At 43.7% G+C, this 61,792-nt stretch overlaps 1 pseudogene across 1 annotated transcript; it reads right to left on the bottom strand.

Moving 5' to 3' along the window:
• Positions 1 to 23,795: 23,795 nt before the first annotated feature.
• On the bottom strand, positions 23,796 to 36,628 carry LOC147021183 (uncharacterized; annotated as a pseudogene). The gene is made up of 4 exons (XR_015061327.1): positions 36,348 to 36,628; positions 35,807 to 36,239; positions 27,581 to 27,715; positions 23,796 to 27,447 (listed from the first exon to the last, which is right to left on the bottom strand). The product of XR_015061327.1 is annotated as an uncharacterized LOC147021183 (transcript).
• Between the last annotated feature and the right edge of the window lie 25,164 nt (positions 36,629 to 61,792).

The raw sequence follows: 61,792 nt of genomic DNA, 5'->3' as shown, positions 1-61,792 counted from the left end.
ACCTTCCCTTCATTAATGGTACTGTATAATGTAATACTGTTATTTTTTAGAAAATTCATAAATGTCATGTTATAAAACTCTCGACCTTCATCAGTCCACAATTTTTTAGGTTTTCCCTTACTTTTATTAAATATATGTTGAAAGGCTAACATGAGAGTATTACCTGTTTTGTTTTTTAAAGGGACAACCCATGTGTATTGACTCCTCAAATCAATAACGGTTAAAGCATACTTGTACCCCTTATCATTATTGAGTTCAATCAAATCAGCGGACCAGATATAATCAACTTCCTTGGAATAAACCTTCCTACTACAAAACTTTGTGAATCTTGGTTTATGTAATTCATCTGCTAATTGCTCTTCAGTCTTAATGACATCATTAGAGCCTATAAGTTTTTTGAATTTCTAAGTCCAAGTTTCAATTTAGCACTGATCATCTTCTTCACGATGAACGATCAACTTTTTCTCTCAAGGTTGGATTTTGTATCAGAGACAAATTATACAACATTTCTCTATCGGCTTCATGCTTTTCTTCAAAAGTTGTGGTATTCCCATATTCAATATTGTGTCTCATGCACACTTCATCAACTCGATTGATGGGTGCACTCCATGATTTAGGATTGTCTGTCTCATCTAATCTTTTATCCAAGTTTGTGCCAGGACCACAGAAAGAATACCCTGGGAGATGTAATTCCCCTGGTATTCCAGTTGTTGTAAATTTACTTCCTGATAAAAACTTTTGTATATCTCTTCCGAGTTTGTGTTTGGAGATAAATTGATTTTTTTTTTTGAACCACACACTGAACATATACCTTTTTGTATAACCCTGTTATTTTTACTTTTAATTTCTGAAATATTTTTAGTGTTAGTTTTCCTTTTACATTTGAGACAATAACTCATTTATTTATGAGAAAAATTCCTGCAGAGTGCAAAAACCTTTTTAGTTTCCAACATGCACATTTGAATCTTCATTTTTGAACATAAAGAATCCTTAGAAATGCCTTCACTCTCTCCTCCATTTGTTTAAGAAAAAAAAAAATGAAAAACTTGAATCTAAATGAATATCTTGTCAATGCCAATAGTTTTGTCGAAAGGATTGCAAATAGACTTGTCAATTCCTTGTTTTCCTCCTGGGTGGGTTGAGTTATTTTCTGTAATCCCACCAATCTTTTTTTAATCTCACTGGTTTCCATATTTTGATATTTATTCATTCTCTCTCTTTCCTCCCTCTCCTCCCTCTCTCTCTTTCCTCCTCTTTCTTCTCCTTTTCCTCCTCTTCCCTCTCTTCTTCAACTCCTTCCTCATCCCTTACTATCCATGAATTACTTACACCCCATAGAATATCATACATATATTCATCAGGATTTCTTGTAATTCCTGTATCCAAAATAATTTTTTTAACAACAGGAAACCAATAAAATTTCCTTTAAATTTCTAAAAGAGCCATACCTTTTCTTAACTTTATAATTTTTTCGTTATTTAACATTCTAATTAAATCTAAAGTTGTCGGTTTATCAACATCAGCATAATGCCAATCTTTTATTGAAAATACCTCATTCTTATGTTGTAGAACATATTTATGAATATACCGAATAACCTTTTCTTGAAGGTATGCTTGGACACACAAATGATAACTTTCTTGAAGCCTTCTTGCTGTCATTTATTTATTAGAAATGTATGTTCGAATAATATTATGGCACGAAACACCTCCCCATCTTCCCATAGTTCAATCATTTTGTATTTCCTTACTTATTATATATAATCCTGTTTTTTTTTCTGTTTTCATGATATAAACTCTGGCAAAACCATGATTATATTTACCCTTATTAAATTCTTTTATTTGTTGTTTCTCATCGTGGCTCCACAAAACTGATTCTCTCTACCAAGTGGATAATATTCTTCCTTGCGAGACTGATTTAATTGTTCCAGGTCTTCGAAGTCAATTTTAAATGACCAATTATACCCTAAACCATTCATATCATACCCCCATTGTTCTATTCTCATACAAACGATACGCCCTTCTTTATAAAAATTTATTTTAATTCGAACTGTGAATTCTGTACGACCTGGAGATAAAATCAACACTTCTGTATCTTTGGAATACACAGCCGTTTTACTTAAGGATATATTGTGATAAATCGCTTAATCTCCCCAAGTCATTCGCGTCAGTCGGGCTTGGATAATTTTTTAATTTATAAGCATTTTTCATATTAATATTTTTGGTTATATTATATTTACGTCATTCAGCCTGTGACTTTGTGTAATAATTTGATAAATCAATATCCAGTTCTTGGGATACACCAAAGATAGAACCATCTTTACCAACATCAGTCATTTATATTAAATTAAAAATAATGTCATAATTTTTTTAATTTTTGTTGAGTTGAAATAACACATATAGACAAAATTGACCACAACACTTGGAATTTAATTCTTGGCCTTGAAATGTTTGATAAACACCATTCTGTAAGAATTTTACGACTTCAACAGGTGGTGGAAGACCAAAACTATCAAAATAATATTTGTCTTGACTATTAAAAATACAAACCCAATGAGAACAATTCCCATTATTATCTTTGAAGTTCATAATAATATTCTTTGTATGTTTAGGCACATTTGTTAATTCATCTTTCATACAAATAACCACATTATGAATTTTTAATTTCTTACAATATTTACCAAGTTGTAAATTTGATGTTGTATTCTTTCCAAATTCTTTAAACCACTCATCAATGCTCATTTATTTATTAGAAAGATAAAATCCATTACCTCTTTTAGTTCATTTTACACCTGCTTGTGCGATAGAAGAAAGCATATCTCCAACTAACAATCTCGCTTTAACAGGCAGACCTTCAAGTTTTTCAGCAAAATCTACAATTACACCACTTCCACTAATTTGTTTCTCCAACTCTTTGTTATGTCTTTCCAATTATTTTTGAGCCTGGAGTTGAGCCTTCATTTCGTTGGCAGTTTTCACCGCTGTTGAAATACCACCCGTCAATGCTCCAACCACACTGAAACCAGCAAATAAAGGAATAAGAAATGGTAGAAATCCTCCACTCGTCTCTCTTATTGAATATTTTTTCAACATTGGTTTTGTCATTTTAATTTTAAGTGAGCCAGTATCATTCAAGATTTCAACCTGTTCTCTTGTGAGCAAAACATCAATTCTTATTGCTCCTTTTCTCTGAATTGTATTAACGTAAATCGTACAAGGCTTTTGATTTTGAACACAACATGATAGTTGATGAAGATTGATTTGATTAACATATACCCCAGTTGGTACTTTGCCACTCATTAATTTCACAAAAAATTATGTGAGACTAATCATAACACCATTATCTGTATTAATCTGCAATTCTGTTTCTTCCAAAAGCAAACAATATGTATCAACTTCTTCACTCTCTCCTCTTTCAATGTATAGGGAAGTATCCACTCGATTAGACTTTATAGTTTCCTTTTTAGCGTTCAGGTCAAACGCATAGATTGTATACAAACTTTTAAATAGTCATATCCAAAATAGGTTCTTTATTTCCATTACTTTCACACACCTTTTGGCAAGACTTGTATGCTTCAGCAAAATCATTTTTTTTCCCAATTAATTTCCAATCTATCTCGTGGATAAAATGTTCCATCGAGAGAAACACGAAGTTGTTTCACCTTTGCATTATCACTCAATGCATTATTCTTATCAGTCGCAGTATCACTATCTGGCTTTTTAAAAATGATCCACAGATATCGTGGCTTTCCTTCCAGAACACCCAAATTCCACGTGTGAGTGGCTTGGTGGAGTTTAACGTGTTGACATCTTCTTTAGAGGTATGATACACTGAGCGGTTTCTTTGAGTTCAGTCTTCTATTTAACATCTCTTCTGTTTTAAGATGAGGAGTATATTCACTGATATACCAACTCATTTCATCAATTACAAATTTATTCTGCTCACCAAAAGCACTACCAACACCAAAAAGCAATCTATTTTCATTATCATTCCTTTGGAGTTGAAATCTAATTTTAAGACCTTTTTTTTTTTTGTATACCTTGGTCGAGGCTCATATGAGAGCTAACACACAACTCCCAGCAAGGAGGCATGAGGCAAGAGGGGCGGGAGTGGAAAGGACAAAACAGTGGGGAACAGACACATTAGGTGAACAGTGGAAGGGAGAGGGATGGGGATGGGATGGGGAACATGGCGAAGAGAAGATGGACATTACAGGGACTTTCAGGAAGGAAAGCAGGGGAATTGAAGGAAGTGGGCTTGGGTGGATTATCGGGGGTAGAAAAGATCGAGGATTTGGATGGGGGAAGATAAGAGGTGGTGGTGAACAGCTGTTTTGAAAGCCTGGAGGGAAGAATGGGAAAGAATAGAGTGAGGAAGTTTATTCCAAAGGCAAAAATAAGAGGAATGAAAGAGTGAAGATGAGCAGTGATTCGTGATTTTGGTAGTTTTACCAGAAGGGGGTTGTTGGCGGACCTTGAGCGCCCTGTGAAAATGTAGTGGGGACAAATCGCAGAGAGAGCAGGGGGGGCAAGGCTGGAGAGGAGTCGGTAGAAGACAGAAAGACCACCGACCAACCTGCGGTGATTGAGTGAGAGGCCCAAAGACTCAGCTTCATTGCGGGAGATGCCGATGATCTTAAATGCCCTGGTTTCGACAGCGTGAAGCCGAGAAAGGTGGGAGGCAGGAGCACCAGCCCAGAGGGGAGAGCAGTACTCCATCAGGCTATGGACAAAAGCTTTGTAAGTGGTCAGGAGCTCAAGAGGGCCGAGGAAGGACTTTGCACGACGGAGGATTCCCAGTCGGCGACTGGCTTTTGAGGCGAAGTTGGAAATGTGACTTTCCCAGGAAAGGTCATGGCAGATAGTGATACCCAGAAGCTTGAAAGAAAAGACTTCTTCCAGAGGATTGTTGAGAAAGTGGATGGGGGGGGGGGTTTTCTAAACGGAAAACCATACAGAACTTTATCATGATAACAAAATCAAATATACCTTTAAGAGGAACTGCCACAGTAAAACTATTACCTGCTTTTGTATCATCATTATACATTCCTTTCCTTTGATTATATGCAGGGTCTGTGATGTTCCCCTTGACATATCAGGAATAAAACCTTTGACAGCCCCCTTTCCCATTCTATCAACGAATGAATATACAGTAGTGTAAATTTCATCATTTCAGATACAGCAGAGACATAATCAACCGCTTCAACTTCTTGTGTTCCAATGTACAAATGAACACAATCAAACATTTTCCAGAAGAAATCATTTACGAGTGCAGCGTTTGTATTATTTGCCGCCTTAGTAAATGTAAATTTACACAACAAGAAACTTTCGTCGAGATTCAAATAAGCTTGTTGATTATTTATTTCAAAACTTTTTGTTCCATTTGCATTCCAGTCTGTTCCAGTAATTGCATTTACCTTGAAGTAATCTTCTTTTTTAGTGGAGTTTGAGATGACAATGGTATCATCCACATCATAGATACTATCAATTGCTTCCATACTTGTATTTATGAGGGAAAAAAATGTTAAAACTTTTGAAACCCTAACCAAAGTATTTGAATTATTTTCTGTCGTTCTTGGGGAAACAACTGAGTTTTGCCTTTCTTAATTTCTTTTATTGCTTGTAATTTATAAGATTCCTTTGGAGCATCTTTTATACTCTTTATAGCACCCGTAACATTTCCCACAGCAGAAGCAGTTGAACCAATTTGGTGTTTATGTTTAAGAATAGTTGAATCTCTATCCATCAGAGTATCAATTATCCCATCTCCTCTAAATTGATGTCCAACACCCCTTTGTCTCTTGGGTTTAAAGTATCCTCTTACAAGATACATTCCTTCACCCTTGTAGTATGGGGAAAGGAACATCCCATCCCCTGTAATTATTTTATATTTTCCCAACTCGTGTTTCCTCACAATTACCATCGTATTTATTTTTTGGAAAACTTCACGGAGGTGAATTCTGATGGATATAATTTCTCCATTAAAAGAAATCACACGATTATCTTAGTTGGTTATCCTAAAATTTACTATGTATATGGTTTTTCCTGACACAGGAAGATAAACCAGATTTTTGGGTTCCATATTGAATGTATAAACAATTGGGGTTGAGTATGCGCTGAATGAAAATATTGTATTTGTCCTTATTCCATCATTATTAGCGCCATCAATCAAGTCACAGTGAATTAAGACCTAACTTATGCCTGAAGATATTTGAATAACATTGTCACTGTAAAACGTCCAATTAGTTTCAATCTTTGTTGAGGAGAAACCCAATAACTCTCGCAATGAATTATCAATTGTGAAATCAACCTTGTAGTATTTTTAAGTTTAATCGTTGATTTTGAAGTATGTTTTTGAATATCTATAACAATATTTTTTGGTTCATCACCCTGTTCTTTCAGAAGACGAGCAATTTCGGAAGATATTTGAGAAATCTCATATGCTCCGGGTGAAACTGTTGTCATTTTGTTTCGACTTCCCGGATAATAACTATACTTGTCATTTTTCTCGGTGATATTAAATCAGGTATTATAAGTTTCCATGGACAATAAAGATGCCTCATATTCTTTTGTTGCGTCAAGTTGCAGTGGGTATGGGAATGAAGATGTTTTGTCGCTTGTTGTGAAATAAAAACTAAGGATTGTGCTTCTCATCTTATTTGATAGAATAAAATGTCTTTGTATTGACATTTATTAATTATTTTCATGTTCATCAAATGGTCTAAAATGGCTGATGCTTCATTAAAACAATTGTTATTTCCAGCATTCTGAGTACCTTACAGCAATAACAGTCGATTAACTAATTGTGATGGGTCATTTGGAAGAAAACCAAAACCTGAACCAAGGATACGTAAAGCCTGAATAATGTGTTTCTCCTTCTCATTCTTCCGACTTTTACCAGATAGACTAACCCTATGATAAGAGAGTCCAGCAGATCAATATATTGTTGAGGATTCAGCGGTGGCGGGATTCGCACCCGACTCTTGATAGCCAAACGTTACAGATTCGGCGCCACCCTCACCACCGCCGTCTCTGGGGTTACAACGCCGGCTGGCTCGGCACAGTTCTCGGGTCACGAGTCTTCAATCGCGATACCAACTTACCCCTGGACCTTACCAGTTGGGGAAATAGACCCCGGTTACAGACTGGTTTTGTCAGATGCCGAGCGTTTTCTGCAAGTCTTTAACCATTTTGGTTTTATATACGAATCAAACGGATCATTCCTCGACGCGACACAAATTAATCCAAAGCAGCAACTTCACACGAATCAGCCAGATTTATTGGGGAACCCGGGCGAGCACAACACAAGCAAAATATTCACGACAATGTTTTAATTAACGTATAACCTGTTATAAACCAGGTAACTACGGATTACGGGTTTCGAAGGGGCCCCTACCGAGAAAAGCCTAAAACGACATGCAGACAAGACATAGACAGCATGCAGACAAGACAGAGTACTTGGTGATGTTTCATGGATGAGAGGAAAGCGCAAAAAGCTCAAATGTCACTCGTAACAAGCCGATGTCCACGGATTCGCGCCCCAAGCTCAAGCACGCCGCGTGGCAAAATGGCGCTCGTCTTCCTTTGTCGCACCGCACATGGCTTCCGTGCGCTCTGACCCCGTGTAAGGTCGACGGCACAAGACCGTCAGATCGACGATGGGTTTCAGCTGGTTTCTCACAAGGTTTCTCCAGCTTACAAGTCCAGGCCTGGCCTGTTCACCAGACAAGGCCAAATCGAGGTGCTGGGCCCCGGCAGGCTGGGTCCATGAGATTCCAAGACGTCGTCGAGCCGTGAGGTGAGTAGGGACAGTCAGGGGCTCCGTCATTTCTCTCTTTCCTTCCCAGCGCATGCTCGCCTCAAAGCCCGACTGCTCATCCAGCAGATCGCGCCTCGACACCCGTCGTTTCTCTCTTGCCTTCTTGGCGCACGCTCGCCTCGAAGCCTGACTGCTCAACCAGCAGATCGCGCCTCGACACCCGTCGTTTCTCTCTTGCCTTCCCGGCGCACCCTCGCCTCGAAGCCCGACTGCTCAACTCCGTCTTCTCAGTTCTTTTCCACTGCAGAATCACCACTGGATTTTCTTCTTTCTGCTTTCCTCGAAGCCCAACTGCTCAACTCCGTCCTCTCAGCGCTGGGCGGGGACTATTGTCCGGAGAGAGGAAGGAAGAAGAAAAAGCTCTCGATCCACCACCACTGCACAAACAAATAACAGCCTGTGAGACCTCCCGACACACAGGTAACGTACATTTTACTGAACGGCCTGGCTAAACATGCATTTAATGGGGGATCTGAGCTAATCCTATATTTAGGAGAATACGAAGGGCCATTTCTGTAACAATATACTCCATCATCATTACTTTTCATATCCAATGGTTTATCAAAATACTTTGATTCATCCGTCACAGTTGAACTTTGTCTTCCATCTTTTGTGAGAAGAAACATTAATCTTGGCGTTAATTTAACAGGGGGTTGAGCAGAACTCAAGAACCTTAATTCATCATTTAATATCAATACCTTTTCTTGAACAATATGAAATATTGCTAGTTGGTCTGTTGGAATGAGTCCTGCTATGGTTTTTGAATCCACTGAATATTCATTGTTTTGAAGAGCATTTACAATAAATCAGGGGGTTGATTAATCTCTTCCAGTTGTTGAAATAATCCTTCATCATCATATTCAAATTCTCCTATATGCTCTAATTCTTCCTCCATCATTTGACTGAAATCTTTCAACATTTGAAGTTTTTTTTAGGAGTATATTCTATTGTGGGAACTGTGGAAACATCTATAATTCTTTCTTGGGAAGTTTTTAAAAGTGGTTTCAAAAATCTATCTTGTTTTCTTTCAAATGCTTCTTCACCCGTTAGTTTCTGTCTGTATTTCTTCTTTATGTCTTCCTGTTGTTTTACAACTTTTGAAACAAACTCTTAATGCTCCTTAAATCTTCTTGCTCTTTCTTTCGCATTTATTTATTTATTGGAAAATATCATTCACTGAATTATAAAGGTCAACAGGGAAATTTTCCTTTTCTTCATCATTAAAGTGGATGTGTTCAAATAAAGCCTTTTCTTTAAATATTTCATCAAATTCTTTATTAACATTAATACGAGTTGTAATTTTTTCTTCACCAATATTTGTATCTCTGCTTTTCATACGTTTGCTTTGAGTTTCTTCATCAACATCAAAAATGAATGATCAAATTTTAAACCCATTACCACTCAGATGTTTAATAATTTGTCTCATTGGATTAGTTTCTAATATCCCAAGACCACCAGATGTTGGTTACTTTAACTCACTCTTACAATGTCAATATTTTGTTGTACCAAGAGAAACCTCTTCAAATATTTGACCATCATTCCTCAATTGCATATGTTCCTCCACTGAAATATAGTAATAATGTTTATCTTCTACTTCTCCAGGTCTTATTGCTCGAGTTGTTGTCAATACAATGCGTACGTATCACAGCGTGTTTAAGCAAATTTTAAATATTCTCATTTGTACAATACAAGAACCTTGATTTCTGAAAGTTTTTTTTTTTTCAAGAAGCAGATTTACCCACAAGATTTAAAATAATAGTTGTCATTTATATACGTAATTGTTTACAAAATAAAAAATATAACCCTTAATAACCCATCTTCCTTCACAACAATATATTTATATTTTTCAGTCATGTGCTTCATATCATCCCCAAATTCCTTTTTACTCCATAATGTAGAACAATTGTCTCTCCAAAAATTGTTTATAGTCATTCCATCTGAAATCACCAAATTTAAGAAAATGTTCCCAGTAGACCCCCCCCCCCTCAGATTTACTTTAAACTTTCATAAAATAGTTCCCAGGTATCAAAATGAAGCTGTGTAAAATTTTAGGTCTATAGATGCGGTCAACTCGAGATATTGAGGGTTGAAAATGTGGTTGTGACCCTATTTTTATGGTCGTTGCAAGCATCGCAAAATGAATGCTACTTTTAAACTCCCACAACTTTTTAAATATTAATGCTAAAGCCTTGAAATTTTCAGAGATTATTCTTCTATAACTGCTCTGTAAGAAAAAAACATAAAACTGAGTATACCTATTTCAAATTTTATGACTTGATCAGTTGAAATCCAGAAAAAAGTTAGTTTTGTATGAAGACCCAACTTTGAGACCCCATATATTTTTATTGACCCATCCCAGAAGCTTGAAATGTTTTCATGTAATAACTGTATGGTAGTAGTATTCAAATACATGTTTACTTTTCTTAATCAGTCATATAATACAGTCATGATCCCTCAAAAATTGAAAATTTTCATTTTTCCCCAAAATTCAGGTGAGGATTGCAAATATATGACAAGGTATATAATACCACCTCAAATTTTTCACCATTGGAAAGAGCACATTCAAGTTTACAAAAGTATCAAATATCAAAGTGCTATATTTTTTGAAAATATTTTCTTTTATTTTATAAAACTGTTGTTAACACAGTCGTGAATACATGAAGTGTGTGCATGGCGTGAGCACCATGGTAATCATGAATGAATAGTTCTATGATTCAAATTAATAATACAAAAATATATCACAGACTGCAATAACAATGTAATAAAACATTTCACGTAAATGATTTGAATAGGTCCTCGATCTGCTATTCCAAGTCAGGTGCGACCTTGTCCTGCCTCCCAGTTGACGTGAGGGGAGCATCAATAACTTTCATCACATGGACCAAAGGAACCCAACAAATGTCCTCCCTTGAATGTAACTATATACACTGCTGACATCAGCAGATCAGCCACGATTCCTGAGTTCTATTTTTAGCCCCAGCCAGATGAGTGAAGCTCTTGCTATTTACAAATGAGAAACAAAGAATTACAAATTCAAATTTCAAAGAATTGTGTTCATGGTATCCTTATAACAGATTATATGTATGTACATTGCATAAACATGTACTACACATATGTACTCCATGTAAAAGGACTGTTCATTAAATAGCACACACAACGCGCACAGCACTGGTGGAACATCATTTATTCAAATATTTTAAAAAATATTGATAGAAACATTATACCACTTTGATATTTGATACTTTTGTAAACATGAACAATTTGAAGTGGTATACCTTGTCATATATTTGCAATCCTCACCTGAATTTCAGGGAAAAATGAAAATTTTCAATTTTTGAGGGATTATGACTATTATATATGACTGATTAAGAAAAGTAAACATGTATTTGAATACCACTACCATACAGTTATTACCTGACAAAAATTTCAAGCTTCTGGGATGGGTCAATAAAAATATATGGGGTCGCAAAGTTGGGTCTTCATACAAAACCAACATTTTTTTTCTGGATTTCAAATGATCAGGTCATAAAAATTAATAGAGGTATACTCCATTTTATTATAGTTATAGTAACAGAGCAGTTATAGAAGAATAATCTCTGAAAATTTCAAGGCTCTCGCATTAATATTTAAAAGGTTGTGGGAGTTTAAATGTCGCTGTTCATTTTGTGATGCTCACAATGACCATAAAAATAGGGCCACAACAACATTTTCAACCCTCAATATCTCAGAGTTGACCGCATATATGGACCTAAAATTTTACGCAGCTTCATTTTGATACCTGGGAACTATTTTATGAAAGCTCAAATTAAATCTGAGGGGGTCAACTGGGAGGCCTCCGGTGATTTGTGGTGGAATGACTCTATATCTATTGAATTTAACTTGAATAAAATAAAAGTATTAGCATTGTTTCTTATGGAGCGACGAGGGAGTTGAAAGTATGATTGACGAAGATAAATACAATTACAAGAAGAATGTCTCCCTCTTGTGTAGTAGCTATCCATTACCGTTTGGTTTCTCTCATTAACACAATCACCAAAGATAACGAGGTTCTTTTTTGATTTATCCAATTCTTGGGGAGAAGGTATATCATCCGTATTATCACGAAGAATACAAAGTTATCGGCTTTGATTTCTTTTTATATCTCTGTGTATCACAAAATAGTTGTATTATATCTTCAATGTTATCATCATTTAGATTGTTTTGAAGTTTAAATAAACCGATTATATCTTCTTTTTGAAGACCAGCATTAAAACCTTGTGAGAGTAGTTGATACTTAGGTTGAAAACTCGACTGTGTGAAAATTATTAAATTATCATAATCTAAAAAGTTGGGAGTCAGGAGCATCTTTAAAAGTAAGCAGGTTTTTTCCACATCCGCTTGAACCAACGATGAGACATCTTAATGAATTTGGAAGATTTTTATGATTGTTAAATTTTATCTTATTTTCCCAAATGGGTAAAAAAATCATTCATTTATATATTTGGAAAACTGGTTATTTAATTTATTATTGGCTTCTTTAGAAACTCTACATTATATCCTAAGTTCGGGTTAAATTTCAAGATAATCTATAATTTTATTTATGCAATATTTTGTGTTGATATTTCCCTGAAAATGACAATCGTGAATAATATACAACAACAATCCTTTGAACATTTCTCTAATACGTTCAGTTTCGTCCCTTGTAAGGAAAGGTGTGTTATCACCCTCATACTTTGCATTAATTTCTCCAATCAATCTTGGAAAGTAATTCATTTTTGGTGTAAATCTCAAAGAAGAATTTTCCTTTTTATATTTTTTTATTATCATGAATTAGAAGATAATCACAGAATATACATTGCTTATAGGCTTTTGACTCTGTGTTTACTCCCCGTCTTTCACACACAGGACAATTCTCAAATTTGTCATATGGAGAATCAGGGAATTCAAGAGGCTCAAAATCTTGCATATTGAAAAGTAAAACTTTACTGAAACTGAAATTCATCTTTGGTACTTTCACAATCATCGATAAAACTACTTTCATAACTATTGTTTGAACACAAACTCTCAGTATCATAACTGTCGTTTGAACACAAACTCTAGGAATCATCTTCGGTACTTTCACAATCATCGATAAAACTACTTTCATAACTATCGTTTGAACACAAACTCTTGGAATCATTATCACTCTCATAATCTTCAAAATCTTCAGTTGAACAATGACTCATATTTAATTAGTAGAAAAAAAACATTACCATCGATATCTATATACTTTTTTTCATGAACAGATTCAACTACGACATTTTTTATATTAAAGGTAATTTTAAAATGATCCTTAACTACGATTGAATGAAATGTCATTTCACCTGATATATTGACATCCTTTATTTCATCAGGATTTATATCTTTAGCGTTGTTGAAAAAAATACAAATTTCTCCTTGCATATTACAGATGGTCTTATCTTTTCTTTCTAAAGCTTCATCCATAAGGTTTTTATTTTTTGATACTTTTTCTTGTTTCATTGCTTTTTCTAGTTTTGAATATATGACCAGAAGGAGAGGAGAAACTTTTGTTCAAGATACTTTAATTGATGTTCTTCCAGATATAATAAAAGTCTTCCACTGAAGGAAATTGAAGAACTCATATAATTCACCATAATTGTTTTTATCCATGAGTTGTTATATCCATCTTTGTTCAATTTTACATCCTTGACATATTTCTCAGTATCTTTAACAAATGAAGAGATTGATTGAAACTTGTCTTTTGTGTCTTGAAACATTGTATTTTTTAAGTGAAAAAAGTTGGAGGATAAAATGGTTTTAAGCACAGATTCACCGATAAATTAAACGAAATTTTCATCAAGAAAATTTTAGCTTCAGTAAAGTTTTATAATATAAATATGGTGAATACAACATACTGTGATGTTTGTAATAATCTTCTCTTCTTCTTCTTTCGGCTGCTCCCGTTAGGGGTCGCCACAGCGGATCATCCGAATGATCCGCATCGTGATTTGGCACGTTTTACGCCGGATGCCCTTCCTGACGCAACCCTGGTCGCCTCTTATGACACAGGGATATGGTACACCTATTTTAACTGGGGTATACACCGGCCCAGTACACTGGTACTCACTTTGCCAACCTCGGAAGGATGACAGGCTGAGTCAACCCCCTGGTGTCGTGGCCCAACGGGGCTTGAACTCAGGACCTTTTGGATCCCAAGCCACTGCCCTAACCACTGCGCCAACATCAGGCTTGTGATGTTTGTAATCATGAATATAAATATTATAAAAAACACCTTCAAACCAACAAACACACATTCAATCTCTTCAGACAAATATCTCCACTTGACCAAGAAACAAAACATTGTGATAGATGTGATAATGATATTCTTAAAAAGAATTATAATAAACATCTTCAATCATGTAGACACAAGAACAATGAAGAAAGGGAGGGCGCCACTAAATTCTCCATTGAAAACACTGATGAAGCATTTAAAGGACATATAAAAACAAGATTGTTTCGCTTTCAAGACCCTGGACCATCCTGAATCATGGAAGATGTTGATATGGTTAAACAAAGTATTGAAACTATAATTAAAAACACATTAAGTGACATGAAAACTTTTAAGTTTTATATGGGAGTAAAATTGAAAATGGTAAGACAAGACGATGAAACTACTCCCTCTATGAGGACAAACCCATACTTTATCTCATCATTTCAAGATCTTGTAAGATGTGATGTTTACGATGATCTCCAGAGACAGGAACAAGATGTTGATAACACTGTAGTAGGTAGTGGATTTACTATCACAAAAATAATCTTTTTAGATATACACATCTTAAAATCAGATCCTCTTCAAGCTTCTTCTTATATTGATTTACCAAAAGAGATAAAACTTAAGAAAGCAGTTGTTAATATTCAAAACAAAGATAATAAATGTTTTACATGGTCGGTTCTTGCTCACTTACATCCTCCACAATGGAAACATAAAAGGGTTGAACATTATAAGAAACTGGCATAACCCGTGCTCTGCGCGACATGTTGGGGTGGGTTTATTTGATAAAGGAACTGATGCAGAGTATCAGAAGTAATTTTACTTCAATGCAGTAAGTGGAATATGATTTCAATGTTTCAGAACCATTTTATTTGCTTTTTTTGTACCATCCACCTCATATGGTCCTTGAGATAATGTAAGCCGAATATCATGTTACTTGAGTACAGAACAAAGTCGAAAATAGCGCGACACGAAACCACAAACTCGGAAATAACAGAGAAGATATGAAAATACATTAAATGTTAAAGATTTAAAGTTTCCAATGTCATTGAGAGATATTCCTACATTTGAGAAAATGAATAATCAATCTGTTAATGTTTCTGGATTAACGGATACAAACAAAGTTCAGATATTAAAAATTTCAAACTGTAAAACTGATGAAACACACATTGACCTTCTCCACTTCACTTCAAAGGAAAAAATCACATTTTGCTTTCATCAAAAATTTCTCAAGATTAACCAAATCACAACTATATAAGAAAAAATGTAAAACGTATCCTTGTAAGAGATGTTTCAACTCCTTTCACACAAAAGAACGATTAAATCAACATTCGAAATATTGTAGAAATCATAAATCAACCGTAATCAATTTGCCAAAAGCAGGTTCAAACATATCATTCAAAGATTTTAACAAATTTATAAAACATCTGTTTGTGATATATGCTGATTTTGAAAGTATCCTTGAAGAGATAGATACTGTTTCCCCAAACCCAAATAAATCATACACAAATAAATATCAAAAACATACTCCTTGTGGTTTCTGTTATTATATCAAATCAGCTGTTGGTGATGAATACAACAAGTTAGAACTTTATAGAGGGGAAGATGCCTCAGAGGAGTTTGTAAGATGATTGGAAAAAGATTGTATAAGACTAAGAGAAATAATGGTGAAAACCTAAAAACCAATGTCATTAACAAAGGAAGAGGAAAAGGAATTTAGAGAGAACAGTACCTGTCATATTTGTGAGGAGGAAATTATGGAGTTTAAAGTTAGAGAACATTGTCATCTTACTGGTAAATATAGAGGTCCCGCTCATTCTTGTTGTAATATTAATTGCAAACCTCCAAACTTTATTCCCGTCTTTCTTCACAACAACGCTCACTATGACAAACATCTATTTATAAATGAACTTTCAAAGACATTCGGAAATATTTTCGCCATAACAAACACAGATCAAAAATACATCTCATTCACAAAAACAATTTATACATCCCCCATAACGCATATCAGATTTCTTGACACATACAAGTTTATGGGAGATTCATTATCTGAGTTAGCATCAAATATTAAAAACTTCCCGAGTCTTAAATCATGTTTCTCAAATCAAGAAGAGATTGATCTCCTATCACAAAAGGGAATATAACTAGTGTGTACTAGGTGCGGTGGGACGCAAGAAGCACGCGGGCCACCATCTACTCCGCTTTATTGCGCGACCAGAAGCACAGTCCTGCCACCCCTAGCGGGCGAGGCATGATATACGAAAACCCAATCACGTGACACAGCACACTCCTCCCCCCGTAAAATGACCCGTCACATAACGAACGGATACTCACAACATGACCATCAGAAACCCATCAACACTCATAATCCTCCAAGTACCGCGGCCGCACCCTGACCCGCCTCGGACGGGCAGCGCCACCAGACAGTCCAGGCTCATACGCCTCCCGGCTCGGTCGAGGTGACACCCTCGCCGGACTCGCACTTTCCGCAACACCAGCTACCCCTGACTGCCCAGCCTGCTCGACGTCCCCGGGTAGGACGGCATCAGGCGAAGACCCCCTCGGCGCCGGCCCAGCCAGTCCCGGCGATACAACGTCAGGTGCCGGCGAGACTACCGGTGGGGGCCCCGCAACGTTCGGCTCGGGGAGGTGTGGGGGGGTGACGCTGAACAGCGATCATGCATCTGGTCCACGTGCCGCTTCCACACATCCCCACCATCAGTCCGCACCATGCAATTCGCCGGCCCCAGCACCCCAGAGACCACCGCCGGCACCCATTTGGAACCGTGGAAATAATCGCGTACCATCACCCGCTGCCCCACCTCGAAGCTGCGCAGCCGCGTCGGACGCGACATAGCCCCACTCACCGACCCTCCAGGTCGCAGCAAATCCAGCCTGGACCGCAAAGCCCGTCCATGGAGACGAATAGCAGGCGAGTCACCCGTGACAGGATGAACTGCGTTCCTGTAATGGAGCAAAAAAACATCGACCACCGTCTGCACAGGTGCAACACCCCCCCTGCGCAAAGCCCGCTTCAACATCTTGACAAACGACTCAGCTTGGCCATTCGTCTCAGGATGATAAGGTGCGGACCTTAGGGGTCGAATACCATTCTGGCGCATAAACTCATCAAATACACCCGCGATGAACTGCGGACCATTATCAGAGACCAGGATCTCCGGCAACCCTTTATTAGCAAAGATCGTCCGCAGCTTCTCTACCGTCATGCTTGCTGAAGTATGCTGCATTACTACCACCTCCGGCCATTTCGAGAATGCATCAATCACAATCAAAAACATCTTGCCATTAACCGGCCCCGCAAAATCGACATGGACCCTCTGCCAAGCTCGGTCTGGCACAGGCCAGAGACCCGAAGCTCGACGCGGGTTATCAGCATCTGTCTGGCACGTGGCGCAACGCTTAACCAATTGCTCAATGTCTTTGTCCAACCCCGGCCACCACAACAGGCTACGAGCAAGACTCTTGGTCTTCACGATGCCCAGGTGACTGACATGCAGTTCTTCCAAACACCGCTGCCTGAACCTCGGTGGAATCACGGTCCTCATTCCCCACATTACGCACCGTTGGACCAATGACAGCTCCGCTGCGCGTGACGTGAAAGGTCGAAATGCCGGTGTCGAAGGCAGATCACTCCAATTCCCCGTAGAAATCGCCTGGACGACACGGGCAAGCACCGGATCACGAGCCGACTCCACCGCGACCTGCCTGGCCGTGACCGGCCCGCTTTGGACCTGGTCCAGCGCAAACACGTCGACCCGGTCGCCCAGCTCAGACGCAGGTGGACCCTCTGCACACGGCAAGCGTGAGAGCCCGTCGCAGTTAGCATGCTTCTCGGTGCTTCGGAACTGAATATCATAATCGTAAGCACCCAGAAACAGACACCATCGCTGTATTCGCGCGGCTGCTACCACCGGCACTCCGCGTTCGGGTCTCAGGATGAATTGAAGTGGTTTGTGATCCGTCTGTAAAATGAAATGCCATCCCAGCAGATATTGATGAAACCTCCGCACACCCCAGACGATGCTGAGATCCTCCCGTTCGATCTGGGCATATCCGCGCTCTGCTGTGGACAGGGTCCGGGATGCAAAACAAACAGGCCGCTCGGAACCATCGTCCATCCTGTGGGAGAGCACTGCCCCGATGCCATATGCAGAGCTGTCGCATGCTAACAGGAGCGGACGCGCAGGCTCGTAGTGCACGAGGACCGTATCCTCTGTGAGCAGCCGCTTGACAAGGTCGAACGACGCCTGGTGTGCAGGCCCCCAAATCCAGCGCTCGTCCTTCTTGAGCAACCGCGTCAGCGGCGCAAGTTGTGAGCTGAGCCCGCGCACGAACCTTTGGTAATACTGGGCCATACCAATGAACGCGCGCAGCTGCGTCTTGTCGCGAGGCGGTGGCATGCGCTGAATCGCCTCCACCTTCCGAGGACCTTTCAACAGCCCCTCCGGCGTGATGATGTGCCCGGGGTATTCCAAGCGCTGCTTGAAGAACACGCACTTGTTCCTGTTTAAGCGCAGGCCGCACGCTTCTAGCTTTGTCAGCACTTGGGCAATGTTCGCAAGATGCTCGTCCGCCGTTTTCCTCGCAATGAGCACATCGTCCAGGTAGGTCTGAGCGGGCAGGCCAATGCAAACCTGATCCATAGCTTTCTAACCGTCATAATCGTCATAACGACGATTCGAAGTCGTCCCCGTCGAAAACGGGCATAAGTCCGTATGATCCCATCTTCGTCAGCCAACTAGTGTGTACTAGGTGCGGTGGGACGCAAGAAGCACGCGGGCCACCATCTACTCCGCTTTATTGCACGACCAGAAGCACAGTCCTGCCACCCCTAGCGGGCGAGGCATGATATACGAAAACCCAATCACGTGACACAGCACAATAACCTTGTGACTATATGGATTCATTTGAAAGGTTTAAAGAAACACAACTTCCTTCAAGGGAAAGTTTCTATGGTAAGTTGAATAAAACTCATATTTCTGATGAAGACGATACACAAGCCAAAAAAGGTTTGGGAGAAGTTTAATCAAGAGAATCTTGGGGAATATCATGATTTAAATCTTAAAACTGATGTACTGTTATTAAGTGATGTGTTTGAAACTTTTAGAAGTCAGTCATAATAAAAATTCTTATGGATTAGACCCCGCTCACTATTACACAGCCCCGGGTTTGGCTTGGAGCGCTATGTTAAAAATGACAAATCAAAATTTGGAATTAATCAGTGATATAGATATGCTTTTAATGATAGAGAAGGCTAAAAGAGGAGGAATATCTCAAGTATGTTCCAAGAGATATGCGACAGCAAATAACAAATATCTTCCTGATTATCTAACTATAATTCCAGCAATGTGTGTGTGTGTGTGTGTGTGTGTGTGTGTGTGTGTGTGTGTGTGTGTGTGTGTGTGTGTGTGTGTGTGTGTGTGTGTGTGACCGCTGTTTCTTGACAACCTCTGGTCCGATCTAATTTAAACTTGCCAGGTATATTGCTGGGGACCTGAGGATGTGCCTTTTCAAGGTTTGATATAAATCGGACAAGTGCTTCCCAAGTTATGGCCATTTATTTACCAAACCAATGTGAAGAGACGTTGTTCCGTGGGCGTGGCCGATGGGGAAGGGAAGCACAGCCACGTTCCCCATTACGGGTTACAACGTACGGGCTTCCGGAGAGTGATGACTTCGTGTATTCTAATAATTTCTCGATTTCTTTTGCGCATTTATAGAAAAACACAATGGCCCAAGTTATGATCGTTTTCATATTAGACGGTGTATAAATTTCAGGAACATCAGAGTGCTGGTATGCTCCGAACCAGGAAGTAAATTTTTTCTCTCTCTTCTCTTCTTTTTTTTTTGTTTTTCCTTGCCACGACATTGCGAAAAGGTAAAATATGTTGGCGCAAATTGAATAATTGGATATTAAAACTAAATTGCGAATAATTGTAACTGCGAATAATATCGAACTTCCGGGTCACGCACGTACAGGCATGTGAGAGCGAAGAAATGGCCTGTGTGGTTTATTTTTTATTTTTTATTTTTTTTATTTTTTTTTTACGGGCACGTACGAGTAATAAGAATGAGGACAACTCTTCCCTGATGTATTATCATGCTAACAATTTGTACGGGTGGGCCATGTATCAACTTTACCTGATGGAAAACTTAAATGGGTAAAAGAAAAACATTATGAAAAAGTTTTACTTGATATTGTTAACTCCTCTCAAAAAAATTGGATGAGGCTGATGTTGGATATTATTTTGAGGTCGATTTAAAATACCCTGAAGAACTTCATAATAAACATAAAGACCTACCCTATGCCTCCGATAATGAAAGTCCAAGAAAAGAATGGTTAAGTGATTACCAACAGTCATTTAATATAAAGGGTTAATCTTCAGAAAAACTACTTCCTACATTAAATGATAAAGAAAGTTATGTTTTACATCAAAGGAACTTGAGACAGTATTTATCTGCTGGGTTGAGAGTGAAGAAAATTCATAGGATTTTGAAATTTAAACAAAGTCCATGGTTAAAGAAGTATATTGATTTTAATCCAGAAAAGAGAAAAAAATGCAGAAACAGATTTTGAGAAGGACTTTTATAAATTAATGAATAATGATGTATTTGGAAAGATAGTGGAAAATGTTAGGAATCGACAAAACACAAGACTTGCTACATCTTGGAAACAGGCTTCAAAGTTAATTAATAGACCAAGTTTTGAGCGAATGGAGGTGTTTTCAGAGAACTTTTGTGCTATTCATTTGAAAAAAAGAGAGTATTGAAATGGATAAACCTATTTATATATGAACGTCAATTATTGACTTGTCAAAGTCGTTAATGTAAGACTATAACTGTAATAATATAAAATCAAAGTAAAAGAATAATGTGTCATTGTTATATATAGATACAGATAATTTTATATTAGAAATTAAGATAAGTGATGTACATGAGGATATGATTGATAATATTGATAAATATGATACAAGTAATTATAAGGCAGGTGATGTGCTGTTTTCATGAAAGAATAAAAAGTTTATTGGTAAGTTTAAAGATGAATTGGGTGGGAAGGTCATGAGTGAATGTATAGGATTGAGATCAAAGTCTTATGCTTTTACGTATATTGATAATAATAATGTTGCGAATTCGCGCCCGCCGGCGTGCGAGCGGCCACGTAACTCGAATCGCGGCACGTCGCCCACCGGACGGACAATTCTGTCGTGACCCTCTCGGACTAACGCCGGGAACTAGTCACGGGTGGGCCTTTCGGCCTCACCACGATCGTGCCAATCGGCCCCCCACGTGGGAGAGGGTTGTTCGCCAAATTCGACCTACCTAAGTACCCACACGGAGGGTAGACCGGGCGATCGCACCTCGCCGCAGGTCGACTCCGGGCACGGGCCACTGAAGCGACCCGTTCCGTACTATCGGGATAACCGAGCGGTGTTATATCGTCGACCTCGATGGTTCCGATTAATTATCGGGCGTATTTAGCCCACTACCAACCCTTTACGTGAAGTAAGATGGAGATTCAATTAAAGAAAAGACGAAGCGAAACGGGAAAAACAGTTCAACATGAGGCACATTTATTCCGCGGCACACGGATAGCACACATATACAATTACAACAATTATGCACCAAAAGCAATTGCAACAAAAGAAACAAAACAATGCAGATCTACTACCGACTACGCGAGCACACTGCAACACTTACACAGTTTTACTTTACAGACGGCGCTGACAACACATGTACTCAAAAGCAAAAGAAAAGGGCCACCCTCAACGACAAGGGGGGCAGACGGGCCTGTGGGAGCGAGACCGGGGGGAGCCTACCCGTCTTGTGATGAGCCGCAAATGTGGCGGCGGTGCCCCAACTCCGCGCTCCTCCGCGGGTTTCGTTGGCACTGCTTGGAATGGGGTGGGAACGGGGCCCCCTTTCCGCACTATGTCAGCGCGGGGGGGGGGGGAAGGGGGAATTGTTGATGCTCTGGGGAAAGAGGATAGCTGGCTTGCTTGGGTCCCGCGACGAGCGACTCCACTGTGACCTCGACCGCGCTCCCGGCTTCCCCTCTCTGCAGCTCCCCGACAGACTCCGACAGACTGACTCTCCTCCAGACCCGTCTTGACTGCTGCTGCCACACTCCGCCGCCGCCACACCTCTCCAACTCGCCCGAGCCCAAAAACTGACTGAATTCGCCCCGCGCTCGGCGCTTTATAGTACGGCAGGAGAACCCATATGCAAATTTCCGGATCAGGATGAGCTCGGGGGCGGAGCCACGCTCGCCCATTGGACGGAGGAAAAGTGGGCGTGAACCTCCCCTGATCCTCGAATTTGCATATATAGATTCTACTCCGACGCGCCTGGAGGCGGGGCCAAATCGCCCCGCGCTTGCTGATAGGACGGATCAGAAGTGGGCGTGTATCATTCCTGATCCGACCTCTCCTCGGAAAGGCCGCACTTTGTACCCGCGGCTCAGCGCGCGCCCCATACGAGGCCAGGACAGCCTGACGCTCGGCGTTCACAAGCGGTGCGGGAATGGCCGCAGAAGGAGAGGTGAAGGTGGTGGAGGGTCTAAAGTGGCGGTCCCTGGCCACGGTGATGCTTGGAATGGCGGTGATGCGATGATTGCGGGATGGTGTGCTGTGAAGGTAAAGGTCGTGGCTGTTGGCGTTGTTGTTGTTGTTGTTGTTGTTGTGAAGCGGCGTTGCGGTTGGTGGTTGTTGTGTGATGGCGGTTGAGACGTGGTTGGTTCAAAATAAAGATAGAACAGAAAAACGGCTATCTTAAAGGGTTACAGCCCGAATGAATCACATTTATTCCCTCTAAACAATGGGTTTGGGGCTAACTACACATGTACTTCCAGAGATATCTCACCAACGGGACCTGAATGGTGGTTTGCGAATTTCCTCAACCACAACAATAACATTGAAAGGTGTGATAAGAAGTTAAAGGGAATAAAGCAAAATAAAATCAAGGAAACAATAAACTTTAAACATTATTACAACTGTTTAACCTTAAAGAAGGAAGAGTCCAGAAAAATGAATGCAATAAGAAGTTATAAACATCAATTATATACAGAAGAGATAAATAAGAAAGCATTTGGAGCTTTTGATGATAAAAGATATATTTTAGAGAATGGAATCAATAGTCTCCCTTATGATTATAAGTATGTGTTAAGATATTGGGTTGGGGATTTTAACGGGCTACCGCCGTCTTTTTACTGATTTTTAAATGACAGAACCAATCAATAACCAAACCAAAGAGTGGAGATGTAATCAGCATGGTATTCAAATGTAAAACATGAAGAATGTGAGAAATATCAAATAATTGAAGAAAATATTGAAGAAATAACCGGGGTAAAAGTGGATAAAACAAATAAGCGGATAAATTTAATTACAAATAAGTTGGAGGATGTAAAGAAAATTATAAATAAGTTGGAGGATGTAAAGAAAATTATAAATAAGTTGGAGATGTAGAGAAAATATATAAATATATATATATATATATATATATATATATATATATATATATATATATATATATATATATATAATATCCTTGAATGGACTGAGAACTTTGATGGTTATCAATTGAACAATGGAAAAACAATTTACTGCAATCTCAAAATGATATGTTGCTCAAGAGGTGGTCAAACAAGAGCATTAAGAGAAGTTTATCATTTCATTTCTGCTCAAAAAAAGACATTTAAACAAAGAACTCAGTTCCAAAATAATATTTGTGAATATGCTCGATGGAGATGAATGTTACAATGAAATTAATTTATTACCTTAAGTAGAACATGAACAAATATTCATTTGATCACTCTTTGAAGGGAATGAAAAATATGAAGGGAAACAAGCTCAAATGAGCTAAGATCCTCGTCCTCTAAATGATGACGTCATAAAAACGAATATGACGTCATTGTGATGTATCAGGTTTGCGATAAATTATCTGTGCTAATGCCCGGCTAGATTCCCACAAACAAAATTCAAATAGCTTGATGAGTTCCGGAGATAATGGTATAGGCGATTTCCATTAGCGGCGATATTATGACGTCAAATTTTTTTCTTGGAAGAAATTCCAAAATCAGAGATGGTTACTGCCTGCGTGTGGGCTTTCTGCATATACATGGCAAGTTTCACGAAAATCCGATGAAAACTCTGGATTGTCGAAGGAGTCATATTTTATTATGACAATAAAATAAATTATTGGCGTTCACGGTCGTTCACAGACGGAGGGTTCTCCGTCTGTGGGTTAACCGGGTTACCGAATTAATCACGTGATTTAATTACCGGGGGACATGCCCTCGGTACGCCTTGTCCGAACCGGATCAGACGCAGCCGAGTGACATTGCCAAGGACGTACCGGCGAAAATGAACGGATTTTTAGGAATAAAGTCCCGGCTATGTTAGGATATGGACCATGATGGATCAATGAAAGAACAGACAAAAATGAGCTGGGAACATTTCTACAAAGGATTTATTACAGGCAGGCGAGGAAAGGTATGTGGCACAGTGAATATAGCTTTCATTGTGGTGTGTAAGCAGAGAGAGGAAGACATGTGATCGGTGTGGCAATAATACAAGCAACTTACAAAAGCAGACACAGAGCAGAGTTATCCCGATATAATTCTTGTGCAATCTTAACTTAAGCGAGGACAGGCATGCGCGCACGCACGCACGCACGCACGCACGCACGCACGCACGCACGCACGCACGCACGCACACACACACACACACACACACACACACACACACACACACACACACACACACACACACACACACACACACACACACACACACACACACACACCCTGATGAAGAGGAGTTGATGAAAAGAAAAAGGAGAGATGAGGCTAACGGTCTCTCAATACCTTGCATGATTGCCCGACCGTGCAAACAATACGTTTTGGGGGAATGCTTCACTGGGCGATACCTCCCTGACAGCTGGCGCATCATCTCTTGCTTCGTGGAATTTCGTGCAGCTAGCGTCTGTCCAGAGAATGAGACACGACCATCGGGCATGAAGGGAGGGACTTGGTTGGAGTCAGAAGTCAATCGCTGGAGAGAGGCGAAGTCCGAAGAAAGTGGGCCGAGAAGGGCGGCGAGGTGGTGAAGAAGGTGGAGTCAGCAGGCAAATGGGTAGGTTGTCAATCCCAAGCCAGAGCTGTTCAGGTGAAGGTTGGAGCCTCGTTCCAAGGACTCTTCAAAATCTTCACTGAACCTGTGACAGCTTCCACTTGTGGGTCATTCGGAGTGATTTTTAATGACTCAGAAAGGGTTTTCTTTCTCATTCCTCTCGCTCCGACAATCACTGGTACAATTTCAGCTTTCTTCAATTTTGAGGTCCTCTTGATGTCATTTTTCAGATCCTGGTATTTGGTCATTTTACTGATTACTGTGGTATTTAACCCAAAGTCACTGGGAGATGAAACCTCAATCAAGAATGCTGACTTTTCCTTTTTGTGTTTGAGCATTATATGCAGACGCAATGCTTTGTTTGTGATATCCAAACTTCCCGCCATTTTCTTGAAGGCATCAGTGTGGTGTCCTTGATCTTGAGCATTTATGATGACTCATTCTACATCCTCATTAATTTGACATCCTTTTAGCCATTCCAATGAGCTTTCCTTCTCTATGAATGTTTTCTCAAACTTTTTTAAAATCTTCCTGCTCTTCGATCATTCTCCCATTTGTTGGAGTATATCTGCTGATATTTCTTTTTGTAGTTTTTCTTTGCAATCATTGGGGCTGTGTTTGTTTCTGTTTGGTTTACCTGTGCAGTATCCATCATTTGCAGCTGTTTTTGGAAGTTTGTTGCTGAATGGATAAAGGATCCCATTTCTGGTTTGTTGTTTTCTTGCTCGTGTACAAATCTCATGCTGTAGTCTGTTGAGCTTTTCACATACTCCGCAAGTCTGACAAATGATGTTCCGTGCAATTGGTTAAGCTCCATCACACTGCCTCCTCATTCTCGTCTTGGTAAGTACAAACTCAGCATGCATTGGTTTTTACAGAACATCTTGTGAATAGTTAGAAGTTTCCTTGTTTTGGGGTCTAAATTGATGATTTCCAATTGTGGCCAGTTTATAATTGCACAGCTATATTGGAATACTGGCACTGCAAGCTGGTTTATAGCTTTGGTTTTGTTCATTGGAGAGAGGGATGACTTCAGAAGTAATCTTATTCTGCATGGGTACTCTTTGATGATTATTTTATGCATTTTCTCATTCCTGTATTGTTGTCTGTTCTTTTTATCAGGATTTTTTTATGTTCTCCTGTATGGATCCTCATATGGTGATTCAAATTGCTTTTTTGAGAGAAACTCTTATCACAGAAACAGCATTTTTAAGGTTGCTCTCTTGTATGGATCCTCACATGCGTATTCAAATGGCTTTTATGAGAGAAACCTTTATCACACATGGAGCATTTGTAAGGACGCTCTCCTGTGTGGATCCTCATGTGCATGTTCAAACCGCCTTTTTGACTGAAACATTTATCACACATGGAGCATTTATATGGACGCTCTCCTGTGTGGATCCTCATGTGGTTATTCAAATAGACTTTTTGAGAGAAACATTTATCACATATGGAGCATTTGTAAGGACGCTCTCCTGTGTGGATCCTCATGTGCATGTTCAAAACGACTTTTCGAATGAAACATTTATCACACATGGAGCATTTGTAAGGATGCTCTCCTGTGTGGATCCTCATGTGCATGTTCAAATCGCCTTTATGAGAGAAACATTTATCACATATGGAGCATTTATAAGGACGCTCTCCTGTGTGGATCCTCATGTGCTTATTCAAATCGCCTTTGTGAGAGAAACATTTATCACATATGGAGCATTTGTGAGGACGCTCTCCTGTGTGGATCCTCATGTGCTTATTCAAATCGCCTTTGTAAGAGAAACATTTATCACAAATGGAGCATTTGTAAGGACGCTCTCCTGTGTGGATCCTCATGTGCTTATTCAAATCGCCTTTGTAAGAGAAACATTTATCACAGACAGAGCACTTGTAAGGACGCTCTTCTGTGTGGATCCTCATGTGCATATTCAAATCGCTTTTCAGAAAGAAACCTTCGTCACAGATAGAGCATTTGTGTGGGTGTTCTCCTCTGTGGGTCCTCATGTGTATTTTGATGTTTCTTGGTGAAGTAAAATATTCATTGCATATATTACACATTTGCCTTTCGATCACTTTTTTGGGTTTGTTTAATTTAATATTGATCCTTGTGCTGTTTTCATCGGATGTATACTTGTCGTTTGAAGGTCGTGACTCTTGTTCTTGGGATTGTTTCTTCAAAATAGACTTCTTCACTCTCAAGCTGCTCCTGGACCTGATCTGCCCAACTGGACTCCTTGTTTGTTCTCCAAAAACAAATAACAAGATATTTTATGTTTTGTTTTCTTTTCAAACTCAAAATGCAAAAAATTTCATTCTTGAAAATTTTAAACCCTAAATTCAAAATATTGAATGTTCATTTTGGAGGTTTCTGCTCACCTGTTGCAGAACAGACAGAACTGCCATTTGTCAAATGAACATATGAATCTTCCTTTGCAGAAGAATATCTTAAAATTTCCGAGACAGATGAACAGTTGTGCCGTCTGGATTCCACATTTCCAGGATAGACATCACCTGAAAATAATGAAGAACATCAAGTTTAAAACTGCCAAATATAAACCCGGTCAACAGGTAGTATGGAATAGATATCACTTCCGCTGGTAGAATGAGGCTCCATAATGCTGCCGCCATTACGGGAGATTAATCAAGGTGTTTACGAGAAATATTTTAACAAGCCGACGTGTGTCGCAACTATTTCAGAGATAAGTATTTCTCCATGTTTGACTCGTTATTACTAAGTTGGTGAATATAAGCCACACTATAATTTTGCGATCTCTCGCGTTGCCTTCCGGTTCATGAATTTTTACACCTGTTGATTGAACTTGTCACTGCCAGAAGCTGCATCTAACTCATTAAAGCCAAGTTTTCCAAACCGGATTGTTTGTGTTTTTTCTGTTATATCTTCGTCCATGTGTTACTGTAATATCACGTAAAAAAGCACAATCCTTGTGAAATGACTTATGAATGTTAAAGGGGCTTTTTGTGCACGCGCTGCGAGTGTGTGTTTCAGTGACTCGGTTCTGCTCACAAGGTACTTTTAACCTCTCGTTGCTAGTGCTAAACCACAATTCAAAGACCCTTTTATTCTACGAGCCTTGGCGATGTGCACCAAAAACAACAACTTAATTTTCAGTGTTTATACGAGACAGGGGCAATTGCAAGAAGGTTAACCACAAATGTCACATTCCTAAATTCAAATCGGACTCACATACGAGAAATATTAATGGATGAGAGGTCCCGGGTTCGTACCATTTTCTGTTCATACAATGAGCAAAGCAGCAGCAGTTGTCACAACACATAGACGCTTCTCCTCTTACTGACAAAGGCAAACTCGAGTGCAATTACCTCAGCAACCGAAAATGGAAGATTATGTTTTCACCCCTTTCTCTCTGTTTGTGTGCATGACATCTCAAAATGTGTGGACGGAATCGGACGAAACTTGGACAAGTTGGGTGTTTGACGAGAGAGAATTAGTACAATTTTGGTGAAGATCCAAATCGTGATCTGGTTCCGAATTTTATGAGAGACTTCACCATTGGGGATCATGCCAAAAGAGATATCGAGCACGATGTCTCAAAAAGTTGTGGATAGATTCTGACGAAACTTGATGGGCAGGTTGGGTATGCGATGAGGATGAATTGATTCGAATTTGGTCAAGATCCAAATTCGGATCTGGACACGACAATTATTTAATTTTTAAAGTGATTCTTCACCATTGAGAGATGGGGCTAAAAACAATACATGGCATGATATTTCAAAAAGTTCTTCACTCGATATGTTCCACTGGATCTGGCATTGTGTGCTGGAGGCATGCGCTCTCCCACGTGTTCTATTCATTTATCTTGTGGCCCTGGAACCAAACAAAAATATATATTTATAATGGCACTCAAAGCCCACACAATTCTCAAACATGATTTATCGTAAATATCACTTTAAACTTACCATGTGCATTGGCAAGCCCTCAATATGATCTACCCATCAGTGTTAAGAAGCATGAAGGTTTGCGAAGAAACAACCAAGCAGATACACGACGTCGGTATGAAAGATTCATGGCGTCGGGAATAGGCCGCTTGGTTGTACAACCATATCACGACGCGGTGCAGCCGCAGCGCGATTATCTAAAACTGCTTTTTCTGCCTCCTGTGTCGACAAGGTGAGAGATTTTCCACCTCGTGACGTGTGATTGTGTCTGCCTTTCACTGGAGGAGACATCTGATTGGCTAATTGCTATTTCCCCATCACGAGCCGCCATTTGCAAAGTTTGGTTAAACCTGTGAACTTTCAGCTGTTTCTGAGTGTGGCACACAATCCGCTTTAATCTGCAGAAGACTTTAGCTTTTTTAGTTAAAATTATCTTCCGCCATGATCATTTTTGGTAAGTATAATATTATTAATTGATTTTATGTCTTGGCTTTTGTTTTTGGACGTTTTTAAGATCACAGAATCCATGATGTGTTCCTGTAACTGTTGTGCTGGAATCTATATAGTTACATTCAATGGAAACTCTCCCGGGCCCGAGCCCTTCGGGGCACTCGATCGTGGTTCAAGCGTTGGACTTGTACGTGCATCTGACGATCGAATCCTCGAACACCCAATTTCATCATTCGTTTATCACGTTTCGCTGTCGCTGATATGGCCCTGATCGCGTGTACAAATCGACGGTAAATAATCAATTCATTTTTCCGCGGGGCTGGCTTGGTTCAAGTTTGGTGCAGAATCTTTTAAAAATATTTTTCTGGTGTGGATAATGCTTCGGCTCTTCAGGTCCGATGAATTACCGCATTGTAACAAATTTAAAGTTGCACTTCCCTTAAAAAAGCCTCAATTAATATTATTTTTTATAATATATTATTTTTATGTCCTCTTTTAATGAGTTAGGCCAAACCAAAGGCAAAAGGAAAACAATTGTCAGTTATTGTGCGCCGAAAAATGTGAAGTGTTGTCGTAAAAAAAAAAATTAACCCTTTGGCCGCTGACAAACTGCCGCTTGTAACAATGAAGCCTTCATTGCGGTAGTTTGTCACTATCGAGTAATTGTTCAAGTTTTTCGCTGCACAATTGTTTTCCTTTGGTAAAATGGTTCTCAAAAGACATGAAAATAACTTTATATTATCAAGAATAATATTAATTGAGGCTTTTTAAGGGCAGTGGAACTTAAAATTTGTTACAAGCTGCTTCGAACACTGGTGCACTAAATTGTTTTTATTTTTTTTTAGGGTGATGTCCAATGCTGTGATGTCCATATACAATTTGTGTGGAAAGAATGGTAAGAGACCTTTCGGGAACCTGAATTTTTATAAAGTTGTCAGAGGTAATGACTTCTGCGAAATGACAGTTTATAATGTGCATGACTTGAGCGTAATTCACATTGCAAGTCTTGTTTGATGATCATAAAGCCCAATATATACGACGTGGAAATTCTTATTATTTTTCAGACAGTACCATGGCCAGTCAGCCAACAGCAACGGAGGTGGCTGTGGACACTGCCATATCGCAACATTTGAAATATGCCCCTGATCGGCATGGAGGTGCGGGCAGGAACAAGCCCTCATCGATCTATAATTCCAGCAACCTGTGTCTGTGTGTCTGTGACCGCTGTTTCTTGACAACCACTGGTCCGATCTAATTGAAACTTGCCAGCTATATTGCTGGCGACCTGAGTATGTGCCTTTTCAAGGTTTGATATTAATCGGACAAGTGCTTCCCAAGTCATGGCCATTTATTTACCAAACCAACTGCGTAGGTGTGGCCGATGGGGAAGAGATCCTCAGCCACGTTCCCCATTACAGGTTACAATGTACAGACTTCCGGATAGTGATGACTTACTGTATTCTCACAATTTCTCGATTTCTTATGCGTATTTATAGATAAACACAATGCCCCAATCCAGTCGTCGTTTATGAGAGCGAAGGAACGGCATGTGTGGTTGTTTGAAAGTTGTTCGTTTTTTTTATTTGTTTTTTTTGCACGTACGGCCATGCACGTACGGGCATGTACTAATGTAATAATAACGAGTAACAGCAACACGCTGTGCCAGCTGTCCACATCCTTGATTATTAAGAATTTGCAGCATAGTTAATTTTAATGTTGTATGTTGGAAACCCAGCCTAAGTTTACATTGTGAAAATATTTACATGTACTTTTATGCATAATGGTTATTTTATTTTCTTGTGAAATTAAGATTGAAAACACCCTACAAATTAATTTTTTTGTCCTTTGAAATTATTTACGTGAGATGCATTCAAAATTGTGTTTTCATACTTAATGTTAGATTTATATTTTTTCTTTATCTGAATACACACACATAGATATATATTTGGTCTCATTGATTTGCCTGATTGTAATTCAGTTTTATATAATTTTATGCACTGTTCATATCATGTCAAGTATCATCTGTTTAAGTCTTTTCCACCTCATTCTATTGATGCCCGCTGTGGGACATAACAAGTCAAAAATATCTCTAAATAATATATATCATGGAGAAATTCTATCAGAAAGGTTTTTGACTTCCCAAGTGGGACCCATATTGTACTCTTTTACCAGTCATTGCCGAATTTCTACCTATTGAATGTCAACTATTATGTCGGATTGCAAAATTTATATGTGGTCCTTCGTCTTCTCATAATTAACCTCCGCCATCTTCGAAGATGGATGGAGGTTACTGTTTTCACCCCTTTCTGTTTGTTTGTTTGTTTGTGAACAGTATTACGGAAAAACTCCTCGACGGATTTCGACGGAACTTGGTGGGGGGGTTAGGTATGGTCCAAGGATCATGCCACTAAATTTTGGACTTGGTCCCCCCCCCCAAAAAAAATTTGTTGGAGAAAAAAAAAATTTTTTTTTGCATTTCTCCATGTTTTAAGTGATTTCCAACCCCTGCCCCCCAATTTTTTTTTACCCCCCCCCAAAGAAATGGAGAAGTGTTTTTTTGCATTTCTACATATTTAAGTGATTTGCAACCCCCCCCCCCAAAAAAACAAATTGAGAATTTTTTTTTTTGCATTTCTACATATTTTAAGTGATTTCCAACCCCCCAAAAAAAAATTGCTGGAGGAATTTTTTTTGCATTTCTACATGTTTTCGGTGATTTCCAACCCTCCCAGAAAAATGTTACCCCCCCAAAAAAAGATTTTTTTTGCATTTCTACATGTTTTAAGTGATTCCCACCCCCCCCAAAAAAAAATTGTTCGAGGAAAAAAAAAATGTTGCAACTTTTTTTTTCAACAAAATTTCGATTTTTTTTTTTTTTTTTTTGCATTTTTACATGTTTTAAGTGATTTCCAACACTCCCCCCCCCCCAAAAAAAAATGTTGGAGAAAAGAACTATAACTCTCAGCACTGTTGACATCATACTTAATGAATAAGATATGAGGTTCACTTGAGTGACCCAGCAGTATTGGCGGCGGAGGTTTTGCACTCTCCCGAGTGCTCCCCCTCGAGTTCTTACCTGAGGTTGCTTAATTATGAATCTTGAAACAATAGGTAGTATGTCATCAGTAGCTAAAGCTTTTAATTACATTTTATATAAATGCAAGTTATCGGTCAATACCTTTAATGCTCCTAATGCCCATAATGTATGCAAGCATAGAATTATCAGCAGTATTACTTACACTCCATGATGATGTTGTACTTAAAGGTGCCTTTGTGCAGTCAATTATATTTGAGAGAGAAGCTCCAAAGTTCCTCTCTGGAGCAGAACTTTCTGAATTTGAATTGTTAACTGTGCTTTGCACAAAGTGAATTTGTCAAAAAGGTATTTACGACTTTTACCCATGTGGTATTTCATTTTAGATCCTCTGGAGGATCACTAAGTCTTACTCATGTTGTTGTTCTTGTGTACTTCTTTGTTTCACCGCCTACAGTTTTCATCGAAACTTCCTGAAACTTGGCATATATATGTAAAAATACCCTGCGCAGATAGTAACCATCTCCGATTTTGAAAATTCCTCCAAGAAAAAAAAGTTATGACATCAAAATATCTCCGCGAATAGAAATCGCCGAAAAAATTATCTCCGAAACTAGGCAAGCTTTTTGAATTATGTTGGGGGGAAATCGAACAGGGCATTTGCAGAGATGAATTACTGCACATATGATACATCACAATGATGTCATATCAATTTTTATGACGTCATTCCTATTTTTTGTTTCACAACCCAGAGTTTTCATCGGATCTTCGTGAAACTTACTTTGTACATGCAGAAAGCCCACGTGCAGACAGTAACCATCTCGGATTTTGGAAATTCTTCCATGAAAAAAAGTTGTCATGATATCGCCGCAAATGGAAATCGCCTATACCATTATCTCCGAAACTAGGCAAGCTGTTTGAATTTTGTTTGCGGGAATCAAGCCGGGCATTAGCACAGATAATTTTCACAAAACTGATTCATCACAATGACGTCATATTCGTTTTTATGACGTCATCATTAAGAGGACGAGGATCTTAGCTCATTTGAGCTTGTTATTCCCCATTTTTAGAATATGTTTCTCAATTGCAATGGTATCTACTTTTATTTATTGTACGTTTGTGTTTGAATGTGCTTTTTTGGTATGAATAAAGATATTATTATTGTTTATACTGCTTGTATATTTTTGCCGCAATCATGCTCTGCGTGATACGTGATAATAAATGATTATGAATTCCAGTTGTTTTCAAGTTGTGGTCATTATGTGTTACTGTGCAACGTAATGATGTTGCAATACAACTTCAATGTTTTGATAATGGCACCAGTAGAACAGCGGTGCTCCGCTGGCCCTGGACCTACGTGTCGAGGGCTCCATCAAGCTGGAAGCTGAAGGGTGTCATGCACTGCAATGTTCGTTTCTTTGGCATGCAAAGAAAAGGGTAAAAACAAAAACTCCATTTTATGAATGTTGTGATGAAGTTGAAAAATAACGTCATGCTTCAATGTTGTAAAAACGTTGAAATCTGACGTCATGGATGTTGCAAATACAACTTCCCACTGACCCAATTCTGACGTCAGGTACAACCAGAACATGACGCTGCAACAACGTCAGATTTCAACGTTGTCACAACGTTGAAATCCGACATCATGGGTGTTGCAAAAACAACTTCCCACTGACCCAATTCTGACGTCAGGATAGAACCGGCAAACGACGTTGCAAAAACGTTGTGTGCCTGCTGGGAAGTATGTCTGAACACTCGAGCCCTTCATGGGCTCACAGCAGAGTTTTTGTAGTATGGGCTGCAAGATATGAACTTTTGATCAGAAAGTATAGAGTTGTTCAGAAAGTTCTCCAAATCTTTTGTTGTGCAGAGCTACACCCCTTTCTCACAGGTACATTTCCAAGTATTTTCAGCTGCTTTAAAAAGTTGGTGAGTTGTTTCATCATCCAATCCTTATTTGGCAGGCATGCTTTATGCCCATGCCACCCGATGACTGTCACAATGGATTCTGCCGGTTACGTGCCAAACCATCTGAGGCAGAATTTCATTTCAAAAGGTAATTTGTCGTCTGTGTGTATTGGTACCTTCTTTTGCTGCATTTGTCAAATTAGTTTTTTTATGTTGATCACGGCCTACTTCAGCCGGCTCCTGAAAAATGTGTCCGTTTCGTCTCCATATTCCTCGTTTTGCTTCTTTCTTCCCAAATATTTTACTTCAACCTCAAAATATCCTATTTCTTAAGCCAACTTTAAAAGAAAAAAAAAATCCACTCCAATGAAATCTCATTCCACTTGAATTTCCCCTGCCTGTACTTTTTGTTCTTTTCTTTTTCCCCCTTTTTTCAACCACTTCAAACTCTTCATTGATTAAGAATGCTTCTTCCTTGAAAAGCACTTAAAAATGCTTCACTTTCCATATTTTTCCCTGAAGAGTACCCCACCTTCACCATCATCTATTCCAATTCTTCCTCTTAAGAATATTTTTGTTGTCCAATTTGGGAATTTGGAATCAGCATTTCTCCACTTCATGTCCCCTCATTCTGCATCCCTCTCACTCCATCCTCTCCAAGCTCCTCACCCCATTCTCTCCAAGCTACCCACCCCCCTCCCAACTCACTCATCCCCTCTCATCTCCCCACTTGTCCTGCCCCTCTCAGGTTACCACTCCTCTCACCACTCCCACATTTCACCCATCCCACCCCCTCCCAACCTTAAATTCTCAACCTATGCCCCCCCCCTTCCCTGTTCCTCAGCCTCTAAGCCTCCCACCCTCCCAACACCTTCTGCCTTGTCCCGTACGACATGTACCTCAAACATCTGAGGCCTCTGCTCCATCCTGACAGATCTCTCAATCGAGGCTGCAACTGATAAACGATAATATCTGGGCGAACAGAATCCTTTCTCCCAGAGGATGTCCCTCACACAGTCCATGCCGATCCGAGTGGAAAACAAACTACTTCCTGTATGGGGATAACTTAAATGTGCTGTTAAACATGGAACACTTTGGAATATAATGTGATTTAGAACAAAACAAAAAAACAAAAAAAACATTGACTATCGAGAATCTAAACATTTTCAACAACTGAAAATTGTTCCAAAAGATATTCCATGAGTTACAAGAAGAAGAAGAAAAAAAACACATCAATGCTTGAACATCAAGGTATTTCTTGACATGACAGGGTGTATAAAATAGTGACATACCAGACTTGGGTGTGAATCCATCATCCTGATCGTGGAAGTTGCAGACATCACTGAAACCGATTCCCTGGAAACTAGGAACATTTTCCAGCTGCACATTTTGGAATCCATTAAACTTTTGGCAGAAACTGCAAAGTTCTCCAATAACATTCTCCAAGTTGACAAATAGACTTCCCAACAGAGAAGAGCCTGCAAGCTGGACAACCTGCGGCTTCAAAAAAGATTTCACAAATTTACAGAAGTCAGCATACAATGCAAATTTAAATTTCTCTTTGGCGAGAGAGAGGAGCTCTGTTCGCAATGCATCGGAGTCTGTACAAGCTCGAAGAACCTTCCGATTCTCAATTCCAAGTACATTGATCACTGCTTGGGCTGTTTCTGCTCTCAGACCTTGTGATTGGAGCCATTCCAAGAAGTTGTCCATTTCATCGATGAGCTGACAGGAACACAATGCTTATGTTAACAAGGCAAAGGTTATTCATGTTATTTTCTTTACTCTGTATTTTATCCAAATAATGTCAAGTATTTCAGCTAGTTTGTTCACCCCATGTGAGCTGGCAGGATGGCCTTCAGGGAGGCACCCTTGCCCCCGAGTTGAAGCTTGCGTTTCAATCCTGATGCAACTATAAACTGTCACCATTGCATTTCACAGATAGGGAAAGGGATCAAGGTGTGTGCCATCCTTCGGATGAACATTCAACTGGCCGTCCTCTCTCACAGCATTAGTTGGTGGACATTAAAGTTCCCATGGCATGTTTCTCGAAGAGGAGGTGAGCCATCACTGGCATGCTGGCCAAATTCCAAATTTCTTCTGTAATTTACAGGGGGGGGGCGAGGCACGACATCAGCGGCACACTCAAACTTGCACCAATGATGCAACCAGCAGCCACTGCAAACAAAATGAAAGAACTAAAAAAGAACACCCTCCCCCGCCGCCGCCCTCACCTCAACTCCCAGGCCTTGCTCTCTCATTATTGTTTCATTCATAAGTATATAATCAATGTCCATGAGCAAAAAAGAAATGCATCGACAGAAACCCTATGGATGCACAAAACAAGAACAAAACGAGATGCTATTCATTGAATACTTATCCTGCACAGTCAACGATTCTGGAGATATAGAGGTGCAATGTTTTTTGTTTTATCCAAGGTGGCGACTGTTCCACATGACCTATGACATCATGATTATCATCAAAATATTCTGCAGGAGGAGATGCTCCTGTGGTGAAAATTTCATGTCCACCAGACCAGCAGTTGCTGAGAAAAAAAACAATTCATAATGATGGGACCAGTGTTGTACTTATCGAATTATGACGTCATAACGAAGGCACTGATGACAGTCATTGACCTATCTTATTCCCCTTAGTAGTAGTTGACAATGAGCTTGGTCTCAATTTTTTCCATGGAGTGGTTTCAGAGATATTGAGGTGTGGTTTTTCCAAGATGAAGCCTGAACCACATGACCGATGATGTGATAGTTATCAACTTATTCTACAGCAGGAGGCGCTCCTTTGTTGAAAATTTCGTGGAAATCAGTCCAAGAACTGCAAAGAAATAAAATTCATACTGATCGAATTAACCGTTGTACTTGTTGAATGATGACATCATAATTAAGGTACCGATATCATTAACATATCTCATTCCCCAAGGGGAGTATTTGGCAATAAGCCATGTTTCAACTTTTTCCATGGAGCAATTTCAAAGATATCGAGGTGCAACTTTTTTTCGATTTTTCCAAATTGGCACCTGTACCATGTGACCTATGACATCATAATTATCATTTAAAAAAAAAGAAATTCCACAGATGTCGCCGCTTACATTCTGAAAAATTAGTGTCCATCGGACTAACAGTTGGAGAGAAATTATTTCTTTCATCTGATCAGATGAAGCATTTTACTTGTTGAATGATATTGTTGTGGTTTCCACCCGTTCGGCGTGCGGGCGACCGCGTTTAACGAATTGCAGCCGCGCGCCCACCGGACGGGCAATCCAGTCGTAGCTTTCCGGATCAACGCCGAAATCCAGCTACGGGTGTGTTTTTAACCACACCGAAAATCAGCCAACTCTTCTGTCCACGCGCGACAGGGTCCGATCGCCAAATTGTCGATTTACCTAAGTATGCGCGCAGACAGATAAGCTGGCGATTTACACCTCGACGGGACCCGTACAGATACGAGCTGCTTTACAGAGCTCGCACCGTTTAAGATTGCTGAGCGGTTTATTATCGCCAAGCCCCGTCGGACTTGATTAACTTATCGGCTGTTATTCCAAATGCAAGTATGGCAGTTCAATGGAGGAAGAGACACAACGAGCAGGTGAATATTCAAACCATGATATTTATTCACACACGTATGCAATCAATGAAGCAATGGAGGTAAGGGACTGGATACGAGCCAAAAGACCCTGCAGCCGTTGTCTATTTATTATGTACACAATCACTTCGTCAGTTATACTTACCGGACAAGGTGCCACAACATTCATGCAAAGAAAACCCCAGGAAAGGAAAGGGTAGAGAACAGGGCCCGTAGGCCTGTAATGTTTCCGCGGAGCTGTGGGGGCCGCAGTAGCCCCGCGAGACCGCGCAGGTTACCTGCCACCCTCGTGGTGACTCGCTGGACAACCCTCGATGTCTCGCCGTCAACGCGGTAGCTGGTGTGATGGCGACTCGGTTGGTCCGGGCCTTGCCGTGCGGCCTGGACGATCGGGCCTAGCCGACGACGCCTCAGAGGAGCGAAGGGCCTTGCTCTTTTAGAGTTGATGCTCGCTTAAGAGCCCGCTCACTCCTCGGCGTCGCTCGGACCATCCGGGGCCCGATCACCTCAGACCGTTATGCCGCTGGTTGGCGACTTCTCACCGGCTGCCTCCACCGACCAACAGCCCAGCACCGGACTCTAACCTCTCCCGGACTTCAAGCTCCGCTGCGCTCGACGCTACTCTCCTCAACTGACGAACTGAACCGAACCACCCTCCGGGCATCTCAGCCCCGCCTTTTATCGGTTTCGTGGGTGGGGGTTTGTACTTCCACCTCCGACCTTTCATCCCCCCCCCGGGCTCCGCCTCTTTTGTCATTTTGATCCGATTCTGCCGTGGAAAGCAGACGTGGCAGAAATCACTGGCCGTGGAAAGCAGACATGGCAGAAATCACTGGCCGTGGAAAGCAGACGTGGCAGAGATCACCGGCTGTGGAAAGCGGACATGGCTGAAATCACCGGCCCTTGCCCCAACGAGGGAGTCCCCGCGTCTGTCGGCGGAGATTCCGCTCTTCCGCGGAATGCCGTTGCTGGTGAAAAGATGGCAGCGTCTGTGGAGATGAAGGTGAGGAGACGCTGTTTGTTTGTTGATGTTGTGAGGGGATGTTGGCGGTTGTGGCGACGGTGGTGAGGAGATGTTGGCGGTTGTTGATTAAGGTGGTGAGGAGATGTTTAAAATAACGATAGCAAAAGAATAATACCAACTCAAAGATGTACAGCCCGGCACATGAATAATTCCCGTTAGACATTGGTGGGGAAATCTATCTGGACACACACTTATCGACATAACTGATCTTCGGGGAACCTGAATGGTGTTCTGTGAATTTCCACAACCATAACAATCTCATTATGAAGGAAGCGATGACATCATAATCAACATATTGTTGTAGATTTCCCGCCCGTCGGCGTGCGAACGACCACGTCTAACCAATAGCGTTGCTTCGCCCACCAAACGGACAATCCAGTCGTGACTTTCTGGAACAACACCAGAAACCAGTCACGGGTGGGCTTTTAATCCCACCACGGCCCAGTTCGCATTCCACCCGCGCGAAATAGGGTCAATCGCTGAATATCGATATACCTTAGTACCCGCGCGGGTAACCTAACGAGGGATCGCCCCTCGGCGAAGGCCTGCTTGGAAACGAACCGCTGAAGCGGTCAGTTCCGTTCTGGGATAACCGAGCGGGTATTATCGCCAGACCCGATCCTATTTATCGGCTATTTAAAAACCAACGATATTCCGAGTGCAAGATGAGGCAGTTCAATGAGGGAATGGACACAACGAACAGGTTTACATTCACACAAGGACATTTATTATAATAAAGCATGTATGCAATTAAACAAGGCAAAACACGTATGCACCTACACAAGCAACAAAAGCACGACAAAATAACTACGACCGTCTACTTATGATATACAGTCACTTGCACTTTACAGCAGTTCCTACTTATTAGACGGGCCCACGGACACACGTACGCACACACACACCCAAGAAATGGTGGCAGAGGCCTTTAATAACGAGCTCCAGCTCGGAGGACAGGTCAGCTGAAACCCAGAACCTATCTCGAACCTCTCCATCTCGTGTGGTCTTCAAGTTGTTCAGACCCAGGCTCCAGCGAGAGCGAGCTGGATCCAATCGCCAAGCCGCGATCCTTGCTGAGGTCCCGTGAATCCTCCCGCATTACAGACTGGCAGAAACCGCTCGGCATCTGACAAAACCAGTCTGTAACCGGGGTTCTATTTCCCCAACTGGTAAGGTCCAGGATTACATTGGCATCGCGATTGAAGACGCGTGACCCGAGGCCTGTGCCGAGCCAGCCGGTGTTATAAATCCCGGAGAAGGCGGTGGTGAGGGTGGCGCCAAGAGTCGGGTAAGAATCCCGCCACAATATATATATATATATATATATATATATATATATATATATATATATATATATATTATCGATCTTGTTGCGGTTGTGGAAATTCACAAAACATCGTAAAGGTTCCCCGGAGATCAGTTATTTTGACAAGTATGCGTTTCAGGTTCGGATCCCTACCGATGTGTAAAGCGCATTGTTCGTGTGCTGGGCTGTGAATCTTTGAGGTAACCATTATTCTTTCTCAATCTTTTATTTTAAAACATCGCAACACCATCATCTCCTCGACAAACAATGCCACGTCCACACCACCAGGTGCCCCTGCGAACGGCCATGACGCGAGCCGATTTGCATCACAGGACGGCTTCCCTGAAACAAGCTAGTGTCGTCGAACATGGGGTTTCCAGCAAGGCGTTCGAGGGGTTCGAGGGGAGAGGTCGGAGGTGAAGAGTGGGTGGAGCCCCGGCCTCGGGTGAGAGTTTGAGGGGCGGCTCGCCAAGCCCAATAAAAGGGCAGAGCTCGACGAAGTCTGGCGGTCTTGAAACAGTCCAAGTTGCGGTTTCGGAAGTCAGTGCCAGTCGGGAGGAGAAGCCAAAGTGCCAGCTGCGGTGGAGTCCAGCCAGTCGTCGGAGTTCGGGCAAGGAGAGCCAGCGGCAGCGGCGGAGCTTGGTGGTCCGGGAAAACGACACTGACGGCGGTCGAGCAGCGTCGCTGAGGTGTGGACGGGTCATTAAAGAGAATCAACTCTAAAAGAGCCAAGGACCCGTTCACTCCTCCGAAAGCGTCGCCGGCCAGGCCCGCCAAAAGGCCGCGATGAGAGCCGGACCACCGAGGGGAACCAAGCAGCCACTCAAGCCGCTTGCCCAGCTGCTCAAGCGACTGGCGCGTTGCGACACGAGGGCCAAGCAGGACCAGGGGTCACCGACCCAAAGACCTTCGAGCCGTCACAAGGGGCGGCCAGATAACTTGCCCGGTCTCTTACGAGCCTTCGGTCATCCAGGCTCAGAGTTCGAATAAAGGCTCACAGCCCGTTTCTTTTCTGGGTTTTGTATGAAAGTCTGTGGTGTGGCGCCTTGTCTTCTTAAGCAAAAATGATTTAAGTGAATGCATGTACATAAGTGAATAGACATCGGCTGTAGGCTTTGATCGTGTCATGTCCCCTTCCCCATGGATTGCTTGCTTGTTTAATAAATGCCCCATTGTTTGAATGTAAACCTCGTTGCGTCCAATCCTCCCATTGACTTCCACGGTGCGTTTGGGAAATTAGCAGGCTATTAAAGCCAATAAAAGTGGTCATTTGGTCCGATGGAACTTGGCGATTAAAACCGCTCGGCATCGCACACGGAACGAGTACGCCAAGCGGCTCATTTCCATGCGAGTTCCGTCGAGGTATAAATTCTCGGGACTTCTGTCTGCGCGGATAATTAGGGATATCGAGATTCGGCGATTAACCCTGTGCCGCATGGACAGAATATTGGCATTTTATGGTGCGTTAAGGCACCCGTAGCAGGTTTGTCCGGAAGCTACGACTGAATTCCTGTTTTCGGCGGACGCGCGACTGCGGTTGGGCCGTAAGCGGTTGTTGGTGGCAGTCGAACCGGTGGAATTCGTAACAATATATATATATATATATATATATATATATATATATATATATATATATATATATATATATATATATATATATATATATATATATATATATATATATATGGACACATATACATACTAGTAGTAATGCCCAGCATTGCTCGGGCTAGCAATAAAGCCTGGCGTTGCCCAGGCTTTCTTGCAAATTTCCTGAATAGCTGTTGGCGGTTGGGGGTTAGCGGTTAGGGTAAGGGTTAGGGTTAGCGGTTAGGGTTAAGGTTGCAGTTAGGGTTAGCGGTCAGGGTTAGGGTTAGCTGTTAGGGTTCGGGTTAGGGTTAGGGTTAGTGTTTGGATAGCGAAACATAACCTAAAACTAACCCAAACCCAAACCCGAACCCTTACCCTAACAGCTTGGCGTTGCGGAGGAAAACAGCGCCTGGGGCAAAGTGGAAATTTTCGTCCCCCGTCGGCCTTAAACTTGAGTGGATTTGAATGGAAAATCCCATGAGGGATATCGATTTATCAATTTTTTCGAATATCGGAAGTGTTATGGAAAAAATTTATCGCCAATGACCGAAGTTGGACCAAAAGCCATAATCGTACTGATTTTGAATGGAATCCGTTGGAGTTTGTGAAAATGCATCAAAACAAATTTTGAAGGGCCTCTGAAGGAAGACAATAATATCATTCGTATATGTGCCAAATCTTGTTTCATTTCATGCAGTAACAAAAATCTGATGGTGGAACAAAGAAAGGGGCGTGCCGAAATATTAATATATATATATATATATATATATATATATATATATATATATATATATATATATATATATATATATATATATATATATATATATATATATATATATATATATATATATATATATATATATTGTTGTGGTTACCAGATTCGCAAACCACCATTCAGGTCCCTTAGGTGAGGTATCTCGGTAAGTGCATGTGTAGTTAGGCCCAAACCCGTTGTCTAGTGGGAATACATGTCATTTATGCGTGCTGCGACTCTTCAGGATAGCCGTTTTTCTTTTACTATCTTTATTTTGGACCAACCGCCATGATTACCACCACAACCACAACATCAACCACCAACCACCGCTTCACCACAACCACCACGACCTTCACGTCATACCTCGCAGCCGTCGCATCGCCACCGTTCTTGCGCCGCCTGTGGGTACCGGTGTTGGACTCGTGCAGGGCGCGCGCCGAACAGCGTGTACAAAATCACGGATTTTGTGCTTCAAAAACGGATCAAAAACGACACACGCCCACTTTTTGCCGTCCAATCGGTGAGCGAGGGGCGATTTGGCCCCGCCTCCAGGACGATCGATATATGCAAATTTGTGGATCAAGAAGCCTTCACGCCCACTTTTTCTCGGGCCAATGGGGAGCGAGGTGAAAGGTCAAAGGGAGGGGGTCAAAGGCGAAGCTACGGGGGGATAAAAGGACCGTGTTCGTCAGTCAGAGCGGTGTGGAAGTCTGGAGCCCGAAGCCTGCAGTAGCTGGAGAAGCTGAAGAGAGTCGAACGAGGAGAGCCCAAAGAAGAGTCCAGAGGCGGAGAGGCGGCAGCGGCGAAGGCAGACGAGGGGGTGCTCGCGTCGGTGCCGGGAGCTGCACGCCCGAGGGAGGCCGGCAGCGCGACCTGGCCGAGGTGGAGACGCACACCAGGGATAATAAAGATCCTCTATACCCCGAGCATCAGCAACCCCCTCCTGTTTCCCCCTGCGCTGAGATAGTGCGACCAAGGGGGCCCCTTTCCCACCCCCTGCCAGACACTGTCCGCGAGGCCCGCGGAGTGAGGCGCCATCGCCGCTCCGCGTCTCATCACCAGACGGGTAGGCGCGACCCGGTCTCGGCCTCAGGCCCGCCTCATCCTTGAGGGTATTTCTTTTCCTTGGTTTTGGGTATGTGTTGTCGGCGCCGTCTGTGAGGTAGAATTGTATAAGTGTTGCCGTGTGCTCGGTAGTCGGTATTAGCTCTGCATTGTCTTCGCTTTTATATTTGCTTTTTGTGTAAATGGAATTGTGTTTTCTTTTTTTGTGTGCTTTTGGTGGAATTGAATATGTGTGCTTCCCGTGTGCCGCGAATAAATGTGCTTTATTATTGAACTGTTCTCCCGCTTCGCTTCGTCTTTTTCTCCCATTGAATCCTCATCTTGCTTCACGTAAAGGGTTGGTAGTGGGCTGAATACGCCCGATAATTAATCGAACCGTCGAGGTCGACGATAACACCGCTCGGTTATTCTGATAGTACGGAACGGGTCGCTTAAGTGGCCCGTGTCCGAAGTCGACCTGCGGCGAGGTGCGATCGCCCGGTCTACCCTCCGCGTGGGTACTTAGGTAGGTCGAATTTGGCGAGCAACCCTATCCCACGCTGGGGCTGATTGGCTCGATCGCGGTGAGACCGAAAGGTCCACCCGTGACTGGTTCCCGGCGTTAGTCCGAGAGGGTCACGACTGGATTGTCCGTCCAGTGGGCGACGTGCCGCGATTCGAATTACGTGGCCGTCAGCACGCCGGCGGGCGCGAATACCGCAACAATATTGTTACGGTTGTGGAAATTCACAGAACACCATTCAGGTTTCCCAGATATCAGTTATATCGAAAAGTGTGTGTTCCAGGTTAGATTTCCCCACTAATGTCTGAAGGGTATTATTAGTGCACCGGGCTGTGAATCTTGAGGTAGAATTATGATTTTCTTTCGTTATTTTAACCAACATCTCCACAATGACAGCCAACATCTCCTCACCACCTTCGCCACAACGAACAACATCTCACCACCGACGCCACAACCGCCAACATCTCCACAAACGAACACATTTCACCATCATCTCCATTGCGCCGCCATCTTTTCACCAGCAATGGCGACCCCCAAAGAACAACATCTCCACAACGCCGACCACATCTCCTCACCTTCATCTCCACAAATGCCGCCGTCTATTCCCCAACAAACCACATCCACAAACGACCACATCTCCTCACCTTCATCTCCACAAACGCCGCCATCTTTTCGCCAGCAAACGGCATCCAGAGACGAATGGCATCTCCGCCGACAAAACGCGATGGATCCTCGACAGCGAGAACGATTGCAAACACCTCCGCGTTGTAAGGGTGATCTCTGCCACGTCCGCGTTTAACGGCAGGATCGGATCAGAATGACAAAAGGGGCGGAGCCAGTGGCGGGTGAAAGGTCGAAGGTAAAAGACCAAAGGCCACCCCCACTCCAGATAAAAGGGTGAGCTGAGATGCCGAAAAGCAGTGCAGTCGAGTTCCAGTTCGGGGTGGAGAGCACCCGCGTTCAGTTAGTTTGAAGTCCAGGAGAGGTTGGAGTCCAGTGCAGGGCTGTTGGTCATTGGAGCGCAGCGGAGTTTGGCGTCCGGGAGAGGTTCAAGTCCAGTGCAGGGTTGTTGGTCGTGTTGCAGCCGGAGAGAGGTCGCCAGCCGGCCCCGAGAGGGTCCGAGCAATGCTGAGGAGCGAGCGGGCTTTTAAAAGAGCATCAACTCCAAAAGAGCAAGGCCCGTTCGCTCCTCTGAGGCGTCGTCGGCTCGGCCCGATCAACCAGGCCGCATGGCAAGGCCTGGACCAACCGAGTCGCCGTTACACCAGCTGCCATGTTGACCACGAAACAGAGGATCGCCCAGCGAGTCACCACGAGGATGGTAGGTAACCTGCACGGTCTCACGGAGCTCCTTCGGTCTCCACAGCTCCGCGGAACATGAAAGGCCTATGGGCCCTGTTATACCTTTCCTTTTCTGGGGTTTTTGCATGGAAGTTTGTGGCACCTTGTCCTACAAATAGAACTGTTAAGTGTCTGTACAGTAAGTAATAAATAGACAACGGCTGAAGGTCTTTGGTTTGCTCGTGTCTTTCCCCCTTACCCCCATTCATTGCATACATGACTGCATTGAAATAAATGTCATTGTTTGAATATTCACCTGCTCGTTGCATCCCTTCCTCCAATGAGCTGCTGTAATTGCGTTCGGAATAATAGCTGGTTTTTAATAGCCGATAAAATAATCGGGTCCGAAGGGGCTTGGCGATAAAAAAAAAATGACCGTTTTTACAGCCATTTTACCTGCATTTTTCCCAGGGGTTTGGCTTTTTCTTGAGGCAATGTTTTATGGCCGGATGCCCTTCCTGACGCCAACCCTGGTCGCCTCTTACGACACACAGGGATATGGTACACCTATTCTAACCGGGGCATACACCGGGACCAGTCCACTGGTACTCATTTCACCGACCTCGTAAGGATGACAGGCTGAGTCAACCCCCTGGTGTTAATTCAGCAGCCAACGGGGCTTGAACTCAGGACCCTGGGATCCCAAGCCACCACCCTCACCACTAAGCCAACACCAGCCTTTTGGCGATAATAAACCGCTCGGCAATCGCAAACGGAACGAGCGGCTTGAAACGGCTCGTTTCCGTACAGGTCCCGTTGAGGTACAACCTCTCGGTCGTCTGTCCGCGCGAATAATTAGGTAAATAGACAATTCGGTGATCGGACCCTGTAGCGCGAGCAGAGCATTGACAAGGTTGTCGTGTGGTTAAAACACACCCGTAGCTGGATTTCGGAGTTGATCCGGAAGCTACGACTGGATTACCACGTTCGGTGGGCATGTGCGGCCGCAATCAGGATAAAGGCGGTCATCCGCACACCGGATGACATTCATCAAGGCTGCGACGCTTTGAGTTAGCCATTTTTTCTTTTCTGTCGTTATTTTCAACCAACTACGTCTCAACCGCCATCACACAACAACCACCTTAACCACCACGCCAGCCATCGTCACCAACTACCATGCTCCAACCCGCAGCCAACAACCACAACCTCACCACAGAAGACCCTCCACCACCTTTGCCTGTACCTTCACGAATTCATCCCACATCATCGCGTCTACGGCCATTCCCGCACCACCTGTGAACACTGAATGTCGGGCTGTCTCGGGCCCGTTCGGCGATTGGTGCCGAACGCACCGAGCCGCGAGCGCGAATGGCGGCCTTTCCAAGGGGAAAATTCGGATCAGAAACGCTTCACACCCACTTCTCCTCCGTCCAATTGGCGAGTGCGGGGCGGCTTGGCCCGCCCAAGTTCGGATATGCAAATTTTAGGATCAGGAGAGGTTCACGCCCATTTTTGCCCAACCAATGGCTGACCGGGGGGCGGTGTGGACCCGCCTCCAATCGCGTTCTGATCCTACAATTGGCATATTGGCTGCTCCTGCCACCTTTTAAAAGGCGAGCGCAAGGTGAATTGGAGAGAGTTGGGTTTTGGAGTTGCTTGGAGAGTGTCGTCAAGAGGTTGCTCCTGGGGGACAAGGAGCGTGCATTGGCGGAGTGGCGTCGAGTGCGTGCGGTGGAACTGCAAGCAAGGGAGCTCGGGTCCGAGGCAAGAAGGACGGCGGTCGGCAACGCGGTTGTGGTGTGGGGGATCGCTCGTATCGTCGCGGGACCCAAGCCAGCCAGCCACTCCCCCTCCCCCAGGGCATCAACAATTCCCCCTTTCCCATGCGCTGAGATAGTGCAAAAGGGGGCCCCGTTCCCACCCCACTCCAAACGTGGTGCCAACGAAACCCACCAAGGGGCACGGAGTCGGGGCACAGCGGCGCGGCCACATTTGCGGCTTGCCCGCCAACGCGTCACGAGGACGCGGGTAAGACCTCCCCGGTCTCGCAGACCTGGCCGCTCCTCCAGGTCACGCGCACATTTGGCCTACGGGCCTGTCTGCGTCCTTGTCTGTGAGGGTGGCTTCTTTCCTTTGCTTTTGTGTAAATGTGTGTTGGCGCCGTCTGTGAAGTAAAACTGTGTAAGTGTTGCCATGTGTGAGCGTTGTCGGTTTGTAACTCTTATATTTGCTTTATGTGCATTTTGATTCTGTATGGCTGTATATACGTGCTTTCCGTGTGCCGGGAAATAAAATGCTTGCTTGTTGAACTGTGCCCGTTTCGCTTCATCTTTTCTTTATTGATGCTCCATCTTGAATCATGCAAGGGATTCGTAGTGGATGCAGCATCCCGGTAATTAATCTGAACCGTCCATGTCGACGATAACACCGCTCGGTTATCCCGATAGTACGGAACGGGCCGCCCAAGCAGCTCGTGTCCGGAGTCGACCTGCGGTGAGGTACGATCGCCCGGTTTACCATCCGCGTGGGTACGAAGGTAGGTCGAGTTTGGCGAACAACCCTATCCCACGCGGGTGGCCGATTGGCAAGATTGTGGTGAGGTCGAAAGGCCCACCCGTGACTAGCTCCCGGCGTTGGTCCGAGAGGGTCACGACAGAATTGTCCGTCCGGTGGGTGACGTGCCACGATCCGAGTTACGTGGCCGTTCGCACGCCGGCGGGCGTGAATTCGCAACTATATATATATATATATATATATATATATATATATATATATATATATATATATATATATATATATATATATATATATATATATATATATATAGTGACGTCCACGGGACTTGAACAGTCCCGCCAACGTAGAATGAGCCGAAACGATGGAGGCGGTTTATTTATTTATAACCCAAAGATGGCGGTTCTAATCACTCTACCACAAACGGGACGAGGAAGGTGGCACGAGTCGCTTTTCACTGAGTTGATAACGTTTATTCCTCTAACCAGAAATAACAAGACTCGGCAAGAAGAGGGATCCGGGGCGATTCGACGGGATGGTGTGGGATCGGGCGTGGGGAAAACACAGACAATTCCAATGAATATACCCTCTAAGGCGCCAGGTGCACACACACACACACACACACACACACACACACACACACACACACACACACACACACACACACACACACACACACACACACACACACACACACACACACACACACACACACACACACACACACACACACACACACAGTAGCTATTCCTGGTGGTCAGGCTGGACCGTGGTGTGGACGCAACAGTCCCTGAATTGGCGTCGGACAAGCTGGCATTGCTCTCGTCAGGGGGGCAGGAGAAACCGTGGTGCTGTCGACCTCCTGGTCTTGGCCCAAGTCCGCTCACAGCCGCCAGGGAACCAGTTCTGGTGCCAAATTGCGAGCAGGAGAGGGAGGCAGGTCCGCCTGCCATTCGACCACGTACTCTGAGCCAACAGAACCCCAGAGCCAACCAAGGTGAGGCACGAGGCTCAGCAAGGCTACAACACACGATGAAACCAGGGCCGAATCAGCGCAACAACAAGCACGCTCCCAGCACAACAGCCTCCACCAAAACAGTCTTTCGGTACCGATCTTCTTCCTCTTCCTTTTCGACCCCGAACAGAACCTTTTTATGCTCCCGTCCTCGTCACTTCCAATCGAGCCGTTTATTGGCCCTCCGCCGTCGCCTTCCACCAATCGTGATCACGGGGTGGAGCCATCCGCAGCACTGTCCTATGACGTCACGCAAGCCTCCAGAGAATACTAAAAGGGGTTTACGCAGACACACTCACCCTATCCCGTATCCCTATCTAATTTCGTGACAATTATCATTTCCCCCTTGAAGAAATGGACATTTACTCGACAACTTATCACCACTGAATTGCTACTTATTACATCGAGATCCTGGTCCACTCGAACAGCATGGCATACCTAATTAAACATCCTAATTACCCTTTGAATGCATACCCCCCCTCAAACGTAACACTGCCCCCTCCTCTGGTACCGCAGCTCCTGCAAGGTATATCACAGGCGCAACCGTACCAGCCTTAACACTGACTGACTCACACCTATTTAACCTAACAAAATAAAGTAGGAGAGGCAATGGGCAGCGAGTCGCAGCTAACTTACCTATCCTGCTTAATGTACTACCCCCTTATGGCCTTATCCTCGCCTCAACAATCATTCATTTTTTAAAATTTTTATTTTATTTTATTTTATCACTTGAGAGCACTGAGCGAAGTTGCACTCCATCCTCTGGATCATCGCTCTTGCCCAACACTCTACCAGTGATCTGGGGAGGGGAAACAAAAGGTTCCACAAAAACACAACACTTATACTTAACATTCCTACTCTAAGCCTTAACGACACTATTCATGGGATATTTACACTTGACCGCGTCCCCCAGTGGATGCTAATAGACCCAGCGTTAACGGGGGAGCCAATTTTCAAATTTGCTTGCCCCAAAATTATGCGGACATCATGCCCTTGCTGCACATGTCAAGTTGTGCGGGATCGAGTGGGACTCATACATCTTCACAACACTCACACCATGGTCATCATCACATTTCTAGGTCATGGTCCTCATTTTCATCATACAGGATGAATTCCGTCATGGCCGTGGGGTGGGTTACCACAAGATGATGGGGGCATCTCAGGTGCAACCATGCCCACAGGTAAGCTCTAGTCCAACCCAGCCGTTTCTCCGCCCCGCTCCCTTTGATTCCCACCCCACTGGTTGCCATCAGCTCTCATCCCGTAGAACACACTGGAAGGGGTCTCACTGGCTCCTCTGGCCTTCCTGAGTCGCCAAGGTCCTACCCGCCTTGGTCGCCCAACCAGACCCTCTCCCAGTTGCCTCCAGACACTGTCACCATGAGCCACCAGGGGTGAATCTCCTTGAAGGGGGTCGCAATTCCCGCTCACCCTGAGCTTCAGCAATCCCTGTGGACAAGCACATCATCCCCACCCACAAAACCCACATGACTCCTCCACCCCATCGGCCTTACATGTGACACCTGCATTTCTAACACTTCACCGACCATGACCTTCCCTGTTACCACACAATGTCCAATAAAAAAAAAAATCAACGTGTGCACCATACATTTCACTTCTTAACTTGAAACAATCACACAGCACTTTTCCTCACCCGATCCACGCACCAGCCATTGGACAGCCACTTGTGCCCGCTTTGTTACCAATTACCCATTGTCCCTATTGTCACTCTAAAACCCAGCAGAACTTACAAACACATGCCAATTTTCCCACAATTCATTTTTTTTTTCCACCAAAGGAGGCACTTCGCCACAATCTCACCAGCCGAGCATGGCCCTATATGATCAGCCCGATCTCGTCTCCCCAACACCCGACAGTGATTTCCGGACGCGACCTATGAAAGGGCATCTCGGATAGACCTGGCGGTTCAGCAGGAGGATTCATCCTCTCCGGGCTTGAAAGTCTATTGGAGGGTCTCTCCATCACCGGGTACCGGCAATATCGTCGCATGTGTCCTCTTCGCCCGCACCGGAAACAACTCCCCATAAAAGGCCCCCGTGGGTATCGGTGTAATGTCTCTTCCGGTTCCGGACCCCCTCGGCCATAATCGAATTGCTCTCTTGGCTGGGCTGGACCCCGCCGCTTTGGCGCACCAACTACCGAATTACCCCTTATCAAACTTGACAGTTTCTGGCAAATTTCCTGTAACATTTGGGTAATGCCAATTTCTTCCAGCCCCCCTCCCTGATCCTGAATCTCCGCCTGTCGGATCGTCACCGATGGCCTCTCGGGCACCCGACCCGGCCGACTCCACGAGGCCAGCCTGGCCGCGCACTCGGCCGCTCGGTGCACGGTGGGTGGATCCTGTAGCTCCACTAGCGCTCGGACCTCAGGGTCAGGAAGAGCAGCTAAAAATTTCTCGAGTGCCAGTCTGTCCCACGCCTCCACTGTAAGGTCCCGATACGCGATCCTGACTGATTGGTAAATGTCCTGTGCCAGCTCCTGTACTGTCTCACCCGGCTTTAATCAGCGGTGCTGGAGCTGGGCCCGCACCAGATCACAGTTCGCTGCAAACCCAAACCGACGGCTCAACGCCTCGCAAATGTGGGAGCTGGTCAACATCCCATCCGCGATCACGTTTAACACATCTGCGGCTGGTCCCTGCAACGTTGCCACCAAATTCCCTGTACGTTCCCGCTCATTCCACCCGTTTAGTTTGGACATGCACTCAAATTGCGTCAGAAAAGCTTCAACGCTCCCTGACCCATCGAAATTTACCAGGGGGATCACTTTCCCGGTGGCCCGCTTCCCAGTTTCTCCCTTGTCCGAATCCAGCCCAGGGATCAAACACCCTTGTGGCTGCGTATCCAATTTCGGAGCCCACTGTGGCCAAAGACGTTTTGTGGTGAGGGTCTCATGGGTCAATTTTGCCTCCTGTTCCAAACGTTGAATGGACCGATTCACCTCTTCCCGCAGGATCTTCTGGGCCCGCACAACCTCCTCCAAAGCTCCATCGCGAGTTTGTCGCTGCTCCTCAACCAACCCGGACACTCTACTTACAAAAGACGGCTCTACCAGGCCTTTATCCAAGACTTCATCTTGGCTCATAATTTTATCTTGTTCGTCCAAACGAGCCTCCAATCCTTTTACCTCCTCCGCCAAATTCATCCCTTGCTTCCTCAGCTCTCCCCACTCTTCAACTTGCAGCTACATACGAGCATCCACACAGACACGATGACGTTCCAGGCTTTCCTCCACTTTATCAACCCGAATGTTCGTTGCATCAATTTTATCTACCAATTTTTTCCGTATATTTTCCCCCTCCAATGTAATTTCTACCTTTGTTTCCTCCAATCTATCCTCGAATTTACTTTGTATTTCTCCCAATTTAACATCCACACACTCCTGCATCTCAGTTCTCATTTTCTCCATCTTTTCCCCCAATTCATCCATCATTAAATCAATCTGTGCACCCAACTGTTGCCCCATTACCCCCAATTGATCTGTCATTTCTGCCCCCTGTGCCATCATTTTTGCCATTTGTGCCCCCAGTGCAGTCATTTTTGCCCCCTGTGCTGTAATTGCATTCATTAAACGTTCCAACATTGTCCAGATCGTTATCGCGCCAGTTTCCGGCGCTGCCGGCTCCTTTACGGGCGATGAAGCATGGTCCACGCTCGGAATGGGGGAGGTTCCAACCCTACCCCCGTCTCTCCCTTCTTCCCCCGACTCGCTGCCAGACACGTGGCCTTCCTCCTCAAACATCTGCACATCCGCCATGGTGCAGAAGTCCAGTTTGCTGCCAATTAATTTTAATTTGAAAAATCCTGCCAAAATTTTCCCGCGCTTTCCTGTAGTAATTTTATATTCCAGTTCGTGACGAGATTCTAATCTTGGTATATTCTCCCGATACCAAATATAATTTAGAGGGGTTCGAACATCCAACACCCTGACACCAATGTGACGTCCACGGGACTTGAACAGTCCCGCTAATGTAGAATGAGCCGAAACGATGGAGGCGGTTTATTTATTTATAACCCAAAGATGGCGGTTCTAATCGCTCTACCGCAAACGGGACGAGGAAGGTGGCACGAGTCGCTTTTCACTGAGTTGATAACGTTTATTCCTCTAACCAAAAATAACAAGACTCGGCAAGAAGAGGGATCCAGGGCGATTCGACGGGATGGTGTGGGATCGGGCGTGGGGAAGACACAGACAATTCCAATAAATATACAAATCTCAAACCCTCTAAGGCGCCAGGTACACACACACACACACACACACACACACACACACACACACACACACACACACACACACACACACACACACACACACACACACACACACACACACACACACACACTGTAGCTATTCCTGGTGGTCAGGCTGGACCGTGGTGTGGACGCAACAGTCCCTGGATTGGCGTCGGACGAGCTGGCCTTGCTCTCGTCAGGGGGGCAGGAGAAACCGTGGTTCTGTCGACCTCCTGGTCTTGGCCCAAGTCCGCTCACAGCCGCCAGGGAACCAGTTCTGGCACCAAATTGCGAGCAGGAGAGGGAGGCAGGTCCGCCCGCCATTCGACCCCGTACTCCGAGCCAGCAGAACCCCAGAGCCAACCAAGGTGAGGGACGAGGCTCAGCAAGGCTACAAGACACGATGAAACCAGGGCCGAATCAGCGCAACAACAAGCACGCTCCCAGCACAACAGACTCCACCAAAACAGTCTTTCGGTACCGATATTCTTCCTCTTCCTTTTCAACCCCGAACAGAACCTTTTTATGCTCCCGTCCTCGTCACTTCCAATCGAGCCGTTTATTGGCCCTCTGCCGTCGCCTTCCGCCAATCGTGATCACGGTGCGGAGCCATCCGCAGCACTGTCCTGTGACATCACGGCAAGCCTCCAGAGAATACTAAAAGGGGTTTACGCAGACACACTTACCCTATCCCGTATCCCGATCTAATTACGTGACAATTATCATTTCCCCCTTGAAGAAATGGACATTTACTCGACAACTTATCACCACTGAATTGCTACTTATTACATCGAGATCCTGGTACACTCGAACAGCATGGCATACCTAATTAAACATCCTAATTACCCTTTGAATGCATACCCCCCCTCAACCGTAACTATATATATATATATATATATATATATATATATATATATATATATATATATATATATATATATATATATATATATATATATATATATATATATATATATATATATATCTTCTTCTTCTTCTTTCGGCTGCTCCCGTTAGGGGTCGCCACTGCGGATCATCCGTATGATCCGCATAGTGATTTGGCAGATGTTTTACGCCGGATGCCCTTCCTGACGCAACCCTGGTCGCCTCTTACGACACAGGGATATGGTACACCTATTTTAACCAGGATATACACCGGCCCAGTATACTGGTACTCATTTCGCCGACCTCGGAAGGATGACAGGCTGAGTCAACCCCCTGGTGTATTAATTCAGTGCCTCAACGGGGCTTGAACTCAGGACCTCTTGGATCCCAAGCCGCTGCCCTAACCACTGCGCCAACACCAGGCATATATATATATATATATATATATATATATATATATATATATATATATATATATATATATATATATATAAATATATAATATTGTTGCAGTTCTGCAAAACCACGTGCATCTTAGAATCGAAGGCAAAGGCACTTAAAATACAGTGATCCCCAGGCTGTCATTTTGTTACTCTTTGTGCAGTCAGACATTCCCCTCATGTCCAAGGATTAACAGGATGAAGTGCATTGCGTGAGTCAAATAACTATATCTCTTTCTTCAATCCTGATTTCCAGCCAACCCTTTCCTTTTAACCGTGGTACAAATCGAAGCAGGCACACAACCCAGGCAGCCAACTGTGAAAGAATTACCACATGATCAAACTCACTGCCAGGCGCGCGCACGACACGTCCTTTCATTCAAATCTACACGACAATGTACAACGGCATCTCACCTTGCTCAACCTTCGCTCACCAAAAGCTCACCACCAACATCTCCCGCACACGGGAAAAATCACCACGCGCCTCCACATCGATACAATTTATCAAACAGTGGACTGTGAGTCATGGGGACGGGCCAAGCATGTTAACAGCCCCAACCGAATCTCACCATGGATGCCCTGAATGGGCATGCGGGACTGACACGACCCTCGTTTAGTCGCCAGAACACAGCCCGGGAGTTCGGTGCAAGGCGATTCATGTCACGGTGTTTGGTGCAAGACATTCCACAGCTCGGCCATGTCTCACCGGATGTGTGAATGAGACCGCTTCCAACCCAAGGAGCCTGGCAGGACAGGGCCGGGATCGAATAGGGGAGCACGATTCGGGTGACCGCACGTCGCTTTCAGTTGTCACACCACCCTTCGCACGGGGCTCATAAAAGGTGGATCGCGAAGCCGCCATCTGTCTCTGTCTCTCTGCACTTCTCCGCCTGCATGCCTCACCCACTTCGCCTCTCTGCTACGCCCTCTCTTCACTGCACCTCCCGGTGTGCCTGTCGCTACATCCTCACTCAGGATTGGTGTACGACAGACATTATTCGGGACCAGTGCGGAACACACGTTTCCTTGAGCCCCAGCAAAGTGAGAAAGCAGGAGAGAACATGCCGACTCTTATGGTGGGATCGCTCAAGCGGAGCGTCCCCCAAAGGGTATTGGGTTGCGTAGTCGGCGTACGTCATCAACAGTGCTTTAGAAACAGGCGCAAGGACAAAGGAAAACGTGATAGGATCTCCAGAAGATAAGGGATGAAACTTTACCCCCACGGCACCGGTAACATGCAGGGCATGTCCACACAGCCATGTGGAGTCATTTCATCCAAATCTACCCATATGTATCACATCCGTGTGTGCTGTAGACGTACCTCTACCTTTGAGTAACAGTCGCCGACTCGGAATCCTCCATCGTGCAAAGTCCTTCCTCGGCCCTCCTGAGCTCCAGACCACTTTCAATGCTTTTGTCCGTAGCCTGATGGAGTACTGCTGTCCCCTCTGGGCTGGTGCTCCTGCCTCCCACCTTTCTCAGCTTCACGCTGTTGAAACCAAGGCATTTCGGATCATTGGCATCTCCTGCAATGAGGGTGAGTCTTTGGGCCTCTCCCTCTCACTCAATCACCGCAGGTTGGTCGGTGGTCTTTGTCTTCTCCGCTCTCCTCTCCAGCTTTGCCCCGCCTGCTCTCTCTCTCTGCGATTTGTCCCCACCACATTTCCTCAGGGCGCTCAAGGTCAGCCAACAACCCCCTTCTGGTAAAACTACCAAAATCACGAATCACTGCTCACCTTCACTATTTTATTCTTCTTTTTCCCCACCTTTGGAATAAACTCCCTCACTCTATTCTTTCCCATTCTTCCCTCCAGGCTTTCAAAATAGCTGTTCACCACCACCTATCATCCCCCATCCAAATCCTCGATCTTTTCTACCCCCGATAATCCACCCAAGCCCACTTCCTTCAAATTCCCTGCCAGGCGCACGATCCACAGATCTCCTAATGTGTGTGTTCCCCAATGTATTGTCCCGCCCACTCCCGCCCCTCCTGTCTCATGCCCCCATAATGTGCGTTGTAAGTTTTCTCTCACATGAGCTTCGACAAGGTACACAAAAAAAAACTGTCGACTCCACATCCCAATCGGGACAAACTGAACTGTACAGTTCAGTACGTGGCTTAAGCACTCAAGCACTCCAACAGAACACATGGCTTGGCAAACGATTAGTAATGGCCGTAGATCCAACTATGCACCCGGAAACGCCCGTGCAATGTCCGAATTAGACAAATCAACACTTTTTCGAAGTCGGAACTGCTGATACTTTCAAATCTGGAATTTACATTTTCTAATCATTATTAGTTCAAGAGATTCTCTCGGTTTTTCAGAGACACAAATTAAAGCCACGAACGCTGACGTCTCCAGGCTTTATAAGCACTGCAACCTACCCAGCGATTCGTAGCCAAGATGAGCACACATTCGATAATATGAGCGAGGAAAATGAAAAAAAAAAAATATGTATATATATATATATATATATATATATATATATATATATATATATATATATATATATATATATATATATATATATATACAGTGCGGAGAACAAGAATTTGATACACTGCCGATTTTGCAGGTTTTCCCACTTACAAAGCACGTAGAGGTCTGTAATTTTTATCATCGGTACACTTCAACTGTGAAAGACAGAATCTAAAACAAAAATCCTTAAAATCACATTGTACGATTTTTAAATAATTAATTTGCATTGTATTGCATGAAATAAGCATTTGATACATCAGAAAAACAGAACTAAATATTTGGGACAGAAACCTTTGCTTGCAATTACAGGGATCAGACGTTTCCTATAGTTCTCAAACAGGTTTGCACAGACTGCAGCAGGGATTTTGGCCCACTACTCCATACGGATCTTCTCCAGATCCTTTAGGTTTCAGGGCTGTCGCTGGGCAACACTGACTTTCAGCTCCCTCCAAAGATTTTCTATTGGGTTCAGGTCTGGAGACTGGCTCGGCCACTCCAGGACCTTGAGATGCTTCTTACGGAGCCACTCCGAAGTTGCCCTGGCTGTGTGTTTCGAGTCGTTGTCATGCTGGAAGACCCAGTCACGCCCCATCTTCAATGCTCTTATTGAGCGAAGGAGGTTGTTGGCCAAGATCTCGCGAGACATGGCCCCATCCATCCTCCCCTCAATACGGTGCAGTCGTCCTGTCCCCTTAGCAGAACAGCATCCCCAAAGAATGACGTTTCCATCTCCATGCTTCACGGTTGGGATGGTGTTCTTGGGGTTGTACTCATCCTTCTTCTTCCTCCAAACACGTCGAGTGGAGTTTAAACCAAAAAGCTCTATTTGGGTCTCATCAGACCACATGACCTTCTCCCATTCCTCCTCTGGATCATCCAGATGGCAATTGGCAAAACTTCAGACGGGCTTGGACATGTGCTGGCTTGAGCAGAGGGACATTGCGTGCGCTGCAGGATTTTAATCCACTCGTGCAGGCCCGAAGGGGCGGGCCCGTAGGTGCGTGCCAGTATGTGCAGCTTCGTGCCTGCAGTTTCAGGTCCCCAGCATCAATTGTGACATCATATCAAATGAAGAAGAATTATGATGCCTCCTCTCTCTCACCCCCCCTCCCTCCCCCCTCCTCTCTCCCTCCCCTCTCTTGTCCTCCTCACCCCTTCTCTCTCCCCCATCCTCTCTTCCTTCTCTTGCCCCCCTCTCAACCCCTCCTCTCCTCTCTCGCCCTTCTCTTTCCCACCCTTCAACCCCCCTCTCTCTCCCTTCTCTCTCTCCCCCCCTCCTCTCTCCCTCCACCCTCTCATCCTTCTCTCACCCCCTCTGTCCCCCCTCCTCTCTCCCCCTTCCTCTCTCGCCCCTCCTCTCTTGCCACCCCTCCTCCTCTCTCCCTCTCCTCTCTTGCCACCCCCTCTCACACCCCCTCCTCTCTCCCCCTCATCTGTCCCTCCCCTTTCTTGCCCCCCTCGATCGCCTTTCTCTCTCGCCCTCTCTCTCTCTTACCCCCTCTCCTCCTCTCTTGCCCCCCCTCACCCCCCACTCTCGCCTCCTCTCTCCCCCCTCCTCTCGCCCTTCTCTCTCTCCCTCCCCTCTCACCCCCTCTGTCCCCCTCCTCCTCTCTCTCTCCCTTCCTCTCTCGCCCCTCCTCTTGCCCCCCCCTCTTGCCCTTCTCTCCCCCCCTCTTGCCACCCCTCCTCCTCTCTCCCTCTCCTCTCTTGCCACCCCCCTCTCACACCCCTCCTCTCGCCCTTCTCTCTCTCCCTCCCCCTCTCACCCCCTCTGTCCCCCCTCCTCTCTCGCCCCTCCTCTTTCCCCCCCTCTTGCCCTTCTCTCCCCCCCTCTTGCCACCCCTCCTCCTCTCTCCCTCTCCTCTCTTGCCACCCCCTCTCACACCCCCTCCTCTCTCTCCCTCCCCTTTCTTGCCCCCCTCGATCGCCCTTCTCTCTCGCCCCCTCCCTCTCCTCCCCCCTACTCCTCATTGCCCCCCCTCACCCTCTCTCTCGCCTCCTCCCTCCCCCTCTCTCTGTAAATGTATTCACAAATGTCTACCGAGCACAACGATTAATTCCAACCTTGGGAAAAAAACAGCTTTCAAACCCTTGGGAAACAGCTGTTTCCCTCAGGAAAATTCAAACCTTGGGATTAATTAATAATTTGAATAATAATTATTATTTGATTATAATCAAACCTTGGGAGTTTGGCACATACGCAGGTATGGCACATACCCAGGTCCCCAGTGTCGATTGTGACGTCATACCAAACGAAGAAGAAGAATTGTGATGTCAATCCTGAAAAAAATAATTAATTAAATCAAAATTAATTGTGACGTCATTCGTGAAGTCATAGCACCGTGTCCTGTCATTGGTTCACAGATAGATGGCCGTAATTTGGGAATCGCTCAACCGATCGAAATCAAACCTCGAAAAAGGCACATCCGCGGGTCCCCGGCAATATTCCTGGCAAGGTTCAATCCGATTATTAATAATTTGGGAAAAAATTGGCAGGATTAGGTGAGAAGGTGGAACGACACCTTCAGCTGCCATATATACACCTTTTCAACACTGAAAAAGCTGTAAAATGGCCGTAACTTGGGAACCGCTCGTCCGATCGATATCAAACCTCGAAAAGGCACATCCGGGGGTCCCCGGCAATATTCCTGGCAAGTTTCAATGAGATCGGACCGGCGGTCGTCGAGAAACGGCGGTCGCAGACAAACAGACACACAGAGATTGCTGGAATTATAGATAGACTCGTAAGTGCCCGTGGAAAATAAAATAAAAAACATTCATAAATAAATATTCAAACCACGAGCAACAAACAACAACCACGCAGGCCGTTTCTTCGCTCTCGAGTGCACGTGAGTTGCCCGGAAGTTCGAATATTATTCGCAGTTACGATTATTCTCATATTTCGTTTAAAAACCAAATTATTCAATTAGCGCCAACTTATTTTACCTTTTCGCAATGTCGTGGCAAGGAAAAACAAAAAGAGAAGAGGGACAAAAAAAAATTTACTTCCTGGTTCGGAGCATACCAGCACTCTGATGTTAACGAAATTTATACACCAGCTAATATGAAAACGATCATAACTTGGGGCATTGTGTTTATCTATAAATGCGCATAAGAAATCGAGAAATTATTAGAATACACGAAGTGATCATTATCCGGAAGTCCGTACGTTGTAACCCGTAATGACGAACGCGGCTGAGCTTCCCTTTCCCATCGGCCACGCAACAACGTGTCTATCATTGGTTTGGTAAATAAATGGCCATAACTTGGGAAGCACTTGTGCGATTCATATCAAACCTTGAAAAGGCACATCCTCGGGTCCCCAGCAATATACCTGGCAAGGTTCAATTATATCGGACCAGCGGTTGTCGAGAAACGGCGGTCACAGACACAGACACACACACACAGCTGGAATTATAGATAGGACGAGTACGTGCCCGTAAAATATATATATATATATATATAAATATTCAAACCGCGAGCAACAAACAACAACCACGCAGGCCGTTTCTTCGCTCTCGAGTGCCTGGACGTGGGTGACCCGGAAGTTCGCATATTATTCGCAGTTACGATTATTCGCAATTTAATTTTAATACCCAATTATTAAATTAGGGCCAACGGATTTTACCTTTTCGCAATGTCATGGCAAGGAAAAACAAAAAGAGATGAGAAGAGAGAGAAAAAATTTTTTTACTTCCTGGTTCAGAGCATACCAGCACTCTGATGTTACCGAAATTTATGCACCGTCTCATATGAAAATGATCATAACTTTGGGCATTGTGTTTATCTATAAATGGGCATAAGACATCGAGAAATTATTAGAATACACGAAGTCATCATTATCCGGTAGCCCGTACGTTATAACCCGTAATGGCAAACGCGGCTGAGCTTCCCTTCCCCATCGGCCACGCCCACGCAACAGCGCGTCTTGTCATTGGTTTGGTAAATAAATGGCCATAACTTGGGAAGCACTTGTCCGATTAATATCAACCCTTGAAAAGGCACATCCTCAGGTCCCCAGCAATATACCTGGCAAGTTTCAATTAGATCGGACCAGTGGTTGTCGAGAAACAGTGGTCACACACACACACACACACACACACACACACACACACACACACACACACACACACACACACACACACACACACACACACACTGCTGGAATTATAGATAGATGACGGCGTAGTGTGTTACTTATGGTTTTCTTTGATACTGTGGTCCCAGCTCTCTTCAGGTCATTGACCAGGTCCTGCCATGTAGTTCTGGGCTGATCCCTCACCTTTCTCATGATCATTGAGGCTCCACGAGGTGAGATCTTGCATGGAGCCCCAGACCGAGGGAAATTGACTGTTATCTTGAACTTCTTCCATTTTCTAATAATTGCACCAACAGTTGTTGCCTTCTCACCAAGCTGCTTGCCTATTGTCATGTTGCCCATCCCAGCCTTGTGCAAGTCGACAATTTTGTCTCTGATGTCCTGAGACAGCTCTCTGGTCTTGCCCATTGTGGAGAGGTTGGAGTCTGATTGATTGAGTGTGGACAGCTGTCTTTTATGCAGATAAC

This window comes from Eptatretus burgeri, chromosome 8, assembly GCF_056783735.1.
Source record: "Eptatretus burgeri isolate ZD-2024b chromosome 8, Ebu_testis_v1, whole genome shotgun sequence".
Lineage (NCBI taxonomy): Eukaryota > Metazoa > Chordata > Myxini > Myxiniformes > Myxinidae > Eptatretus > Eptatretus burgeri.
This window is presented reverse-complemented; position numbering and strand designations above follow the sequence as displayed.